Here is a 72089-nt window from a genome sequence, read left to right on the forward strand (position 1 = left end):
GCCTCTTGTTCAGTTCCCGAGCGGAAATTTGTTTCGCTCGATCTCCTCGTTCAACTCATTCCGCTATTGAGGCTCAGTAGCAACTCATTCCGCTACTGAGGCTACAGGCTCCTGTGTTTACCGATCGTCTAGCGTCTGTTGCTGTCTTTGCTCCAATATCTTCGTAACTTGAGCTTGTATTAGTGCATTGAGATTCTCTTGCGTCAGTGTCACAGTTGTGAGTCTTCCGTCGTCTTCCATCTTCTTATTCGGATGCAGGCTATTTTCCTACAAATGAAATCAAAATGTTCCTGTCCGAATATGAGAAGTTGGAAAACCGAGGAGGTAGCAGTTCCGTTGATGGGATGAAGACCTCGCTCTCTACAAAACAAAACCAAAACTAGGAAAGGGGTTCCTGGTGTTGGCCATCCGACACTCAAGTCGGAAACATGAGAGGAAAAAAGTGTACTAAGGATAAAGGGTTTTTTTCTCCCCTCCTTCATACCTAGTGTGCCCTTTTTATACTTTTGCTGATGACCCTCCATATTCCTCTGTTTAATGAAATTGATTACCGTCAGAGGATGTCTTCGTCTTGACTTCGTCTCCTTTAATGATAAATGGAGTGTTTTATTTGGTTTTCTCTTTCCTTTATTAATTATTCATCTTTTCCTCTTTTATCATTTTATTGCTTCATTAAGTGTATAATGCTAACATCGTTCTTTGAGCCAGACGCGTGACTCGCTCAGCTCGGGCTCCCGGCTCTTATAGCTTGTTCTCCTGCCGATCGGATTAACTATGTTTGTTTACTCAGATGGCCGATCGGACAAAGGTATCTTTAATCAACCAATGATCCACTTCCTTGGTATTGACCGGCATGATTTTGACCTACATCGTGATAATTAACTCGTGCCAGATAGATTCTTCCTTACCGCCACATCAAGGAAGATGTCAAGTTTGTTGAAGCACTTTTAGATATGGTAAATCTGGTAGCATATAAAGCGGAAAATGGGCTCAAACCTAGGTATCTGAATTATTTTGAGGAGAAGATGTAAGTTTCTCTACCAAACTCAGGTTTGAAGGCCAAACCATATATTGAATCAAGAATTAAAATCTTCAAAATAGATTTTCATATCGTGTATGACATGTTGAATGACCCCAATACAAATATCTTTGGTTTTGATCCAATAAAAAAATGTATTACGGTAGAAAAAATCATGTGGAATTCATATATTCAGGTTTGCATATTTAAATGATTATAGTTTCTAATATTGAATGTTGTTGATTATTTTGTAATAATAATATAATTTATTTATTTATTTTTGTAGAGTCATCCTTCTCATTTAATTTGGCAAAATAAGCTATTTCTTTCTTTCTTTTTTTTTTTACGATCTAATTATTATTTTTGGAAAAGATAGAGTAACAAAAATAAGTGTCGAAGGTCCCACCGATATGATGGAAGACATGCAGAGAGAAGAAATCAATAATTATACTAACAATGACATTGAAACAACTGTGGAAGATGGCCTTAAAGATTTGGATCCTTTGCAATCTCCAAGAAGTGAAGCAGTCCGCACCAGAAGAAGAGAAAAAGAAACAAAAGCAATGATAATATGATTATCGTTGGTAAAGCAAGTCAAGTTTTTACAAAAGCAATTGGAGTGCAGAAATTTTAGAAAAGTCACAAAAAGTTAATTCTGAGATAATAAACATTTTCAATCTTACTCTAAGAGAAGTCATGGAAGTAGTGTGTCAAATAGCCAAATCGCATGAGTTAATTGAAGTGTTTTTTTTAGCATGCCTGGAGAAGAAAAAGAACTTTGGATTAAATGGAGATACGTTATATTGACAGTTTTTTAATGTCGATTTCACGGATATAAAAAAAGGTATATATAGATACATAAGTATTAAACACATGATAGGATAAATCTTAGATCGTCAGTTCCTGAGAATCGATCCCTGACTATTATGTCAGAGATATCATGGGGCAACTGTCTATTCTACGCCCTGGGGGCAAAGAACTTTGGGTTAAATGCAGATCTGTTATATTAACGGCCCCTAGTACCAACCCCATAAATATAGAGGGAGATACATGCAGTTACACAGGCGTCAGACGTATGATGAGATAAATCTAAGTAGTTAGTTTATGAGAATCTTTTGAGCTAGCGAGCGACCATCCGGATGGCTTCCACAGAAGTCTTGGTGTACTTCTTGCAGGATGTACTCTATATCCTCTGGTCCAACACACTTGATCAAGGGCCTAGAGAAGGCTCTTTTGTATAGCTAGTCCCCAACCAAGGTGATCCATCTAGCTCTCTTCTTTAATAGACGCGTTGTCTCCTGGTCGACCGACGTACTACTCGATCGGAGAAATTCAATTAACGGCATTCTCCAGTCGTTCGAGAAGACGACTCCCTCCATTCAATCAGTATGAGCCACCAAGGAAATCTATTCGATCGAATGGATGATCATAACTGGTGATAATGAACCAGCTAACCTAGCCAGTTCATTTGCTGATTGATTGTCCAATCGGTAAATCTTCTGTACAGTGACTTCCTGAAAATTTATCTTTAGTTTCTCGAAGGCTTCTACATATAACTTGAGTCGGGGGCTGCTAATCTCGAACATCCCCGTCAGCTGCTGGGCGGCCAACTGGGAGTCTGAGTGAATGAGGACCTTTGTGGCTTCAACATGTCGCACTGCCTGCAAGCCGGCTATCAAAGCTTCATATTCAGTTTTATTATTGGTGGAATGATAATCCAGCTGAACGGAAAGTTGCATCCGGTCTTCACGTAGTGAAATGAGTAGGATGTCGATCCTACTGCCCTACCAGGTAGACGAGCCATCTACATATATCTTCCAAGTCGCTTCTAGTTCGTCACTCTGGACTTTTGTGATGAAGCCAAGGATTAAGCTTTTATCACCGTTCAAGGTTGGTATTGGATGTCGAACTCACTTAGTTCAGTTGCCCACTTGATTAGCCGACCGGATGTCTCTAGGTTGAGGAGGACTCTTCCCAAGGTACTGTTGGTCTTCATGATAATTGGATAAGAGAGGAAATACGGATGGAGTCTTCGAGCGGCAAATACCAAAGTGTAAGCTAACTTTTCAAGATCAGTGTAGCTGGATTCGGCATCTTTCAATATATATAACTTAAAAAATACACAGGTTGTTGCTCTTGCCTATTATGTTTAACTAATGCTGAGCCGACCACATATTCGATGGAAGACAGATAGATCCAAACCAGCTCCCCAGCTCTTAGCTTAGCTAAGATGGGCAAGGAATTTAGATAATCCTTGAGGTCTTCGAACGCCTGGTCACACTCCATATCCCAATGGAATTTTGTTGCTCGACGTAGCATCTTGAAGAACTGTAGGCTCTTATCGGATGATTTGGAAATGAACCAAGACAAGGTAGTAATACGCCCGGTCAGCCGTTGGGCCTCCTTCAAGTTGCGTGGTGGTGACATATCTTGCAGGGCCTTGACCTTGCTCGAATTCGCCTCGATCCCCCATTCGGTGATGATGTATCCCAGGAATCAGCCGCTCTTGGTGCCGAAAAGCACTTGTTCAAGTTCAGCTTGATTCCATAAGCTCTCAAAGTTTAGCAGGTATCCTTGATGTTTGCGCAAAGATCAATAGCTCTGGGGGATATTATTAGTATGTTATTGACATATACCTCTATATTACGGTCAACTGTCGCTAGAACACTTTGTTCATGAGCCTCTGGTAGGTGGCATCGACGTTCTTTAGTCTGAATGACATAATGTTGTAGCAAAATGTTCCATCAGCCGTGATAAAGCTGATCTTTTCTTGATCTTCTCGGGCGAGCGGCACTTGGTGATAACCCGATAGGCGTCGAGCATGCAAATCAGCTCATAACCTGTCGTAAAGTCCATCATCTGGTCTATCCGGAATAGTGGATAAAAATCTTTCGGACACACCCTATTCAAGTCACGGAAGTCTATGCAGACCCTCCATTTGTTACCTGGCTTGGGGACCAGTACGATGTTGGCGAGCCAGCTCGGAAATTATACCTCCTGTATGTGTCTAACCTCCAGCAATTTGTCTATCTCCACTCAGATGATCATGTTTTGTTCCGCACTGAAATTCCTTTTCTTTTGTTTCACCGGCCTAGTGTCTGGTCGAACGTGTAGCTTGTGCTGAGCCACACTTGGCAAAATGCCAGAAAGCTCATGTGTCCACCAAGCGAACACATCATAATTTTACCTCAAGCAGGCTACCAGCTCTGTCTTTTTCTCGTCCTCTAGATCGGCGGCGATGAAGGTGGTCGCTTCCAACCGGCTAGGGTGGATATAGACCTCTTCTTTTTCTTTATAAACCAGCGTAGGGGGTTTCTCCGTGATAGTGTTTACCTCTAAGCATGGGTTTTTCTGAGCAGCTCTGGCTTCAGACTTGACCATCTCGATGTAGCATCGTCGAGTGACTAACTGGTCTCCTTTAACTTCTCCTACCTTATCGTCCACCGAGAATTTGATCTTCTGATAGTAGGTGGACACCACCGCTCTGAACTCATTGAGTGTCGATTGGTCTAAGATGACATTGTAGGCCGAGGGCGTGTCTACCACAATGAAACTTGTGGTCATTGTCTGCTTTAGGGGCTCCTCTCTGAGTGAGATGACCAATTTGATTTGGGCGATCAGCAACACTTCGTTGCCCGTGAAGACATAAAGTGGAGTCACCGTTAGCAGCAGCTCACTTCGGTCAATTTACAGTTGGTCAAATGTCTTCTTGTATATGATATTGACCGAGCTTCCTGTGTCAATAAAAGTTCGGTGGACTGTATAATTGGAAATTACCACTCAAATAATTAAGGCATCGTCGTGGGGGACCTCCACTCCTTCTAAATCCTTAGGATCGAAGTAGATCTCGGGTCCTCAAGCTTTCTCCTTGTTGCAGCCAACAAAGTGGATCTTGAGTCGTCGAGCATACAACTTCCTGGCTCGATTGGAATCTTCGTCGGTCGACCCACAGACGATTATCCCTATCTCCCCCCGAGCGACGTTACTCCGATTTTCTTCCTCCCTTGCTGATAGTCTGGAAGGGACTCGAGCAGGGCTTCGGTCATTTCTTGGTTGATGACGGTGTGGCTCAGCTATCCTCTCCTCCCTCCTTCGTCCTGTTGACCGACTTCGTTGGTGCCGGTCTGGAATTGGTGATCGACGGCAGTATCCATGTGGAGTCAACCGATTAGTTGTCAGGTCGTAGCAGTCCCGGGTATTGTGCGTTGTCGACTGAAGGAATGTGCAAAACATTGGTACCCACCTCTTGCCCTCGGACGAGCAGACGCCACTTACTGTATGGCCTGTGTCCTAGTCTCATGGTGTGGAGGGGCTCCTGACCATGACCCCTTAGGTGGCTGATGATTACTGAATTGACGTCGTTGGAATACTCTTGCAGGTTCGATAGTCGTCTCCTTCTTCTTTACTATCTGAGCTTCTTCTACATTAATATATTCATTGGCCTTTTTTTGGAGATGACCAAAGTCTTTCGGTGGTCGCCGAATGAGTGATCAGAAGAACTCTCCTTCGGTGAGCTGAAGACGTTCACCAACACATATGAGGATACCAATAAAATGTCCATCGTCACCTGATTAAAGCGTTGGATATAGGCCCTCAAGGCCTCTCGGGGTCCTTGCTTCAGCGAGAATAGATTCACGCTCGTTTTCTAGTGACGATGACTACTAGCAAAGTGATGTAGGAATGTTGCTCGGAAGTCTTTGAAGTTATAGATTGAGCTATTCATTAATCGTTTGAACCACCGTTGTATTGATCCAGATAGAGTGGTAAGGAAGACTCGACATTTCACTCCGTCAGTGTACTGGTGAAGAGTGGTCGCGCTGTCAAACTTGGTTAAGTCGCCGTCGGGGTCAGTCATTCCATTGTTCTCCCCGATCGTCAATGGCGTGTAATGCTTTGGCAGAGGGTCATTTAGAATCCCCTCCGAGAATTGTTGATTAACTCGCTTAGGCAAGTCATCTCCCCTTGGGGCTTTTCCCTTTTGTGTGTCCCGTGCGGGCGCCTCATCCGAAGAAGATCCCCGATCTATAGCTGTTCGACCCTTCTCTTCTGAGGGAGCCCATAATGACGCTCGATTGAATGGACCCGGTGCCTTAGGGGCTTCTTCATAGGTGCCAATCAGCCTCTTGTTCAGTTCCCTAGCGGAAATTTGTTTCGCTCGGTCTCCTCGCTCAACTCATTCAACTCATTCCGCTACTGAGGCTCAGTAGCAACTCATTCCGTTACTGAGGCTACAGGCTCCTGTGTTTGCCGATCGTCTAGCGCCTGTTGCTGTCTTTGCTCCAATATCTTTGTAACTTGAGCTTGTATCCTCTTGCGTCAGCGTCACAATTGTGAGTCTTCCGGCGTCTTCCATCTTCTTATTCGGATGCAAACTATTTTCCTACAAATGACGCCAAAATGTTTCTGTCTGAATATGAGAAGTTGGAAAACCGAGGAGGTAGCAGTTCCGTTGATGGGATGAAGACCTCGCTCTCTGCAAAACAAAACCAAAACGAGGAAAGGGGTCCCTGGCGTTGGTCATCCGACACTCAAATCAGAAACATGAGAGGAAAAAAGTGTACTAAGGATAATGGTTTTTTTTTCTCCCCTCCTTCATACCAGTGTGTCCTTTTTATACTTTTTCTGATGACCCTCCATATTCCTCTGTTTAATGAAATTGATTATCGTCAGAGGATGTCTTCGTCTTGACTTCTTCTCCTTTAATGATAGATGGAGTGTTTTATTTGGCTTTCTCTTTCCTTTATTAATTATCCATCTTTTCTTCTTTTATCATTTTATTGCTTCATTATGTGTATAATGCTAACATCGTTCTTCGAGCCAGACGCGTGACTCGCTCGGCTCGGGCTCCCGATTCTCATAGCTTGTTCTCCTGCCGATCGGATTAACTATGTTTGTTTACTCAGATGGTCGATCGGACAAAGGTCTCTCTAATCGGCCAATGATCTGCTTCCTTGGTGTTGACCGCCATGATTTTGACCTACACTATGATAATTAGCTCGTGCCAAGTAGATTCTTCCTTACCGCCACATCAAGGAAGATGTCAAGTTTGTTGAAGCACTTTTAGATATGGTAAATCTGGTAGCATATAAAGCGGAAAATGGGCTCAAACCTAGGTATATGAATTATGTTGAGGAGAAGATGTAAGTTTCTCTACCAAACTCAGGTTTGAAGGCCAAACCATATATTGAATCAAGAATTAAAATCTTCAAAATAGATTTTCATATCGTGTATGACATGTTGAATGACCCCAATACAAGTATCTTTGGTTTTGATCCAATAAAAAAATGTATTACGGTAGAAAAAATCATGTGGAATTCATATATTCAGGTTTGCATATTTAAATGATTATAGTTTCTCATATTGAATGTTGTTGATTATTTTGTAACAATAATATAATTTATTTATTTATTTTTGCAGAGTCGTCCTTCTCATTTAATTTGGCAAAATAAGCTATTTCTTTCTTCTTCTTTTTTTACGATCTAGATATTATTTTTGGAAAAGATAGAGTAACAAAAATAAGTGTTGAAGGTCCCACCGATATGATGGAAGACATGCAGAGAGAAGAAATCAATAATTATACTAACAATGACATTGAAATAACTGTGGAAGATGGCCTTAAAGATTTGGATCCTTTGCAATCTCCAAGAAGTGAAGCAGTCCACACTAAAAGAAGAGAAAAAGAAACAAAAGCAATGATAATATGATTATCGTTGGTAAAGCAAGTCAAGTTTTTACAAAAGCAATTGGAGTGCAGAAATTTTAGAAAAGACACAAAAAGTTAATTCTGAGATAATAAACATTCTCAATCTTACTCTAAGAGAAGTCATGAAAGTAGTGTGTCAAATAGCCAAATCGCATGAGTTAATTGAAGTGTCTTTTTAGCATGTCTGGAGAAGAAAAAGAATTTTGGATTAAATGGAGATCTGATATATTAACAGTCTTTTAGTGTCGATTTCATGGATATAAAAAAAGGTATATATAGATACACAGATATTAGACACATGATAGGATAAATCTTAAATCGTCAGTTCCTGAGAATCGATCCCTGACCATTATACCAGAAATGTCATAGGGCAACCGTCTATTCTACGCCTTGGGGACAAAGAACTTTGGGTTAAATGCAGATTCGTTATATTAACAGCTCCCTAGTACTAGCCCCATGGATATAGAGGGAGATACATGTAATTACACAGGCGTTAGACGTATGATGAGATAAATCTAAGTCGTCAGTTCCTGAAAATCGATCCCTGATTATTACATTAGAAATATCATATATTCATCATCTGTGCTACATCATAAAGAACATTGGGTTAAAGCTATTATTAATGGTGATGTCTGAAGTTTTTGAATAAGTAAAAATAATAGTTGGTCAACTTTGTTTGCCATATTTACAATTAATATTTAGTTTGAATTGTTTTGATTATTATCGAGTTGAATATTTGTTTAAACACGTATTAGGAATATATTTTGTCATTTGTTATTAAAAATAATAATAAAATTAGAATAAAGTAATACATTTGTGATGTAATTGCTATTTTTATTTGTTTTTATTTAAAGGGTAATTTTGTCAATACAAATAATATCATTTCATTCCTATTTTTTATTTGGGAGTTACCAATCATAAAATTAGAATCAAATAACCATTACATTTTCAACCCGATTCCAAGCATTGGAATGGAATATCTATTTCATTCTCATATTTATTCCATTCCGCAAATGATTCTATTCCCATCATATTTCATTCATGTCTACCAAGCGTGCCCTAAAGATAAAATCAGAAGTTAAAAAAATAAATAATAATATAAATTTGAGTTATGTTGGATGCACATGGCACGACTCCTATTCTAAAATTCACGATCTCGGAAACTTTAACAATAGAAAATCAACTAATAATTTTTTTTGGAACCGCAAGAAGAGAGGATTAAGTACAAATAATAATCAGGACAAATGTAACACGCTACACTTTCCTTTTCTACAAAAATTAAGTGCAAGATTAAATTTTCATTATCCAACATTTTTCGAAGATGATCAACTTAGGCTAGGTATTGGACGACTCTTTAATAGTAGTCAGATGCAGCAATGTCGTAGCGAAGTAATAGCAGGAAGCCGGAGCAGTCGGAATGTCAAATAGAGGCGTAGAAGCTTGTAGAAGAGTTGTGTTTTGAATGCTCCTCGAGACACTCTTATAAAGAGTGTGGAAGACACTTTTCATAGCCTTGAAGACGCCTCCAACGTGTCAAATCTGATTTCAAACTCATTGCTCCTTATATATGACGAAGTATGAATTTTATCCTTTCGAAGACGTGTCTTCCAAGAGATAAAATTCAGACTTCGTCGCAGATAAGGAGTGACGAGTAACCATAGGAGCCAGATTAAAAAAGTGCCAAAAAATAACATTCCGAGAAAATTTTTAATAAATCCTGTAAGGAGAAATTTATTTTGGATTTTTAAATAATATTTAGCTTGTTAACATTAATATCACATGCTCAGATTTATTTTTCTTGAATTATTAACATGGTGCTTGAATTATTAACATGTTGGGTAAAATTAATTATTTCGTATGTCTTTTATTCATTTTTTTTTTTTCAAATTTTTTTATATGAAAAATGAATTTATTATCTACTAATAAATTTTTTTTCAAATTGTTGTTGACCTTTATATTAATTTTATGAATTTCCTAACAAAAATCAGATTTTTAAGATTATAAATAATTTGAAAATTGATTTTTTTAAAAAAAATATATTTTCTGTAATAATGAGTTAGGTTTTTTATTAGAATAAAAAATTTTAAGATTTTTTTAGTAATTATTTGATTTTTTATGAATTTTTGATCAAAAATATAATTTTAAATTTTTTAGATAAATTTTGAAAATCTGTTTTTTTTTTTTTGCAAAAAACATTATATTTTGACAATATTTTTTTAATGAAAATTCTATTTTTATTTATTTAAATTTAAAAATAATTATTTCTACTCAAAAAATATTATTTCGGGTCAAATTAAAAATTCGTTTGTTGTGAAAAGTTTTCTCCTTATTTAATTATTTTGTTTGACCATGATATATATTTTAGCATTTTTTGAAATTTAAAAATTAGTTTTATGAGACAGAGAATTAATTGATAAAAATCACTGTCTTTGAAAAATAATTTTGATAAAAAGATAAATTTTTGTATACTTTGTTTGACACCTCTAGAAAAATTTCCTAATAACTTTTTTCTATTTTTTTTTATATTTTCCTTGGTATTTTTTTATATGATCAAAGAAGGAGAAATTAATAATTAAGTTAAGAGGAGCAAATAATTACAAAATATTGATATATTTTGCTTATTGTAAAATTATTTATTGTACTTATTAATATATTTAAAACATAAATTGTTTTATTATTTGTTTAGCTTAACTTAACTTAACTTGGGTTGATGCACATTAAAAATAGAGAGTTTGTAAGTACCTCAGTTTAGTTTTGATGTAGTCAACCGAGTTAAGTTAAGTCTTACGATTTTGATCTCTTGTGTCTGAGTGTGCAAGAACTTAGTGACACAAGAAGTTAAGTGGAAAATACAACTATCAAGAGGGATAATACGGGAAGTGAGTCGATGGACTCGATGCATTTGAGGGAAGAGGTGCTGTGGAGTACACCGGTGGACGAGAAGAACATGCGCGATGTTCGAAGGACGAGAAGCTGGGAGGAAGCGTGCTCAAGGAGAAGATCAGAGTTGGATTTGGGTGATCTCAACTCCGAACGACCGGAGCATCACTCAAGTTCGCGGGATCGAAGAAGATTAACTGAAGGTTGATCTTGAAGACCCGAGGGCGTAGTGCAGACGGTAAGCGCATGCCATTTATAACGTAATGACTAGGGGTCAATTCTCAAGAACTGTTGACTTGAGGTTTATCCTACCATGCACCTAACACATGTGTACCTACATTTATCTCTCTCTATATCAGTGGGGCCAATAATAGGAGGTCATTAAGGTAATAGATTTACCTTTTTGGAAGACTCGAGGCACCTCACTTGTGATTGAGGGCGCCTCAGGTGCCAGAATTGCATCTGTCGAATTTCAAAACTGAGGCGCCTCAAGTCATCACTAGGGCACCACGAATGAATAGTACCCGAGGTGCCCTGGTCTGAACTGAGGCTCCTCGAATAGAAATTTATTGTTAAAGCGACATTGACTACACGAATAAACTTCTATCCTCTTAGAGACATCTCCAAGCAACGGTAACTTTTTCTAGGAGACTACAAAAAACCTCTTAAAGCTAGGAATTATTCAATAATCGTTTTATCTATCTTTTTAATAATTCCTGAGTTTTAAAGTGTATAAGAGATTTCTCTGCCTTCAACGAATGAGATTTTTACTGAACTTTCAACCACCTTAGATTAGTAATTTCCTTAGTTGCAAACCAAGTAAAATTCATGTGTCTCTTTATTTTATGTTGTTTAATTGATTTGATTATCTTTGCTAAGCAAAAATAAGAGATTTGGTTAACTTTCTTTTTAAGCTATTCACCCCCCTTTAGCGAGCCCAACGCAGACCTATAGTATGTTATAATTAGCTATAACAACTTTAATGATTAGAGTGTCATAATGGGGTACTTCCACCCTCTCTAAGTCCTTGAGCCCAAAGCTGATTTTGGGCCTCACACTTGTTCTTGGCTGCATCTGATCGGGTGGATTTCCAACCCGTGGACGTGTGACTTCCTTGCCCAGTTGGAGTCACCGTCGGTCAGGCCACATGCGATCATACCAATGTCTCCCCGAGCTGCGTTGTTGTAGTTTTCTTGTTGTCACGTTAGGGGATGCTCCTATTCAACTCGGGTAGGGACCTAGGCCCTGTTCTCTCGCTGGCGTAGCTTGACGTCTCTGTAGTCTTTTCTAGGCAGTCCATTTGGACGTTGGTAACGCCGATTGTTGGGAGATGATGAGCATTGGCGAGACCCTTGGTTGGTCATCCGACACACCTCCTGCTTATATTGATAATAGTCTTCAGTATTGTGTGTTCTTAAATGATGGTAGGTACAGAACATCAAGGTCTATTTGGGGGGGGGGGGGCTCGGGGAATCATGTTCGTTCGACTTCCACGTACTGTACAGTGTTAGGCCTTTGCTTGTGATAATGTGATTGAGTTCCGATTGGGGTCCCTTGTGCAGAAGAGGCGAGGGAGGGGCTTGACGTTTGGGGGCAGGGATAGGAGCGAACACTACTACCTCCCTTTTCCAAGCGGACTGGACCTCCTCCACATTGATATACTTGGTCATTCTTTCAAGTAGGTGGTCGAAGTCCCCAAGTACCTTGGGAGAAGACACTCACTAGGATTTCTGGGGTGACCGAAGGAATGTACATGGTCACTTGATTAAATTATTTAATGTAAGCCCTTAACGCCTCCCTAGGCTTTTGTTTAAGAGAAAATATACTCAGCGTGATTTTGTGATAACGATGACTACTTGTGAAGTGGTGGAGGAATGCTTTATGAAAATCCTTGAAGCAATAAATGGACTTGGCAGGAAGCCGGTTGAAACATCTTTGTACGGAGCCGGAGAGAGTAATAAGGACCACTCGGCACTTTACGCCATTTGTGTACTAGTAAAGATTGTTGCATTTTTGAACTTGTGTAAATGGTCCTCTGGGTGGGTCGCTTCTCAGTATTCTCTGATCGCTAAGAGTTGGCAGTGGCTCAATAGCTTGTCCTCCAAAAGTTCTTGGGAGAACGACATACTTATCTACTTGGGGGAGCAGCTAGCCATTGGGACTTTTCCCTTTCTAAGATCCCGAACAGGCACGTCTCCAGAGGATGACCCTTGAGGCCTCTCCGCTGGACCCATATCCTCGAATGGGAGGATGACAGGTTGATCGGCTATGCAAGCGCATGCACAAAGCTAGCCAAGGAGGAGGAATTGGTTGGAACACAATCGATCCTTCCGCTCAAGTCCCTAATTCAGTGTGAGGGCCCGTCATCGATACAGTTGGGGCATGCGGTAAAGGACACCTGGTTGTTGCTTGTTGTTGTTGAACTAACTTCTGTGCTTAGGTAGTTATTAACAGCTCCAAGTCTTCTTACGACAAATTAATTGTAGTGAATTGTTCAATCTCTTCCATCTTCATATTTCAGATTCAGACAAGATTTTCCACAAATAGCACCAAATTTGATCATGTCCGAAATCAGGGAAGATGACGTGCTAGGTAAGGGGCTCTGCTACTGACCGTAAGAAAAATCTGAGTTAGAAGAAGATAGCACTGAGTGATCCTCTCTGCGTACACCACAGAGAGAACAAACAGGAACATTAGAGTGAGAATTAGGAAAGGGGTCCTTAGCGCAGACACTTCGACATTCAAGTCAAAATTGTAGTAAAAAAATGGGGGAAGATATGATCAGTAAAATAATAATGCAGATGTGTGTGTGCTTGCGTAGCATAGCGTACCTAGCCAGTAAAGATGACCCCCTTTTTATACTGACCCTTATAATCTTCATAATAATGAGGCATTAGAAAATGTATGGTGTTAGAATATGTTGGGTAACGGAGGGTATACAACAACCCTCCCATAGAAGATTATGTTGCCAGCATATGTTAGAATAGCAGAATATTCCCTGGTGAACAACTGTTATTCTTTAACAGGTTGTTATGATTCTCTGACAATATTGTCTCTTAGATGGAGTCCAACTAGCTTTGGAGCCGACTGATTGTATATTGGGAGCTTGCCCTTAAAGAGAGAGGGCTAAGTCTCAAAAGTCTGGTCGGCTCTTAGGCCAACTGATTGTATGCCAATGCCCTTGCTTTTGAAGAGTGGGAAGTTAAGTCCCGGAAGTCCAACGGGTTGTATGCTAGGGGCATACCCTTGAAGAATGGGGAGCTAAGTCTCGAAAGTCCAACCAGCTCTTAGGCAAACTGGCTATATGCTAGGAGACTTGCACATGAGAAGTGACAAGTTGAGCCCCGAAGGTCCGACCGACTCTTAGGTCGTTTGAATGTATGCTGGGAGCTTTGCCATTAAAGAGTGGGAAGCTGAGCCCTTGAAGTATACAACTGATTATATATACCTTGACTTTGATTGTTACATCATCTTGACTATCTATCTCACATTACTTTCGGGGCCACTCACAACACAACGTATCACAAGTATTCCCTTCAAATCTAGTTAAAGGAGGTTTATGACTGACTGACTAGACCTAAGTCCTATTATCGTCCGATAATCCGAATGGTTGTTGACTTCATTCATCGTCCCTTGATGTTACCGTTTATCTTTCTAAAAAAATGCTTGTCAAGCATGTGATATGCAAGGTAAAGCGACAGTGATGCGTGTTAGTTGTCTTATTCCTCATAAATGTTGTTTCATGGGCAAGTGCTACATGTCCCACCAACTCCTTATTCTCCAATGCGACATCTGACACACACCTTTTCGTATGGATCGAAGACCCTTTGATCTGATGGTTGCGGGTCGTTTTGATCAAATGGTCGAGCTTTAACGAGTTCTCAGGGCTTATGTTAAAAACCCTAAGCGTCTCCGGAAATACTTCATTCGTGCCTCGTCATTCTTAATTTTCTTCTCTAGCAATTTCCACTTACTACATTCCCTTTCTCGTGATCTGTTTTAGTAAGTGTTTTTTCTAACCTTCCTTCATTTCTCCTTCGTCCATTCATGGCCCAAGAAACCTTCACCCCCACCCCACCATATACGTTCGTTCATTCAGATTTTGACAACTGTGACCTTGAAATGATCTGTCTATCCCTGGAGATCTCTAAAAACTTACGTATCCTCATTCCTGGTCCACAAGATCGTCCCATTGTCCTCCCCCAGGCTACGTCACCTTCTTTAATGATCAGCTTTAGGCTGGTTTGTGCTTTCTTATCCCCTCATGTTTATCTAAAATAAGTAAATACTTCTATATTCCACTCCAACAACTTACTCCATTTACTATGATTCTAACTTAAGCGTTAGAGTGTCTGTGTCAGATATCCCTCCTTAGTTTTGCTCTAATATTCCTGTTTGCTCTCTCTATGGTGTGCATAGAGAGGATCGCTCGGTGTCATCTTCTTCCAGCTCAGAGTCTTCTCATGGTCATCAACAAAGTCACTTACTCAGGACGTCATTTTCCCCGATTTCAGATAGGATCAGTGTCCATGCCTAATTCTGACATCCCTACAATAAGTGATGTGTATATGTCAATTATCTTAAAGTCATAAATTTAAAAACTTTCTGATCATTGCATTGACTTCAAACTGATATCTCTGTGCACATATAGACTCCGAGGTGCTTCAGAAATCTGTAGCATTTAAAATGAGTCCGATTAGAACTCTTTAAGTCCATTGAAATTTATTGATGGACCTAAAATATTTATATTTTTTAAAAAAATTGACATATAATAAAAGAGAGTAGTGTGGTAAAAGTATTTATTGTGTCCATACTTGGTTTTAACATCCCTATAATAAATTATATGTATGTGATAATTGTCAAAACATTGACAAAATTGGTCGGAGCCTTCAGGCATGCTTTAAACTATATTTTTTTAGGTTCGAAACATGAGTCATTATGGGTTTAACCAAGAAAAGTAATAAATATAAATATATGAACGAGCTTAGATTTGACGTGTAAAATGTCTTATTCTAATACCCGAATCAAAAGTTATGGTCTCCAAAAGCTGACATTTGACACATACGCATAACTTATCGTATGGATATCAGAATCAGGCATAGATACATCATAAATATCTTCACTGCACTACTCTCTTCCATTATATATCAACTTTTCAGAAATCTGAATCTTCTAGGTCTATTAATGAATTGCAGTCAAAACTTAATGATGGACTTAGAGAACTTTGATCGATCTTATTCCAAGTGATATATATTTCTGAAGTGTTTCGAAGTCTATATATGCCTTGCGATATCAATTAAAGTCATTAACAGTAGTGATCAAAAAGTTTTCAAAATTTATGACTTTAAGACAATTGACACATACACATAACATATCATAGGGATATCAGAACTAGACATGAACATCATAAATACATTCATTGCATTATCCTCTTTCATTACTGATGCGACGATAGAGGGAGGCCTACCTGACATGGGGTCAATTGTCAGGGTGGAGGTCAAAATCAAGGTGGTCAACGCTCGGGTGCCAGAGGGTCGAACGGAGGTAATGGCAATGGTCGATCGAGCAATCAGGCCTCGACTGATGAGAGATAGGTCCAAGCAGACCTCCTGTCTAGCTCGGGATGATGAGCAAGACAGCTGATGCTTTATATGGAGCAGCAGGATGTCGAAGGAGACCACATAGCCTAGCCAAACGCGGGGGGGGGGGGGGGGTGTTACAAAACCATCGCATAGGAGAGCCACCAAGGTCGATAGAGCGGAGGGGTCCCAATCGAATGACTACCCTGCTCGGGCAAGCAACGGGACCTGGCCGCGAACGGAGCAGAGTTCTGGTCGAGCGGCTATCCCGCTCGGCCCAGCAACGAGACCATTGTAGTATCTCTCGACATCCTTTTGGGAGGTAGTACCGTTGACACAAGACATGGTCGACAAGCAGATCATATGATGGAAACTTCTACTGTCTTGTCAGGGATATGCATGCCCTGTTAAGGTATGGTGTCAGAGGTACTTTTTTTACAGGGCCTTTCGTGGAACACATTAGAGAGCATGCACATGTCTCGAGAAGAGTACACGTCGCCCACTAGGGATCTATATAAAGGGGGTCCATCACCGGCGGAGGTGCGCATTATTCGTGAGTTTTACTGTTACTAATATTGCTCCGTGTTTCTCCACATTCCAGTGACTGACTTGAGCGTCGGAGAGCCAACGTTGGGACCCCTTTCCTGGCTCAGAACTTACGTCATTTGTTTTGCAGAGCGAAGCAAAGTCCACGTCTGGTCAAGGGAGCCGCCACATCCCAACTTTCCACTTTCCCACTTTCGAACAAGATCAATCACCTATCAATTTTTAAAAAAATCCAAATCCCCTTGATCCATCAATAGATTTTGGTCAATAGTATCTTAAGCTATGGTGTTAGTTTTTAAAACTCATCACCACAGTGGTGTTGATATTTGCAAATCAACATCACAATGGTGTTGTTATTTAAAAACTAGGACCAAGTCTATGCTAATAATTATGTTTTAGTATTAGTTTTTAAAAACCACGGCTACCAAGCTATTATTTATTTATTTATTAATAAAATAAGTTCTCTTTATTTATTATTTTTTATTCTTTTATAATTAAATATTTAAAAATATAAAATAAAAGAATTAAATTTAGAGAATTAACTAGTTTAAATTAAAATTTAATTTAATTATAAAAAACATAAAAAATAGAGAGAAAACGATGTTACATGTTGATCCTGTCTGATATCTGCGAAGATGAGCACTGGTTTTGTTGATTGATGATGACCTCCGACGAAGACGAACTCCGAAGATCTGAAGGAACTTCTCAACACTCCTATGCATAGTGAGACGAGCCAACAAAGCATTAGTGACCTAAGATCGGGGTAGGGATCCCTGGTTAGCTCTCCGACGCTTAAGTCAGTTCTCTCACAGATGGAAGAAGAAGAAGAACAGTAACTGAAGTGAAATAGAGTTTAGATGATAGAATTTGCATACCTTGCCAATGGAGAAGATCCCCCCTTTATACCACCTCACGTGACCTCCGTAGTCATGAGGTGGTCCCTGGTTCGTTAGAGTTTGTTAGGAGATGAAGTCATCTTCTATACTTCATGTAATAATCCTTCAAGGAATCCTTTTTGTACCCTATATGTACCCATTTTATCATTTATGACTCGTATTAATAATGGAGTCACGTCATCATAATTGAAGAAGCTTCTAGAAGATATTTCCCTCCAAATATTCTGTTAAGCATGTCTCGGTCGGTCATTTGAGCCGCCAGTGTATATTGTTAGGAATGCCCATTATTGAATATGTCTCGTCCGGTCGTTCAAGTCGGTCGTATATACTGTTCAGAATGCTCCTATTAAATATGTCTTGGCTGGTCGTTCAAACCAGCCACATATACTGTTCAGAATACCTCATGTTAAATATATTTCGGTCGGTCGTTCAAACCGACCGCATATATTATTCAGAATACCTCTTGTTAAATATGTCTCAGTCAGTCGTTCAAGTCGACCGCATATACTGTTAATAATACCTCCTGAATATATCTCGGCCGGTCGTTCAAGCTGGTCGTATATACTATTAAGAATACCTCTTGTAAATATATCTTGGTCGGTCGTTTAAGCTAACCACATATATTGTTAAGAATACCTCCTGCTGAATATGTTTTGATCAGTCATTCAAGTCGACCGTATCTACTGTTAAGAATGCTTCCTGTTGAACCTGTCTTTTATGCTCGGGCGGACTTTACCCGACCAAGCACATATGAGCATGTGGGTGCTCACTCAGCCTGCGGTCGGCCAATTATATGCTGAGAGTTATATACAAGACTAAATACCTTTACGCTCAAGCGGGCTTTACCCGACCAAACAAATATGAGCACATGGGTGCTCACTCGGCCTGCGGTCGACCGGTTATATGCTGAGAGTTATATACAAGGTTAAATGCTTTTATCCTCGGGTGGGACTTCGCCCAGTCGAGCATATATGAGCACGTGGGTGCTCACTCGGCCTGCGGCCGACCGATTATATACTGAGAGTTATATACAAGGCTAAATGTCTTTACGCTCAGGCGGAATTTACCCGACCGAGTATATATGAGCACGTGAGTGCTCACTCAGCATGCGGTCGGTCGGTTATATGCTGAGAGTTATATACAAGGCTAAATGCCTTTACGCTCGGACGGATTTTGCACGACCGAGCATATATCAGTACGGAGGCGCTCGCTTGGCCTTTATTCGACTGGCGATATACCTTTCCTATCGCTTTGAACCTAAACCCCTCATTCATTGACTCGACTAATCTATTATTACCCGTATCACATGCGAAGAAGATAAAGAAGAGAAAAGATCACATACTGTTAACAGAGGAATACATTGATCGAGGTATAAAATAAGAATTATCTTTTGAGAAGAATGAAATTTTGGTGGCCTTTTGGGAATTTTGAAATCTTAGCTTCTTCTTCTGAAAATTTATCGTAAAATTTAAGATTCAGATTTATAAAAACTTAACATATTTCTTAAAAAGTTACACATATATTTATTATAAATGTATTTTTTCATCTTTTACCAAAATCATTTGTAAAAGGACTAGGTTTATTCTCTTAGGATAAGATATAGTTGAGTTGAACAGATATTGCTATAATAGGTAAGGAGTTGAATATTAATAAAGTTGAGAAAAATACTCACGGTCAACTATATCTTACCAATTTACTTATAATCGTGGAGTCGACTATATGACGACAAATTCTACCTTTTATTATAAAATCATGGATAAAGGGAGAGATAAACCAGGGGAGAAGAGATAAACCAGGGGAGAGATAGAGCTGAAAAGTAAGATCTTGACTTGATAATCTATTTCCCCGACTCCGCTTATTATATTGGTCAGGATGAGGCTGCAATGGTAAACCACACATACAAAATCATAATTAAGAATGTAATACAGTTTCTTATCATTAAAACATTCACAATTTTGTAAGGTTTTACCACTATTGTTCTAATAAACTTGCTGCGGTGTCCAAATCATACAGCTAATAAAGGCATGCTTGTTGCTTTGTCTCCATCAGTTCAAGTAAGAGGCAAGAAGCACCTCAAATTAAAACACTGTGCTTACAAATCATGGACGCACCAAACGTCAAGCAATCCAGCGGAAATATATTAATTGTGTGTGTGTGTGTTTTTTTTCAAAAATAATATCAAAAATAATATCATGCGTGATAGATGCAGATGTGGCTGCACTTAGCTTCTTGTATAGCTGCGTCTCACCTACAGGGAGACTGGAAGGTGGGAGAAAGCATCAGGCAACAAGCCATAGAGTAGTTGGGCGAGGGATGAGAAGTGTCATTAATCATTATATTATCAGCTAATTAAGAACGTAAACAACTGTTTAATCGTTCTTCTTTACTTCATCTCAATATAATATCGATTGGATTTGTTCATTTTTTTTAACTTTCATTAAATAAACCCAAATAAAACAATAATTGAGGATAATTCGTTTGGACAGGTGCTATCAACAACCAGACATGATGCGCCGGCATGATTTTTCTTGTAATTGCGTCCATCCAAATCAATCATCATGTTCCATTGCTCTATTTTTCCCCCTTTTTAAAAAATTTTCCCTTTAACTTTTACTTCTTGTGGCCCTCTTACTTGCTTCACAAATCATTGAGGATTTTTTTTAAATTATAAAAATTTAATTGAAGTAACAGAAATCAATCTTTTTTAATTAGGAAGAGATCTGAGAGCCATGGATAAATGGGAAACAAAAGGACAATTTATATGTAAGCTTTGTCCACCAATCATAGGATAAGCTTGGAAATCCAAGCTTAATTACTAAATAACCATCTTTTATGGTTACTTTTCTGTGTTACTTTTTGTTTTTGGGTTACTTTACATTAAATTAATCAGTATTTACGGACAAAATAATAAGTTTCGAAGTTTTTTTTTAAAATTAATATCTTAGTAATTAGCAATAAATAAATTAAAAGAGGACACTTTAATACGTGCTAACGTCGGTGTCGGCGGACGCCGATCCGCTACGAGCCGGAGATATGATCACTCGCTTCGCTGTTTACTAGTTGTCGGTGGAAGCTGGGAGGGAAGGAGAGTGAACGCGGCGAGAGCTTTGGAGAGCGATGCAAGCTCGCTGTAAATAATGAGCTATATATTCGATTCGGTTGGTGGAAAATAATTGGATCATCCTGATCAGGGAGCCTCTTTTACCTCCCCGCTCGATCGAAGGGGAGGAGAAAAGGCCAGACTCCGATTCCGTCTCCGGAAATCTAGCGGCATTTGGTGCCCTTTCTGTCGCCTTGTCTGTTTAAAGGTCAGTCCTTTCCTTGATATTTCCCCTCTCTTTCGCCCCTTTTCTGCGTTTTCGAAGTTGGAGTTGAAGTTGGTGGCGACAATCTGGTCTCGGTTGAGGAATCTGGCATGCTTGCGATTGTTTCTCCCTGCTGATCACTGAAAATTGCAATCTTGCAGCATTTTGTTTTGGCGGTGGACTTATTTGTTTATCGGTTATCTTGGAGGTGGTAGGAATCAATGGATGTGATTTGGGTCGGATGTGTCTAGTGATTTCTAGCTTGGATCAGGTTTGACTTCCGTCAAAATTTCTGAAACCACGAGAAATCATCAGATCTGGGAAAAATAGCCATGTGCATATCGAACTCCGATTTTTAACAAACGTATTTTCATAATTCCTTAGTTTTCGTTCGGTTAGATCAACTACTGAATGTCACAAACCGGTGTAGGTTTTCCCCTGGTTTGATCTTTAGTCACTTCTCTTTCACCAAGTGCAGATCTTGATTGTTCCTTTTTCTCCTGAATAAATCGGGACGCTGGTTGTGTAAAGCGGCAGTTGGGTCTACCCAGTGAAGCCTCTTCATCTCAGTAAAAATGACGACAACACTCACTTGGCAGTATACCAGCAGCAATGGTGGAAGCTACGGAGCTTCAGATTTGGTAGTTCTTATTTCATTGTTTCTTCCTTCTCCTGTAAATTTAGCATTAATAAAAAGGAGATATCCTCTGAATCTGTAACTTCTAAGATTAAAAATCAATCTACAAAGCTATCATACTTGTGATAAGTAATAGCAATTTAGCCATATGATCATGCTTCAATACAAAAAAATAATAAAAAAAAACTTTATACTGAATTGGAGGTTAACCTAGAAAAAATGTTTTTGATAAAAAATGACAGATTTACTAATCTAATTGGTGATAGTAAAGCCAGGTTGGTAGCTTTGAAGTACCAAATACCAAGTCAAAATGTGGCTCTTGTCAAAATCAAATTTTTAAATGGCCAACGAAAGTTGCAGTGCTAACTTTTTTTGGTTGAATTTTCTCACAAGTACTGGAGATTGGTACTTTAACTATACTGATTCGTTGTTGAACATGAAATCTATTTCTCTTATGTTTTGTATTTAGATTCAATTTGTTGCCTTAGCTCCCCTTATTTAGTAATGTCATGAATCATTCTATTTTCTCTGAACATTTTGATTTCAAAGTATTGCTAGCATCACTAAAATTTGAAATTCCTTTATAGAAAACACCTGAATATTATGAATTCTATGCAACATTAGCCATGTAGCATCAAATCCACTAAATCATCCTAGTATATTCTTGTAGATTAGGTAGAAGTACAACATATGCTTATATTAATGGAAGCAAAGGAAAAATGTAAAACTTAAAAAGGAAGACTGTTTTGTGAGGGGTCATCTCAACATTGGGGCATATGCGTGGGACACATATTCATCTCATAATTTGCCTTAAATGTTCTTAGTTTTTTACTTATTGTCAATGTTTTGTACCAAGTTTTTTTCAACATCCACTCGATCTTCTATCATCATCATTGTCAAACTGTGTGAGTTCTTACTATTTGGAACTCATCGTCGTCGTCGTCATTATCGTCATTAATTCTCACTAGTGGGGCTATGATGAGATCATTCCTCCATTGAACTCATGCAAGATTATATCACCAATAAGATTCGTTACTAAATCACCTTTACTACATTAACTAATTGTATCCCCGTATCCTTCACACCTTGAACTTAATTGGGGAGACTTGTTTGATTATAGAATCTATTAATTGTCTTTGAAGTTGCTAAGTTCCTGCAACACACAACCTTCTTTAAATTTCAAATCATCTTCTTATCATTTGTTGGAGGTCAAATCTCAACTAATTATATTCTCATTGTAGTTCATTTTGGGACAGATGTCCTAAGGTATTTGCCATCATCAATGAACAATGAAAATTACACTGGTAAAAGAAGAGATACATTATCAATATAATACTACAAATCCTTGGTATGATTATTTTTCATTATGCGCGAAACATACTGTTGTGTTCAAAAGAATTCACATATCCCCACAATAGTATGATATTGCTTACTTTGAGCCTAAGCCCTCATGTTTTATTTTTGGGCTCTACTCAAAAGGTGGAGATATCTTCATCCTTTTAAACCCATGCTCTTTTCCATGTCTTGGGGCTTTGATTGTATTCCCAACAATCCTCCCCTCAACGAAGAACCACCATTACTCTTATGGTCTGAGCCTTCCCGCAAGTATCTAGTCACTCTTGACCTGCTCCGGGCCTCCCCACAAGCATTCGGTCACTCTTGACCTGCTTTAGCCACGCCTCAACTTCGTTCAAGGCCACCCCACATGACATTCGGTTTGAACCATGACTCTGATATCAATTGTTGGGACCAAGAGGGGGCAAATACCTCTCAACCTCTAACACGGAAGAAGAGGAAGAGAGAGAAATCGCACGGAGCAACGAGACAAAGCCCCACAAGAAAGAGCAAACACGAGGAAGAAGGGGAAGAAGAGTTACTGTGATTCGGCGTCGTGCCTACTCCACAAAACGACCCAAGCTTTATCAGAATTCTCTCTATACAAAAGAATTCACATCATAATATAATAAGTTTACAATGATCCCTATAAATAATGCTCAAACCCCAGTATGCCAAAAAATATCCGAAAAATCATAACAAAATTCTATTATGAAAAATTATAACAGAACAAACAAATTTTTTTATCTGTGACGTCCCTCGCATTGGCCTTCTCTCAGATATGAGTCATCTGTCAACAACTATTTGTTGTGTCCAAAAGAATTCACATATCTCCATAATAATATGATATTGTCCACTTTGGGTCTAAACCCTCGTGGTTTTATTTTTGGGCTCTACCCGAAAGGTCTCATGTCAATGGAGATATCTTTATTCTTTTAAACTCATGATCTTTTCCATGTCTTTCCCATATGGGACTTTGATTGTATTCCCAACCCATACTAACTATAATTCACAGTGCTACTTCTAAATGTTGAATCTGAATCAAACCGGTTAATCTTATTGGTCTATAACTCTTCTAATTAACCAGTCTCAAGTCTCAACATTATGTCACACTATGCCTTCTCTAATTGTGGTGTGTAATAGCATGATCAAGCACTTTCGGACTGTCAAAATCTCTTTGATTTCACTAAGTTGTAGCAGACATTTCGGTTTTGAATTCCTTGAATGCATAAAGTAAATGCTTTTGAACTTGGAAAATATTTAGTACTTAATCAATGCAATAGGAATCTACCAATTATTACTACTTTCTCATCTTATGTGTACTATTAGTTTCTTTGTCTTGACAATTAATCATTGATGACTTAGGTGGCATAAAAGTTTCCTAATTGATTAGTTTTTCCTTTTATGCTCAATTTCTTATGTAATTATAGGAGAGGAAGCTGGATGCTAAAGTCCAAGAACTGGAACCACCAACCCCGCTATCAGTCTCAAAAATGGGCCTGAGGTGAGTCTGTATATTTTTTATTTTAAAACTATAATCTTGCTTTAGTTAGGTGAATCAAATACATGAATTTTGAATGACTTATATTTGTGACTAAGTTTATCTATTTGATAGAAACATTGACACCCTAGGCCTTTCCAAGTTTGTATGTCATGTGCAAATCAGAGACATAGCTGTTTCCTATGCTCAGTCATCAGCAGCATAGCCCATTCTCCTTATTATATCCTAATGTTTTAGTAGTACATGGAATGTAAAAGTTATAATAATGGAGACTTGTGCACGGTCAAACAACAGTTAGTTATATGTTCCAGCTGCTGGTACATAGGTCTTATTCCGCCAGTGAGTTCTATGCAAGGACATATTATCAGTCATACACGTTAATGACTAAAAAATTCACACCACAAGTCAGGTTGTTATATGTTTTAGGTGCTAGGTCATCTTGTCTAAAAACGTCCTAGAAAAAAAACAGCATTGAGTTTTCCAATATTAAGCACACAATTAACAACTAGCTTTCCAGGAGTATGCCACTTTTAGTGTCATCTAACTTCTTTCATTTCATGCGCTGCATAATATGTCAATAGGTTATCCATTTAGGTAGGCATCGGTAAAATCCAAAATTTAACTCTCCTAAATGTTAAATTATCTCTTATAATTTGATAATATGATATCCAAAATGGAATTGGTTGTCTTTTCTTGTGTAAATTTTCATATAAATCAATTTGAACCAAATTGTCTTGATGCATTATGTTTTCAAATGATATTGTGCTAATTATTGAGAGTCTGAAGTTTGAATTGTGAAGGGAAACTTTAGAAACTAAAGATTTAAAACTAAGATAATCAAAACTAGATGAACTTACTAGTGGTATTCAAAATAAATCTTAATGTATGATATTTGTGTCGATATTGTGCTAATTGATGAAACCTAATTGGAATAAATTTGAAAATTTAATTATGAAGAGAAACTGGAGATTTGAAACTAATATAACCAAAACTAATTAACAAAATGCACTTTCAAATTAAAAAATGGAAAACATAAGAGAGGGAATAATTGATGTTGGTGCAACCATCCCTAAGTGATCGAGCTCGATCATGGGTGTTGATGTTTGGAAAAAGAGTTTATCTTTGGTCCTGCATTTTTATTTCATATATGCATTAAGTTGTGTTAGAACTTGGCAAGACACAAAACTTGCAGAGTTTGTGATTCAATGGGGTGGAGGTTGGATGATGACTTGGCATGCCAAGGAGACATGCCCTTGAAGGTCCAATGAGGTAAGAGAAGGATGCATGATATATCTGAAGGACCATAGGACAAGAAGTATTGAGATGGTGTAGAAGTAATTCGTGGATCTTGACTTGGCGCAACCAAGTTGGTTGAATCGGTGGCTCGAGATCCACTGGAGATTGAAAAGGGATGGAATGAGACATCTGGGAGACTGCAAGACAAGGAGCATCAAGGAGCAACATTGATGGTAGCTAGAAGAAGGCAAATTACGTAGGTATGGAGTGAAAGATACATGTGGAGAGACTTCAAGACCTAATGGGAGACAGGAGACAACTTATACTTTGGGGTAGGGCTCATTAGTGAATTATGATAGTTGAGTGACTTATACTTTGGAGTTAGGATAGATCTTGACTTAGGCGAACACTTGATCGTTATCATAGTCAAAGTTTTAGTTGACTGGTGAGGTGAGTTGACTAGGAAGTTGATTGGTGAGCTGAGTTGACTAGATAGCCGACTCAGGCTTGTTGTTGGCTTGCTAACGTCACACATCTGTTCTGAGCCAAATGAACTGGTTTAGTTGACTAATATTGAATCTAATCGATTGATGACTCAACGTAAAAGTTGGAAGATAATTGTTGATATGATACAATGAAGTTGCAATGGTCAAATGACATAGGGAGGGAAGCAATCGACTAATGGTGGAAGCATGTTGACTGAGATAGCCATTGGCAGTTCAGACTTTAGTGATTAGAAAAATAGACTGATTGACAATAAAACAATAAAAAGTGAAGCTTCAAAATGTTTGAAAGCTATAAAAGTAATACCAAAAGGAGCATTCAAAGGTTAGCAAAAATATATATAGCCTAATCTCTTGAGCTTTCCCTCTTGTACTTATAACCAAAATCTTATGAACTTTTCCTTTGTAATAATTGTAAGAAGATTGTTGTAAGATGTTTTTTTCCACCTATGGAAGGCATCCATGAAGGAGAAAGCTAATGGGCTATTGGGAATAACTCATTGAAAAGTCATAGGTTGTAGAGTAAGAATGAGGGTTCCAAACCACATTATATGGTTTGTTAATATTGACTTGTTTATTCTTTAATTTTTGCTTCATATAATCTTATGGGTTTGACCTTGTTAATGCATTAACAAAAGTATTGATTGCTATTTGAAAGTTTAAGTTCTATTCACTCTCCTCTAGCCATTTGTTCATTTTATATCACGGTCTTAATTGATATATGCTATTTGTATTAGTATTGTGCTAGTTTTTGAGAGTCTAATGACAATAAATTTGAAACTTGAATTATGAAGAGAAACTCTATGCGCTAGAGATTTGAAACTAAATTAATCAAAACTAATTTACAATATGCAATTTCAAATCAGCAGTGAAAAACACAAAATGAGTAATTGGGTGGATAAGAAGTGTTAGAATCCATTTAGATGAGAACTAACCTATTAAGTTGTTAGACTCCTGCTAGGGGTGGAGCTAGGGTCTTGGTTTAGTGTAGACAACAATATAATATAATTAATAAAACATAAAATATAAAATTTTATAATCATTAAGCACCATAAAATAATTAGCTTACAATTGTTCTTTTTGAGTTTTCTTTTAAACCTTTGTACTATAGCTTCATTATCAATTGTTAGATATCCATTCATCACCCATTCGATTGTGCAATCTGTCTTTCACAATTCTCATGACAGAAACACTCTCTACCATCGCAGTCGCAATCAAAAGAAATTAGAAATTGAAAGATCCAACAATATTTACCACAACATTCAGAACGTTTGCAGGATGATCCAATAACATTTACCATATCACCAATAACATGAAAGAAATTAGAAATCAAAAGATTTTTCTTTGTCGTAGCCATAAGAGCTAGTTGAAGCTGATTGAGAAAATAATGTATGTAAAATGCACAGGGGTTCTTTAAAATGGGTGCTTTTAGACCATTAAATTTACTCGCCATATTACTTGCTCCATTAAAACCCTATCATCTCAATTTAGACATGCTCAAATTATATTTAGAGAACATCTTATCAAGGACAACTTAAGTGAAAGTGTTGTAATACTAGTAACATGTTCAATTTTGATAAAGCGTTCTTGTACATGCCCACTACTATCCACATAATGCAAAACAACTGACATTTACTTCTTTCTAGACACAATATGAGATTCATCAACAAAAATAGAAACGTTATTTGATACTCCTTGGAAAGATAAGTCCTTTATTAGCATGACCATGGTGATTACATAGTGCATTTACAACATTTTTTGGCGTATTTGGTTGCCCAAATGGGTTCTATATCATATATTCATATAATACGTCCTCAAGTTAACTCCTCCTTGGGATAGTTAATACTGCTCGTGAATTGATTTTTTTCCAGAATGGACAGTTAATAATCCTCCTTGGAACTAATAATTTTTTTAAACAAATTTCTTGAACCCAGTGGGGGCAGTTGCCCACATTGGGCCTACATTAGCTCCGCCCATGACTGCTACCATCATGCAGACAACCCTCTCAACGCCCCACCATGCCTTGGATTAGGATTGTTTCGATACCAATTGTCATAGTTCACTTAGATGAGAGAACTGATCTATTAAGTTGTCAGGTCCAAGCACCCATATTTAAGCCCAAGTTAATGGTAGCCAACTCATCTAAGCTTATATACATCTTCTCTATTAGACGAAATTGGGGTGGTACAATAACTTCTTGCAAAATTTTATGTATAATTTGATAAGGAGATAGAAATCCTTAAAATAATAAAGAACAAGTTCTTAAAATTGTGAGGAACTTTTCAAACCTAGTATGATGGTTGTGTCTTACAACATAGATTTACATAAAGGTCATTGGTAGGACAAGATTCATGTATGGTGTAGCTGACTTTAGATGGCTGGGACTTATGGTTTGTTTCTTTTATTGCTGCTGCTGTGGCTGTTTCCAGGGATCGTGGTAGCATGGATGACACTGATGGAACTATTTCAAGTGTTGCCCAATGCATAGAGAAATTGCGTCAGATTTACTCTACTGATCAAGAGAAAGAGAACTCTTTGAAAGAGCTACTAGATCTGATCATAACTCGTGAAAGTGCTTTTGGGGCTGTTGGTTCTCATTCCCAGGCAGTTCCTGTTCTTGTTGCTCTTCTCAGATCAGGGTCATCAGGAGTGAAGATTCTGGCTGCAACTGTTTTAGGATCACTTTGCAAGGAGGAAGAATTAAGAGTGAAAGTACTACTTGGTGGCTGCATTCCTCCTTTACTTGCCTTGCTTAAATCCAGCTCAGCTGAGGGCCAAACAGCTGCTGCAAAATCTGTTTATGCTGTTTCACAAGGTGGAGTGAAGGATCATGTAGGCTCCAAGATTTTTTCAACTGAAGGCGTTGTGCCTGTCCTGTGGGACCAACTGAGAAATTATCCCAAAACTGGAAGCACAGTTGGTAGTTTGCTTATTGCTGCTTTAAAAAACTTATCCAAAAACACTGAGGGATTCTGGTCAGCAACTATAGAATTTGGTGGAATTGATATACTAATAAATCTTATTGCTTGTGGCCAAACAAGTACCTTGGCAAATGTTTGCTATCTTCTTGGATGTGTAATGATGGAAGATGCATCAGTTTGTTCTCGAGTAACAGCTGCAGAAACCACCAAGCAACTCTTGAAGTTGATCGGACCTGGTAATGAAGCCTCTGTTAGAGCTGAGGCTGCAGGCACTCTTAAAGCACTTTCTGCACAGTGTAAGGAAGCAAGACGAGAGATTGTCAATTTAAGTGGAATTCCTTCTTTGATAAATGCAACTATAGCCCCATCAAAAGAATTCATGCAAGGGGAATCTGCTCAAGCATTACAGGAAAATGCAATGTGTGCATTGGCTAATATATCTGGTGGGTTGTCATATGTGATTTCCAGCCTTGGTGAGAGCCTTGAATCATGCAGTTCACCTTCACAGATAGCTGACACATTGGGCGCTTTAGCTTCAGCCTTAATGATATATGATTTGAAGGCTGATTCTATCAGGGCTTCAGACCCTTCAGTTATTGAGAAAATATTGGTCAAGCAGTTTAAACCAAACTTATCATTTCTTGTACAGGAGCGTACTATTGAAGCCTTAGCTAGCTTGTATGGGAACACCATTCTCTCAAGAGCACTTAAGAATCCTGATGCAAAGCGCCTGCTTGCTTGTTTGATAACCATGACGACAAATGAGGCACAAGGGGAACTTGTTAAGTCTCTTGTGGTATTATGCAACAAAGATTGCAGTCTATGGCATGCACTGCGTGGTCGTGATGGTGTTCAGTTGTTAATCTCTCTTCTCGGCCTCTCTTCAGAGCAACAGCAGGAATGTGCAGTTGCTTTGCTTTGCCTTCTGTCCAATGAGAATGATGAAAGCAAATGGGCTGTAACTGCTGCTGGAGGGATACCACCTCTTGTTCAAATCTTAGAAACAGGATCTTCAAAAGCAAAGGAAGATTCTGCAACAATCCTTGGCAACCTTTGTAATCACAGTGAAGATATAAGAGCGTGTGTGGAAAGTGCTGATGCTGTTCCTGCTTTACTTTGGCTGCTAAAGAATGGAAGTGATAATGGGAAGGAAATTGCATCAAGAACGATAAATTATCTAATACAAAAGTCTGATACTGGAACTATCAGTCAGCTATCAGCTTTACTAATCAGTGATCAGCCTGAGTCTAAAGTTCATGTATTGAATGCGCTTAGAAGTCTGCTCTCAGTGGCTCCGCTCCCTGACATTCTACGTGAAGGAAGTGCTGCAAATGATGCCATTGAGACAATGATAAAAATCTTGATCTCATCAAGGGAAGAAACTCAAGCAAGCTCAGCATTAGCTCTTGCAGAACTCTTTGACAGCCGCAAAGACTTACGGGAAACCCCTGTTGCTACGAAGACTCTTTTGACTATAATAAAGCTCCTTAATGTGGACTCAGAAAAACTTTTAGCTGAGTTTTCACGCTGCCTTGCTGCTATTTTTCTTTCCATTTTACAGAACAAGGAGGTTGCTGAAGTTGCTAGAGATGTACTCGCCCAGCTAATTCTGTTTGCCAATTCCCCAGCTCTTACAGTGGCTGAGCAGGCGATTCATGCTTTGGCTAATCTTTTTCTTGATCATGAAATTGCTGCACAAGCATTTCCAGAGGATATTATTTTCCCTGCTACACGCGTCATGGAAGATGGCACTATAGATGGCAAAACTTATGCTGCAGCAATAATTGCACGGTTTCTTCGTCATCGCACCATGGATCAAACGTTAGCTGACATTGTGAACCGTGCTGGGACGATTCTCAAACTCACTGCAATTCTTGAGTTTGCTAGTGTTGAAGATTCAGCTACCTATGAAGTTCTTGATGCCCTAGTGATGTTGTCAAGGTCAAAAGGTTCAGTAGAACTCACAAAGCCACCATGGTTAATTCTTGCTGAAAATCCCTCTAAGATAGTCCCTCTGGTATCTTGTATAGCTGGAGGAACACCCTTATTGCAAGATAAAGCTATAGAAGTGGTGTCGAAACTGTGTTATGATCAGCAAACTGTATTTGGTGTTCTACTCTCTGAAGCTTCTGGATGTGTGTCATCAATTGCAAAAAGGGTCATTGAGTCAAATAATTTCAAGGTCAAAGTTGGGGCAAGTGCTCTTCTAATATGCACTGCAAAAGAGCAAAGCCAGAGGCTGATTGAAGATTTGCATGAATCAAGCTTATGCAACCGACTTATTCACTCTCTTGTTGGGATGCTGCAGTATAAAGGTTCTTCAGCTGACAAAATAGATGATGAATGGGCAACAGGTATAAGAATTAGTAGGAATGCTACAGGGAAACCTATATCTGGAGAAATTGAATGCAACACAGCCTTGATCGCTAGTAATATGATGGCTCCATGGCTGCTTGCTAAACTTGCTGTCCACACTAAAAGTTCCAAAACAACCCTAATGGAGGCCGGGGCAGTTGAAATTCTCACAGATAAGATCTCTCAGCACGGGTACCTGCCTATACAGGTAAATGGAAATTCCGTACCTTCAATTTATTCCTATTTTATGAGTATTTTTTGTGTGTGTGTGTGGATATTTTAACACAAACATTGAAAGGCAATATGACATTTAGCATGGAGCAATGGATACTATTAAGACACTAAAGAAGGTTGTGAAGGAAATTTTGATATTCTATATTCTATTAGAGCATTTCAAATATCTACATTTTATTCTCTCAAATATTTTAAGTATTTATGATAAGATGGTTGGTATATCTTTCATTTTTTTTTTTCCTTTTCTAAGTTGTATTATCTTTTTAGTATCGTTAATATATTTACTTGAGTATTATTTTTCTATTTTTTTTATATATAATTGTATAATTCTGTTATTATACATTTTTGTCTGAAGTATTTTTTACTTTTAGTGAATTAAGTCAAAAGTCAAAACCAAAAAAAAAGTGGGTTTATTGCATCATGTTGCAATTGTCTGTATTTTTTTACTAGGGACTTCTGCTCCTCCACTACCTCTACTCTACTTTCCTATTCTTCAATCTTTATCTGTATTATTGGGGCACCCAATTTTCAATGAACCACTTCCAATTGCTTCTTTCCATTCAATTATGTTGTCCCCAGGGGCAGGGTGTCATGGCTAGGCCCTTGATAGATCATGGATCTAGAGTTTGAGACTCAGCTACATATTGAAAATTTTCTCCTTAATGGATAGCAGCCCTGAGAATGTTGGTTGTCCATGTGCACTTCCTCGATTAACCCTGGTGGCTGGTGAGAAACTTCCGTGAGGCCGGGCCCCAAGTTCGACATTACCTGACCTGCTTAATCTTTTTTTCCCATCCAATTATGTTGATTTTCAATTTTCTCATGCAAATTAAAGTTAAACATTCTCATGAGCGAATGTCCTTTGCCTCCCAAATTTCTAGCCCAACATAATCTATCCTGAAGCACATGAGCAATTCTAAATATACGACATCTGAACTTGGAAATTGCAAGTTTAAACATTAACCTATTCCTGCTAGCTATAAACTTTTCTGCTGAATATAAAATTTACATATACCTTATATCTTTGACACTATGGTAGCTTAGAACTTTCATCTCTTTGAACATGAAACTTGCAGAGTGATTCCAGAGAAGATAACAGTATATGGGTTTCTGCTTTGCTCTTATCGTTGCTATTTCAAGACAGGGACATTGTTCGATCAAACGCAATAGCACGCTCTATTCCAGTGCTTTCAAGTTTATTGAGATCTGAGCAGTCTGCAAACAGATATTTTGCTGCACAATCTTTGGCAAGTCTTGTCTGTAGTGGCAACAGAGGAACTTTGCTTTCTGTTGCTAATTCTGGAGCAGCTAGTGGTCTTATATCTTTGCTTGGTTTTTCAGACACAGATGTCTCTGATCTTATAGAATTGGCAGAAGAGTTCTCATTGGTTCCAAATCCACAACAAGTTGCATTGGAGAGGTTATTCAGAGTTGATGACATAAAGATCAGCTCAACTTCACGGAAAGCCATACCTCTTCTTGTTGATCTACTCAAGCCAATTCCAGATCGACCAGGTGCACCATTTCTGGCTTTGAGCCTTCTAACACAGTTGGCAATAGATTGCCCATCTAACAAAGCGATAATGGTGGAATCTGGGGCTTTAGAAGCACTAAATAAGTACCTCTCGCTTGGTGTGCAAGATACTACAGAAGAAGCTGCCACAGATTTATTGGGCATTCTGTTTAGTACTGCTGAAATAAGGCAACATGAATCAGCACATAGCGCTGTTAATCAACTTATTGCAGTTCTACGTCTAGGAAGAAGAAATTCCAGGTACAGTGCTGCTAAAGCACTTGAGAGTTTGTTTTCATCAGACCACATTAGGCATGGAGAATCAGCTAGGCAAGCTATTCAACCCCTGGTGGAGATTCTAAGTGCAGGTACTACAAAGGAACAACATGCAGCTATTGCTGCACTTGTTAGATTGCTCAATGATAACCCATCAAGAGTTTCTACTGCTGTGGATGTTGAGCTTAATGCAGTGGATGTTCTCTTCCGCATTCTTTCATCGAAAAATTCTCTAGAACTGAAGGGGGATGCTGCAGAATTATGTGCTGTCCTCTTTAGAAATTCAAGAATTCGGTCTACTGCAACTGCAGCACGCTGTGTGGAGCCTTTGATGACTCTATTGGTTGGCGAGGTCAGTCCTTCCCAGCACTCTGCAGTTCGGGCATTGGATAAGCTTTTGGATGATGAGCAGCTGACCGATGTAGTTGCTTCACACGGAGCTCTTGTCCTACTGGTAAAGCTTCTGTCTGGTAGAAAATATAGCCTTCATGAGGCTGTTGCTATAGCATTGACAAAATTAGGAAAAAACAGGCCAGATTATAAGTTAGAAATGGTGAAATGTGGAGTAGTAGAAAATATACTTAGCATCCTCTGTGAAGCTCCAGATTTTTTGTGTGTTGCATTTGCAGAACTTCTTCGGGTACTGACTAACAATGCTAGTGTGGCTAAGGATCCATCAGCAGCCAAACTTGTAAAGCCACTTTTTCTTTTACTTTCAAAATCCGAGCATAGTGCAGATGGACAGCATAGTACGATGAAGGTTCTTGTTAATATTTTGGAGCAAGACAGGTGTCAAACTAATAATTATAATCTGACACCAAAACAGGCTGTTGAACCAGTTATCTCTCTACTGGCTTCACCTACTCAAGCAGTACAACAATCAGCAGCCGAACTCTTGTCAATTCTACTTTTAGAGGAAGACCTGCAGAAGGATCCAGTGACCGAGCAAGCAATAATTCCTCTCATTCAAATTCTTGGATCAGGTTCATGCATTGTACTGCAGAAAGCAATAAATGCTCTTGTTATGATTGTTATGATCTGGCCAAATACAATTGCAAAAGAAGGTGGCGTCCAGGAGTTATCCAAGGTCATACTTCAATCTGAGACTCCCTTGCCTCAATCGATATGGGAATCTGCCGCTTCTATCCTATCCAGCATCTTGCAGTATAGCTCTGAATATTTTCTGGAGGTGCCTGTGGCTGTTCTAGCGCAACTGCTTCATTCTGGAATAGAAAGCACAGTCATTGGTGCTCTTAATGCCCTCCTTGTCTTGGAAAGTGATGATTCAACTAGTGCTGAAGCGATGGCTGAAAGTGGTGCCATTGAGGCTTTAGTGGAGCTTGTCGTGAGTCATCAGTGTGAGGAAGCTTCAGCAAGATTACTGGAAGCGTTATTAAACAATGTGAAGATCAGAGAGACAAAGGCAGCTAAGGCCGCAATTGCACCACTATCAATGTATCTTCTAGATCTACAAACACAGTCCCAGCAGGGGAAGATGCTTGCAGCTCTTGCTTTGGGTGACCTTTTCCAGAATGAAGGTCTTGCTCGAACTACAGATGCTGTTTTGGCATGTCGGGCTCTGATAAATCTCCTTGAAGATCATCCAACTGAAGAAATGAAAGTTGTAGCCCTTTGTGCACTGCAAAACCTGGTAAGTTATAGCCGATCAAATAAAAGAGCAGTAGCAGAAGCTGGTGGTGTCCAAGTTGTTCTAGAGCTTATCAACTCAAGCAATCCAGATACATCAGTTCAAGCAGCAATGTTTGTTAAACTTCTTTTTTCCACTCAAACTATTCAAGAATATGCTTCCAGTGATACAGTGACAGCAATTACTGGTAAAATCTTGTGGACTTAGTCTCTTAAAAAATGTCAACATGTTCAATCTCTAACTCTTTTCTGCATAATATTATGATCCCTGTTCTCCATTTAGCGGTTTAATAAATAGTCATATATCATAAATGTCTGAATTATGGGATCTGCAGATAAACTTGTTACCTCTTTTATATGATTTATAAGGGTGAATAAAAGAGTACAATTGACTGGCTTAGATTTGATATTTTCACCAACTTCCAATAGGATTGAGTTGAAACTCAAGATGCTTGTCACTTATTTCCACAATAATTATTTGCTAATTTTGTTTGACAGCATATTATCTGTGTTACATTCTATTTTTCTTCTCATTTTTTAGATCATTTTATTGTTAGTCTCTTACATACATTGGATATATGTGCAGCTATGATTGAGAAGGATTTGTTAGCCTCAGGAAATGTGAATGAGGAGTATTTAAAAGCACTAAGTGCACTGCTAAGCAACTTCCCTCGCTTGAGAGCCACTGAACCTGCTACACTGAGTATTTCACTTTTAGTAAAATCTCTCAAAACAGGATCTGAGGTATCTCAAGAGGCAGCATTGGATTCATTATTTCTTCTCAGGCAGGCATGGTCTATGTGCCCAAATGAAGTTTACAAAGCTCAGTCAGCTGCAGCTTCAGAGGCAATTCCTTTACTGCAATTCTTGATTCAGTCTGGCCCACCCCGGTTTCAGGAGAAGGCTGAGCTACTGTTACAGAGTTTGCCAGGGACATTAACTGTTATCATAAAACGTGGGAACAATTTGAAACAATCAGTGGGAAATCCAAGTGTCTACTGCAAACTTAGGCTCGGCAATGATTCACCTAGAACAACCAAGGTAAAACATTTCTTATTTTATGCTTTGTGCTTCAATAAATTAGATATTTGAGCCTAAGAATTGACATTATCTCTTGCAAAATTTTATTTTGCTTCTTTCACAATAGATATTTGAATGCCAGTTTTAACAACTTTGAAGTTTGTGGCACTGAGTCTTGGCTCCCATAATCAAGTTACATGTGTATCCCACTGAAACTTTGTTCATTGAATTATTTTGTAGGTTAAATTTTATTTCATGGTATTATGTATCTTTGTTTTTTCTTTTACTAGAAGGTGGTTCATTATTGTTAGGGACAATATGTTTTATGTTAATCCGTAAGCAGAATGGATTAATTCAATTCTTTGTTCTCTGAAGAAAGTATCCAAAAATCTTGTTAAAGCACTAGGTTAAATATGAAGTGTCTTTCATTCAAGGATATTTCCCTCATATTGACAATTAGTTAAAAATATCCTAAGACACTGAATAACAGCAACTCAAATCTTTTTTTCCTCCTTTCAAATAGGAGGTCCAGGTCAACCATCTTTTCCTGCTCTCTTGATTTGAATTTCCTGGTATTGAATTCATCTCTATGAGTTTACTAGGCACACTTCTTTTCCTTCACATTTCATCTTTAGTAAGCCCTAATAAGGTTGATAGCCATTTAGGGATACTTAGCACGCTTCAATATTCTCAAATAAGAGAACGATTAGATGGTGATTTTGCATCTAAAACTTGTGTGATTTACAAGTATTGATATTTTGGGCCCAAGCTGCCTTATCCTAATTATCCATATTCCATGTTAATAGTAGATTGGTGTGTGTTAAAAGGTTGCTTTCTCCATTTTATATTTCCATTTGTAGGCCAGGGTGATGACATCCAAAATTACATTTCCATTTTGTAACTTTACCCATTTGTATTTATTCTGCGTTCTCCAAATGCTTAATATTGAGTTTATAAAATAAACATTTTTTCTACATTAACTTTTTTTTTTCTATTACAACAACAACAATAATAATTAACAATTAAGCATTATCTCACTAGATGGAGTCGGCTAACTTATTTTCTTATTTTCAACATAAAGAAAATAAGTTATTTTCTTTCTGTTGAAAAAGAAAAAATTTCTTGTTATGTATGTGTTTCCTTATAGTTTTACATATTTGAGGTGTATCTTGAGACAAAAATAATTAGACTTTACTCATACACAGACATTCCAAATATCACAAATTTGATAATACAAAATATATGTTTCTGTCAATTTTTGCTACATCTAAGTGTCGGGTTACATCTTAGAGTTGAATGATTAGCAAACTATTTAAACATTCAGTTGGAAAATGAAGACAAAGTATATAAAACTTGGGCTGATAAAGGGTAGTTAGCAAGACTTCTTTTCTCGGTCATCCTCACTTGGTAAACCTACCTCCTTGATTTTGATAATAATCAATAGTAAGATTGATTCCTCTCATGGAGTCTGAACACTGCAGCTTTGCGCTTCTCTCTCAATACTAATTACCATTCTGCAGATTTTATCTACCGGTGCTATGCCTGAATGGGATGAAAGTTTCTCCTGGGCATTCGAGAGTCCACCCAAGGGCCAAAAGCTTCACATATCTTGCAAGAACAAGAGCAAATTTGGAAAGGTCATAAGCCAACAAAGCAAATGAATGCTACTTGACATTTCTAATAATTTTTTGGATTTGCTCATTTGAATTCCCCCCAAAATTAACATACCTCTTTAACTTGACTGCAGAAAGCATTTGGAAAGGTGACAATTCTAGTCGACCAGGTTGTTGTACTAGGATCAGCTGCCGGAGAGTACCTCCTACTTCCAGCAAGCAAAAGTGGAATAGCTCGAAACCTGGAAATAGAATTGCAGTGGTCAAACAAATAACATCTTCTTTTACCTGTGTACCATTCATATAGTTTAGTGTGACAGTTCTCCATTTGCTCCCTTTTCTCCACTTGAGCAATCCTCCTTGTGGCACCGTTTGCTAGGAAATATGTATAGGATTTTTCAGCTGGTTCTTGCTTCAATATGAAAAGAGTGTTATTCAATCCTACTGCGTGTAATGAAGCTATTTTTTTTTTCCTTTTTTGCATTCAAACATATTAAGAAAATTTGAGAATATGTATCTTTCAATTTTTGTTTTTGGGTAACTATAGTCTGTAATCTAAACGGCTTCTTTTATTATTTTTTTTCTTATATGTATGAAACACTTTTTTTATTGAATACATTAATCAGCATTGGGGGATTATTTACTTCTTTTGATTGCACATTTTTCATAAGTCTGCACATCCTATAACTTCCCTTTGCATGATTAAAACAGATCAAATGTTCCTCTTCGCATGATCAAACCAGTCATGAAAATAGCCAGTCTCCAGTAGATCCGTTCAATCTAGTTTAGATCATCCATTTTTTGCCATGACTTCTTCTGTCCTTTTACTCTTCTACATCCCAGAGAGATCCACCATAATGATTTTTGAGTTGAAATCCTTCAATATGACCGATATCACGCCAGATTCTATCTGGCTCAGTTGATTCCTCTCCATTGTATCCATAATTCAGCTACCTTAATACTGAACTATAGATCTAGTTACATCTTTCATGGTGACTCAGTACACTAACACTTCCTTTATGGTCCACCCATCTTCCGAAGTTAGAGTAGAAGCTGATGATTTAAGAGTAAGCATCCAACTATAAATGCAAGTCAGTAGATATTTATATCTGTGTTTATCCTCTTACATCTCACTGATTCAATCTTCAACTAATATCCACCAGGAAGTTAGCAGCAAAGAACAGCATGAAGTTGACCTTTGCAGTTGAACCTTCACAACATTAGCACATATATTATAGGGTCCACTGCAAGCCTTCCTTCCCTGATATTTTTCCATGCATTGCATCTATCAGCTGTCAGCTGTCAGTTGTCAGCAGTCATCTTGCCTTGAGACCTTTGTCTGCTGCTGCCAAACGAAGTAGTTTTCTGACGATTGGAACCACTGACTGCTTCATCAAATGCTTGAGTGTTCACTCATGCAGTTTGTTCAGCCGTCACTGTTGTACACCAAATGGCAGCGCATTAATTCTTATCAGCAGAAATCTAAAAAATGATAATGATAAAAGAATTGTTGACAGAGACTGCTGATAAGTGAACCAATGCCAGCCGGATCAGATTTGTCACTATCAGAACTCGATCATTTTATCTGCAAAATATTCGTCCAGGAGTTCTACTAAAACACATCATACGACTCATGATTATTGTTAGGTTGATATGATTCTGACACGTTCTGAGGTCAGAAACTTCATCCTCTTCATTTGGACTGGAGCAATTTATGATATCACAAATTTAACAGATGTGGTAGTTGTCAGTTTACACTTGGAATGGACTTCAAACCTTAAATTTGACAGGCACTAACATCTGTAATTAACAATCGTCCCTAAATAAAATTTAAAAACAATTTTCCATCACGACATTTGTTACATGAATAGGTAAATTTTCAGAGAATGAAATATATGAGAAATATAAAAGGAAACAAGAGATAGAGAATCTATGTCTCTCGGTACTCTAGATCCATCTTTGACGCCGACAAACTTTCTTATTAGTCAATAGAAGTGCTTCCTTCAGAACTACTCAAGGACATAAGACATTCTTGTGTTATGTTCTCTAATCATATCTGATCCTATCCGAGAGTCGAGGTAACGGACGCTAGAGATGTGACGTTCCTGTTGACCGTGCGTGGACCTCCGATGAGACTAGTCTGCAAGTACAAAAGTGTCAGTGCCGAACCAGGGAGTGGTTCTCCGGCGATGACCCTTCGACGCTCAAGTCAGATCTCCGACGAAAGCAACAAGCAAGTAAAGAAACAAAAGTGACAACGTAACTGTAACTACAGTAATATGAGCATACCTCCGTCGAAACTTGGGGTCCTTTATATAGGACTCTTAGAGGTGCGCGTGCACGCTCCTCGAGGTGTGCACACATCTCAAAGCCTTCCTTGATAGGACGTGTCAGAAAAGTGTACCTGACACCATACCTTAATAGGCCGAGCATACCCTGACAAGACAGTGGAAGCTTTTGTCGTACGATTCTTTGTCTGATCATGCCGCCGTCCATGCTGTCTGTCTACGGTACGGGTCTTGAGGAGGATATCAGTTGATCCTGCCTTTGTCTGCTAGTGGGCCGAGTGGGTGGACCGCTCGGCTACTTCCACTGTCTAGGCTTGCTGGGTTGTGTTTCCGTTTTGTTGGCTGTGATCTGATCTTTGGCCGATCGAGAGATCCGCCTGGCACATGTCCCGCCGGTCGGCGACTGCCTTGGTGATACTGGGCCTTTGAGCGTCGGAAGCTAGGTGCGAGACCGAGCTGTAGTAACGTCGGACCAACCATTCCTTAGTCCGATTGGCTGATGGGGTTGCCTGATTGGACGCTAGCCTGGGGGTGTTGACCGCCTTAATTTTGACCTTCCACATGGCATTGACCTTCCACGTGGCATTGACGCCCCGTGGCCGACCTTATCACCGGATCAATATCCTTAAGCTTCTACATGTAACTCAAGCTTCTAGAAAAGTGTCCAACTCTCCATGATTAATTCTTATCTGAATTAGAGGAACAAATGAAGTTGTAGGTTTGCAAACTTGTAGAAGTTTCAAGTATATGTAAATAGATTCCTTCTCAAGGGCCTACAGATTATAGCTTGCTTAATCATCCTCATTGATCCCAAATATTAAATCAGGAGTGTGCGTCAAGTGCCTAATTTACTACTCCAGATATGATGACAATCTATGCACAAACAAACTTGAGAACTTAAAATTCTGAATTCTATATAGCCACTTACATGGTGCTCTAGAAAGTGTGTTTGACACAATTAATTTAGGTTCATTGAAAACAAACCAACAAATAAAAAAAAGGAAAAAGAATACAATAAAAAGGGATTCCCGGTCCCCTAACCCTCAGCACAAGCAATCTCAAAGCCATGGCTGGCTAAATGCAAGAAAATAACAATTCATTAGTTTATTGAGAACAGAGGGCTAACGGCTTCCTCATCCACGGCATGTTGTGAACGTCATGAGCAAGCAGGAAAACAGCTGTGGCTGAGCTTAAAAACGTCAGTGACCAAACTCTAATGGTGCCTTTTTTTTGACCTGGCCATGGCCAACTTGATCATAGATTATCTACTATATCTTCTACCATGTTTAAAAAAATATATACTTCAATCAACCAGCATGATGTAGCGATGATTTAGATATGATCAAGGCAGTCCTTTGCAATGGGATTTGTTTGGTAGTTGCATATTTTAGGATGAGGGAAAGAAAATAATTTGAGGAGGATAAATGTGCACATAATTTGAGATCAGTCATGTTTCAAATGTTGCTGAATTCCATAACAACGAAGCTTACACCTCATTCCAAATTTAAAATGAGAGAATCGAACTTTTGTATTACAAAGGATTCAAATGCTCTGAGAAGTAATTAATGTTCAAATTATTAGACATTATACAAGCCACGCATGATGTTGAGAGAGAATCTAAAAACAGATGGGCCCCATGCCACGCCAGCTGACCATGAATATTAGATCCTCATTCTCAATAGGTCGACAATTAATCAGTCTATTAGTTGAAGCTAATTATTAGGCGTGTCGATTACTCTTTAATTTCTAGCGATCTGCATCACCAAAGTTTAATAATTCCACTATGACGATGAAAGTTCAAGGAGACATCCAAAAAGAGATTCTTTTTTCATTCCGTGATGCAAGTGCTTTATCAATTAGCTTGCAACTTCGCAGTTTTTGTTGTTGTTGTTGTTGTTATTTATCAACATCGCAATGAAGTAATCAATTCAAATATGAATAACATCTCATTTTATTCAATGCCAAACAAAGGACAAGCATTTTACAGGAAACAGAGAGATCTGAAAGAGATTGATGGAGATATATAACATTCTCATAAGCACCAAATCGAACGCTTCCTTTTCTGATTAATTCGTGGGTGCTGGAAAAATATAGAACCATATGATATCCATTCGGTTCATAGTACCGCTTGGAATATTTTCCTGAAAGCGTCTATAATTTTTATAGACAAAGATGAAAAAGATCAAGCAGTCACTGCTCCACTAGTGTCGTCATTATTGGCTGAGGATTTGGCGAGGCACTTCTCTTTCCGTTCATCTAAATTGATGTGTTGCTGACGGCACTCGAGGCTGCAAAACGCGATCTCACCCCTGCAATTTTAATATATATATATATATATAAAGATTAGTATTAAAATACTTTTTTAAACTTTTAATTTCAATCTGCAAAATACTCTCTTTCAGCTAAATGGAATTAGAACTAAAGAGATTGCCCGGCCTCATAGTAAATTAGATTATTTAGAAAGATTTAAACAGCAAAATACAAGCTTTCAAGCGATTTTAACATTAATATTAAAGGGCAATTTGTTCAAAGCTGTTAAATGGACATTTTGAAAAAAAAAAAAATTAAGGTGAACAACCTAAAAGAGAAGAAACCCACGAAAAGAAGTGCAAGGATAACTAGATCTGATGATAAACCCTAAAAAGACGATCTTTGAAACAGAAATCGCAGAGTAAACTAAAAAGATGGGATTTTTGGAAGGCGGTGTGGAGAGAGGAAGTACCTATACATGTAAGCATCCCGTCCGGGCCCGAGGCTTCGATTGCAGAGTCCGCAGGCCCTCAAGAAGGGCGCCGTCCCAGGAAGTAAAGAGAAATCCCCGGCGCCTCCTAGTCGCCGGCGGGGCGAGGGCATGGATCCCGCGTACCAGGAGGGTGGTCTCTGCGCCATCTCCGCCGCACCCCACTGCAGATCAAGGGGTTGGTCTGCGATCGGTCCGTCCTGAACCAGAGGCTGGGGGACCTCGACGTCGAAGAGGACGCGGGCGGGGAACTCAATCGAGCTGGTAGTGCGCTTCATCGGTGAACTGGACCGCTTCCCGAGCAACATCCTTGTCTGTGGAAGATGAGGCAGAGAAGCGCTTGGAAAGCGTGCGGAAGGGGAGGGGGAGGTTTTGGTAACCAATGCATTGTCTAGAGAGGAGGGAGATAAAAAGAGAGAGGCGAGTCGATCTGGACCGTTCAAAGTTCCTATGTCCTAATAAAATTACCAAACCGTTAGATGGCGTTTAGAAAATGGAGATAAACTTCAGGGGAACGTTTAAAACTTACCCTTTTTTTTTTTAAAAATTTTTTTTATCGAATTATGCAGCTAAGTTTCCTAATTGTCTTATTTCACACCGGTCAACTACTTAATTAGAGAGCACTTCACTGATGTATTTTTTTAAATAAATCTATTCATATAATAAAAAATTATGTTTCTATTAAATTAATATTTAAAAATATAGATATTAGAAGAATTAGATAAATATATATGATATAATTTTATGTAATTCTAAATTTTATATTCATTAATCGATTTTGAAAGAAAAAATTAAATTTATATTAAAAAATATTACTTTCAATATATTATGTCAATTTGATATTTGAAAATATGAATATAATCAGGAGAATTAAACGAACATATAGAATCAAAGTTGATGTAATTCTGAATTTTCTAGATTCATCAATCGATAATCGATACGAAAATCGATCAAAATCGGTTGATGGACCTAGAGAGCTCAGAATAATATTGAAACTAGATTATATATATATATTTATTTTTTTAATTATATTTATATTTTCAAATATCAATTTGACTTAATATATTTAGATAAATAATTTTTTTAATATAAATAGATTCTAAAAAAATTATTTATTTTAAAAAATTACACTCCACTGTTATACCGATATGAATGAGAGAGGTAAAATAAATAAATATAAGGTACATAATTTGGTTATTTTAAAAATTAAATACGTCATTTAGATATTTAGGAAACCAGGTCGTTCAATTATAAAAAAGTGTTTATTTTATTATTTGGACTTCTCTAATTTAAGCACCCGTTTAGCAATTGAATTATTGGAAACCAGGGTTCGTTTTATCATTTTCTTAAAAATGTTGAAACTAAAATGATTTTGTCCAATGTTTTCCCAAGTTGAATTACTTGTTTTGATATTCCTTAAAATAAGTCATTTTATTGATATCCGGACATTTAGCAAATTTTACATTTAACCATAGGCTAATTTCGAGAGAATAATTATATATATATATATATATATATATATATATATATATATATATATATATATATATACTCACGATTCGCCACTGTAAAATAATATATTTGACTCTTTTTCTCAATATATTATATAGTTTGGTATAGAGATTATAATCTTGGGATGGTTGATGAAATAGTTAAATAAAATATATTACTAAATTGATAGTGTATAATATAAATTAAATAAACTTCAATACTAACAACTTCAACTTATTACATCAATAAAAATATCAATAATTTTATAAAAAATATTTTAAATTTATCTAAATTTTGTAACAATTTTACTTTATTAAACACATTAAAAATGCAACCTTTTATAAATTTTACAATTTATTCAAATATATTAAAAAAATGTAACATCCTGTAAACATTATAATTTTAAACTATTTATAAAATGTTTTAAAAAAATAAGTTTTTATTTATTAGATTAATATTTTAATCAAGTTGAGCTTGAAAAAAAAATTAATAAATAAAATTTAAATGCAAGTCAATTGCAAATATATATCATTAAGAAGCTACAAATCTAAAGATAGGTCTCAAATAGCTAGAAGCTTACAAAGATGAATCTCAATTAGAAGCTTACAATTGTTTGGCATGTAATTTTCCTTTTTTCAAAAATATTAGAAGGTGACGTGGCCAAGATTCTCACCTATTGATTCGTGACAAGGTTGTTTAGACGTCTCCTAAGGATTTGTGACAAGTGGAGAAGGTGGTTTAGATCTCTCCGAATGATTTGTGACAAGTGGAGGTGGCACGAGTTGGAAGTTAGCAAGAAGAGGACAAGAATCCGAGAAGGATTTGAATCAGTTATGTCAACGGGACAAATTAAAAAGCATCTGGTACAATAATTCACATGTTTTTGTTCCTCCAAAACTATAAATAATGAGATTTAATTAAGAGGATCCCATAAATTTAAAATGTGATGCATTTCTCCCAAGCAGTGAGACTTCGCATTTCCTAAATTTACTTGGTGGATAAAATGCGAGGCCGGGTTCAATGATAAAAACTTAGCTAGATGGCTAGTGATAGATGCTAATGGATTGATAGGTGGCTAGGTGATACACTACCGAAACATTGTTGTTTAGTGGGTGGGGAACACAAAAGAAAGGTGCACAATGCTGAAGTGATTATGGTTAATCTTAAAGTATCTGTGACGACCGAACCTACTGAAGTAGCAGACTGTTACAATCTAAGAGATAAGACTGGTAGATCACAAGATTAATTCAAGCTGGAATTTCTGATAATTTTCTTTGCAACTTTACTGCGACTACTATTTTTGGGTCAAATAAACAACAGAAAAATATAGAAAACAACTTGTTGAAAGTTACAAATGAAGTCATCATTATTTTTGCTCCAAGGTTCGCTCTCAATTTGCAGATTGATGAAAGAAAAATACAATCATAGAGGTTTCCAGTGTGCTATTTGAGCATAAATGGCACCAAGAATTTACAAACACACATTGTCAGCAATTAGAATGGTGATTTATCTAATGATCCTACTTATCAGTCTAAGCAACTTTGTGTATGATGTAGAACATCAACTTTTTGTATGATGTAGAACATTAGCTACTTGAAAATCAGTTGGATAACTTTCAATGATGCTGAATCATTTGCAGGGTCACAAGAGTTATGTCAGACATAATGTTTTTATCTATGAAAGCTACATGTATGATTGAGTTTGTTAAGACTCCCTTGTGTTAGTTAATATTGATATCTTCAATCCTTACAAAGAATTAATATCCCTACATTCCGCATTCCACTTAGTATAACAGAAAGATTGATCTGTTTTTTTTTTCTTTTTATTTATATATGAAATGTTCTTCATGAAATTACAGGACCATTTTCTCTTCTTTAAGATTTTTTTCTTTGGACCCCTCTTCAGATCAAGGGAAAATCCGAAACAGCAAGAACTAATCCTCTGGCCATAGCTATCAATGGGAACCCCATAAATGTGTACTATGCAATCACATTTATATTTAATGACCTGATCAACTTTCATGTTGATTCTTATTCCTTCGCTGAAGCACAATAAAGTTCCCTCTAAGAAAAATCTTGAGATGAATCGGTTAGCAAACACTACTCAAATATATAGAACAATATATAAGTCCATTGATAGACTGATCGGAGTTCATGACCAGATTTGAGTCCTCTTTCCCTCAAAAAACAAACAACAGCCTATTACTTTCCACTACTTCATCACATGTTCATCATAAATGAGCTAATCAATTTTGAAGGCATCCTTTGGCTTCCTATCAGAATCATGTAGGAGAGATAAGATGAACTGAATAGCAAACACTACGACTCATATATAGAAAAAACTAGATCAATTCCATGAACAGATAACCAAATCAGTCACAAGTAAGAAACTGGTTCAATCCCCACTATCCTTTCGGTTGTTTGGTTTTCTGTTCATTAATTGCTTCCTTTCTCGGGAGTGTTCTCGATGGATCTATGACTGGCTGCTGCTGGGGTGGTTCAGTGCAATGGAAGAAACTGTGTATCACATCAATAAAGGGGCCAAACTGACGCTTTATTTATTTGAACTTTGGCTCCAATTATAGGAACTGCTGGCAGTGGACAACCCCTTTACACGCAGGAAATAGCATGGATTGAGGTAGGCATGTTACTGACCCCACCCACTCAATAGGAACTTGTGCACAAAAGCCATGAGCCCTCGAGTGGATTCCAACTCCTAACCCAACCACACATTGATTCCTTTCAACCTTAGTAAAACCTTAGTTGGTGCCTGCCTCACGGACTTTACTCCAAAGAATATCCCAACACCAAGGCTTATTAAATTGCAAAAGTCATGCATCGGTGGCGCAGAGATTCCCCTCCCCTGTTAGAGAAGGTCCTACGATCTAGGATGGCCAATGGTAATAGCAAACACATAGCTATTGTTTTTCTTTAAAGAACATAATTCAGCAATCAAATCATGTTATGGAGCTGCCAAACAACGAGCTCATGTGTTCTCTTGGTTCAAGAGAAAGGCTGCAGTCCAGCTTTTGGGTTATTAAACAATCTGTTAAAACAGCATTGCTTTTCCTAGCATTTTTTTAGCATCAAATATTCAACTTATATCAATTAATCCGATCCGATCCTACAGAAATCTTTTCACCGGTCACCAAAATAATCGGGAAGCACTCATAGCGGACAATCCATTAACCCAACGTTTTTAAATCAATCATCTATTAAAGGAAAGTCATCCGTTAATTTACCGAGGCTGAAATTCAATTCTTAGATACTTAAGACGCCCTACCACTACATCATTATCCTGGGATAGCATTAGTATTCTCCTTGCATCCTATAATGGACGCAGTCATTATTTTATTTTGCAAGGATCTTTCCTCGTGCAGTGGGTTGGAGATCTCTAGAATACAAGTTCAATAATTGAACTACTAGTTTCTTTTTATCTCTTTGTTTGGAGAAGTGAATGCAATGGAGATATTTTAGTTGCACCGCAAGAAAAATATTTGTTTACTTTGATAAATTATATTACTGTCTCTTTTTCTCATAGCTTGAAGCAGAATTCGAATAGGAAATGTCAACCCATGTGGCATGAGGTTAAAATATTAGTTCCCCTACCTGGAGCTGCCTCACTATCTCCCACCACCATGCAATCTGAAATCATAGATTGAGGGGCACCTGGAACAGCTTCCTCAAAGAAAGAGCTCAACTCTCCCAAGTAAGATTCTCCTCAGTGCCAGTGAGCTTTAATATAAAATCTTCAACTTCTTCTTCATGAAGCAAAGAGGATAAGATCAAACTTCAATTATGAGTTGAAAACACACGATTATTACAAAAACAATCAAAGAACATAAACCCTATTGGCATTCTCACAGTTATAAAGCTACCTATCTGTTACAAGCAGTTTTATTTGAGACACTGTGGTTGGTGAGTATGGATTTGGATTAGGTAAAGATGATAAGAAGGCTCCTCAATTTGAGTCATTTAGATGTCTTCTAGATTCTAGTACTTGAAGTGGCATAAAAGGTTGAAACCAATCATGTTTTCTTATTGAAACCTATTAGGTAGAGACCATGTGCAAATGTGTGGTCATTTTCTGCAGCAATGGTTAGGAAGAGCAACATATAATGCAGAGGTTTTGAATATGCAAAGGATCTTTAATTCAATTATGCATGTTGAAGTGGAAACTTGTCATTCATCCATTGTAAGACTTGTTTATGGATGGAATCAATATCCTCATAACATAAGAGCTCAGTTTCATTCTACAAGTGTCAGGTCAATATAGAAATCGGACCACTCAAAGACTCTTGGTAACACAATCATCAGTCTACCTTTTTGCCTACCAGAGATTGTTATTTGAATCTATGTTCCGCAGAAGGGGAGTTATTCAACTTCAAATATATGAAAATATTAAAATTTAATGGATACGTACAATAGAACCAGTCCTTCTGTATTTTACTGATTTCAGAAAAGAATCATGACTGTAAAACTTTTAAGAGTCAATTGAGTTAATGAAAGGAATTCAAGTTACCGTGGCTTTTATGATCAATATTCAAGCATTAATCATCAGACCAATCAGTTAAGACACAAATAATTATGTTCAAAGTAGACAAATTTTCTCATTTAACACACGAGTTAAAGAAGAAAATAACATGCCGATATTTGGGACCATCATCCATCCATGTGGCAAAAGGAGATTCGCTTGCTCCAGCATCCCCGCCAATCCGTCCCTAGGCTAACACGGAGGAGGTAAATCACGGATACCTACTAACTGTTAGCGGAGATGGCCAAGGCATGGAGGAAGGCATGCTTAGGGACCATCATCCATCCAGTACTTTAAATAAATAACTTTTGTAAGAGAAACTACATTCACATAAATGTTAAATTGTGCTAGTTGAAATGTCACGGCATGTGTGCCATTGATATATTTGAAGGCAACAGTTTCGGGTGCTCATTAATTAGTTGTAAACAGATTTACCACAATAAAAGAGACAGGTTCTGTATATTGCATGCAAAGAACTCGTTTAATCAGTATACAATTGCGAATCATATACTTTGTATTCATTTGGGACCTTTGGCATTCGTTACAATAAAAAACAAAAGAGCATCCAGCATTCACTACTAAGATATAATATCCATTTTCTGTAGTAAGAAACTAATTCTCATTTCATCCTTTTCAGTTGTACAAGATCTACTTACATGATTCAGCTGCTTGTTAAGGAAGAAAGCTTGGGTTGCAGTGCTTTCAAACCCAAGGAACAAAAAAAGACGATATAAAAAAGGATGAGCAACAAGGAAAACAGAAAAACCTCTTTATGAGGTGTTCTTATCCTAGAACAAAGGAAATAAAATAAAATTCCTATTTTCATTCAACCCTATCAAACATCTTAAAATTTCATAGGTGGTGGGGCAACTTGTATACAACCTACACTTTTGACAGAACCTTCATTGATAGACGCTTCCACTCCACTAGCTGAATCAAGAAGTCCTTAACCTGGATAAACACAACAGCAATCATGTTAGCAGTTTGGCATTCTCCAAATATAACCAGAACTTAGTGGTCCTTAAGGTGCATTGGACGCTAAAAATATTCCCAAGCAAACAAAAGAGAAGGCTCATCAGCTTTGGCACTTGCCTCAGATGGCTCCTGAAGGTAATAAGTAGCATTTGTTTCCTTTGGAAACTTTGAAACAAGGATGCCAATGCCTTGTCCCCTATCTCTAAGAACCTGAGATCAAAAAGAGAGAGAGAGAGAGTGTTTCCGTTGTTAGTAAGAGTTGAGACACTTCCTTGATCAACATATGCCCATGGAATACCATATTTGTATATGGCTTCCAGTTAGAATAAGAGCTATACCTTGAATGCATCTTCATCAGTGCGATCATCTCCGATATAGATCGGCATTACATCCTTGCAGTTGGCAAATCCTGTAAAGGCAAGAGATTATTTGGCTGAGCATCTCGAATCAGAAGGAATGACGGGTTAAAGGTTGATGATTTTGCATAAATATTCCGTCAGCCAACCAAACTGCTGGAAATGATGTCATGTAACACGTTGGACTGTTGCTCAGCTTACCAAGTGACTCCAATAGGAACTCCAATGCCTTCCCCTTATCCCATTTGATAGTTGGGCGAATCTCCAACACCTAAATATCCAGCCAACAGGTAGAGCAAATCACAATTAAGCTCTAATCAAACACCAAGATGCTGTAAGCCAAAGGAATCAAAACAATGTTTCACCTTTCTTCCTTGGGTAAGCCGCAATCTGGGATACTCTTTCAACACATATCTCACCTGCTCGATCAATGCGCCCCAATTCTGCATGAATTGACATGGAATAAGTTGAACTTCATTAACTTTGCAAAATTGCTTTTCGTTACTGCCATAAACAAGGAAATTGGTGGCCAATGTGAAGTGATAACTAGCCTTTTCATCCACACTTCTGAAGTGCACAGATACACAAAATTTGTTGTTCTCCACTCTGGCACCAGGAGTGGACTTGGTTCTGTCCAACAATGCTTTATAGACCTGAAGAAAATAAGAGGAATAAAAAGGAGAGAATTAGGAACAAAAGAAACTTTAGGATCGAGAGAGAAAGGGAGGAGATGAACTAAGAAGAGGAACCGACCGTATCTATCATGGGAAGAAATTCAGTCGCTGGTTGTAAAAGAACTCCTTTGGCAACCTGAACCACACAAAATGAGAAATCAAGATGAGCATCTCAGAGAAGGAAACTAAATTAGAAAAGGATGAAGAAGTTTTAATCTGGTCGAGATTGGGGAAGAGAGCATACTCTGGCCTTGGCATGCTGGGACGTCTCTGGGCCTTTGATGTCCATGCCGTGGCTACCAGCGTAGTATAACTCGGCCAATTTCACGAAGTTAACAACCTGTTCTCCAAGAGAACCACTGAGGTAGGGAAGAAACAGGAGTCTTAAGTCGTACCGTCTACCTGAAATCGAAATCTACCTTGTCGAGACATCGCCCGCTCACGATCGCCGTGGGGAAGTCCCTTGCCACTTCCTTCACTGCTTTCCTCATCTAGCGTCCGAAGCGACAAAGAACCGATCAAAATCTCATTTTGAAGCAGGGAGCACAAAGCAAGCAAGTGGGAGGGGAAAAGGCAAGGCGGAGCGAAACGACTCACCGCATTACTCATGAAGGCCGAGTCGGGATCGTCGACGATGGGGGAAAGGGTACCGTCGTAGTCCATAAACATCACGATCTGTTTTCCCTTGGAGGCTCTCACGATGCGATCGAACTGGTTCAAAGCCGACGGATGCCGCATCTGCCGGGGAAGAAAATGGGGGAAGGGGCTAAAGCCCAAAAGACACGTACTTCAGAAGAGAGGAAAGCGAGAATTTTTCAGGTCGTCGTTCACCTTTACTTCGAGGACAGAGTCGACGATGGGGCAGGGAGCGGCCATGGGGTGGGTGGGCGAGGAGGCCTTCATGGATTCCAGCCAACAGCTAGTCCCGACGCCGACAACATCGATCTGTGAAAGGTACTTTTTCCGGAGCGCGATCGGTGGAGGATAGGGGAAGAGGGGGGAGGAACCCGCCGCCGCCACCGTGAAAGCTGCGACGTCCTCCGCCGGCACAACATTCTGCTGCGTCATAGTGGGATTTACGCCTGTCGGAGAAAGGAACATAAATAATAGGAGATGAGGGTGGGTGGCGGAATCGCAAGAGGCGATTTTGAGTGCCGCTGGCGCCGGAGAAAGTCGGCGGTGTAGCCGGTGAGGAGAGGTGGCGAGGGAGGAGGGCATTTTATAGGTTGGATCAGACGTAGCTGCGGACTAATCGTCGATTCCCACGTGAGGTCCCATGGGACCCAACGACACGTGTAGACAGCTCGTTATACTAAAAAGGCTCAGCGGTTCATTAAGCTTTTGATAACTAAAAAATAAAATAAACTGTTATCGTATCACCTCTAATGAACCTCTAAAAAAGTATTAGACGGGTCGGAGAATTATGACAACTAGATTTCAATCTTAATAAATATTTATATGATTTATCCACTGATTTAAAATTGTCCCCTCATATAGAATTAGTAGTTTAACATATGAGATGTTACCATAATAAGAACTGAGGTTCAAATCTCGATAAAGTTGAGATAAATATTTTCCTTATGTGTTAGTCATTATTCCAAAGGTTAGTAGTCACTCGTGATTTACCTCCTCCGTGCTAGCCTTGCACTATTCCAAAGGCTTGTAATCGCCCGTGATTTACCTCCTCCGTGTTAGCCTTGCACTATTTCAAAGGCTAGTAGCCTTTATCTCCTCCGTGTTAGCCTTGCATTATTCCAAAGGCTAGTAACCGCACGTGATTTACCTCCTCCGTGTTAGCCTTGCATTATTCCAAAGGCTAGTAGCCGTCCATGATTTATATCCTCCGTGTTAATCTTGTGATGGATTGACGGAGATGTTGAAGATAAATATATTCATCTTTTACCATAATGAAATGATGAATACTTAATCCTTACTAATTGATTAGAGTGTTAACTTTATTATAATAATAGGACAATAAATTAATTTTCATCCACGGACTCTATTAATTTTTAATAGATAAAAAAAATATTTCGTTGAATATTTTATCTTTCTTCGTTAAGCTGTTATTTATCCTCTTCTAGAATACGTGAAGTTAAAAGGAGCCGTTAAAATGATGGTTTCAGTTTTTTTTCATTTTTATTTATTAAATAGATGTGAAAACATTCATACTGAGAGAAATTCCACTAGAATTAAGCTCACTGAGAGTAACAAATCTCATTGATTAATCAAATAATTAAATGTTAGGGCGAACCTTTAACTAGAAAGCGCCACGAGCACTTGGAGAAGTTGATCACGTAAAAGTGAAATGATTTAATTTTCACGACAAACAAGTCGTAGTTAAGTTAATTGGCTGATAAATGTCGACGTTAGGATGCGCAATTAATTACGAACATACATAAAAAAAAAAAAATGTGGAACCGCTACATCAGCGACCCCCCTAGAGCCGGTCCCACGGATATGGAGGGAGGTAAATACAGGTATACATGTGGAAAGTGCACAGCGGAGACGTTAACCCCAGACAATGACACCCCGGGGATCGACCCCTGGACCTTTCAGCCACAGAACCATGTTTATGCAAAATGTGCTTCGTAGTTTGCTTGCCTGTGTAAAATATGCGCCCTTTAATTCATTCGGAAAATTCTCCTCAGCCTAATTAATGATGAATGCTATATCGCAATATCCGCATAATAAATCCAACAGCACCCACGGCCATATGTGAAATAATTAAGTGAACCATGGGGTTGTGTTTATCATGTGCATGAAATGGAATACAATAGCCTATGCATCCATTAGGTAAATGAGACTCAAATAAATTAATTAAAGGGAAACATACCTTTAACCCCTTATTTTCTATCAAGTAGTATTTTATCCTCCTTATTTAAAAAATAATACTTAATTCCCTTTTGACCAAAATTAAATTTAATGTGAAAAAATTTATAAAAAATGATTATGTCCTTATCTTTTTAATATATTTTTTTTTATAATATTAAGAGGAAAAAAAGTATATTGAATTGATATGGAAAATAATTACATATATCTTTTGAGTTGACTCTTTAATTATTAATTATTAATTAGTTAGATAAATAGTATTCAGGGAGAAAAATACACATAAAAGAATAAACAAATATATAGAAGTATCTAGTGACAGTGCTCTTCGTCACTTACTTGGATCTGTGGTTGATGTCAGTTTATCGGTGTGTCTGCTCTCGGTATCTTACAAAGCAAAACTTGTCAGCCGAGGGTTGACATTATCAGTGTTACCCTCTTTAACTGTCAAGTCAATGATGAATTGAAATGTGATGCTCGCGTGCATGCATAAGCAAGCAAAAGAGTTTGAAGAAGACGAAGAAAATTTACTTTTCCGTAAGAAAAGAAAATTATACCTTTAACTATTTTCGCAGAACCTTATATAATCATTCGTAGGGGCGGATCTAAAATTTTAAATTTAGGAAAAGTGAAGAAAATAATTATTATATATTGTATTAAAAGACTGCATAGCTGGGTGACGAAAATATATATTTTAAACTAATTAATTTTATTTTATTCATATAATTAATTATATAATAATCTTTATATATTATTGGAGGTAACATACAATTGATTTTAATTAGTAAATCAGTAGCTAATTATGTTAAAAATATGGCCTTGAATTATCTAAATTTTCTTCATATATCTATAAAAGAATGGATATAAATTATCAACAAATTTAATATATTTTTTTCTCTTAAGATTATAAAAAATTATCAAAAATACAAGGGCATAATTTTCTTTTAAATTTTGTTTACATTTGACTTTAGTAAAAAGATGATTAAATGCTATTTTTTAAATATAAGGGGCCACAATGTGACTTGATAGAAAATATAGAGGTTAAAGGTATTTAAAAGATTAGTTATGGAGTTTATTGTTATGATTAAATAAAGATGAAATAGCTTTTATTTTAGTTCTTTTTTATATTTTATTGAGATTCCATTTGATTATATTACGTGTCTACATCATGCACTCTTCTTTTCTTTCTATTGTAAAAATAAAATTTTAAATTTAAATACTAAACCATTTGTCATACTTCAAATTAAACCTTTACGCCATAGAAATTAAGATTCAGATGCTATTTTAAATTTTTACCAACTGATTCATCCTTCATTCCATAAAAATATTTAAAACATAATATACTCTCCCAAGTATTGCATTATTATAATCCCTAGAATTCAAAATAAAACTTCTTAAATATATATTAAATGATCACGAGATGAATTTAGACTAGAGTTATCAAATGGATCAATTCATGATGAAACGGATTGACCCTTAGTAGAATGGTCATTTAGCAGGATAGATTCATTATCTTGGAGGATTGAAAAATTTCTAATTTAACCCAAGTAAGATTGATTACGGATTAGACGGGTCTAACTTATGAGTCTAATATATATATATATATATATATATATATATATATATATATATATATATATATATATATATATATATATAAATTTAAATTTAAATTTAGGTTATGAATTTATAATTCAGACAGGTCCAACTCACCGTCCGTTGAATTTCCCACTCTAATTGTAAGTTTTAAAAATACCTATCCAGCTTGAATTCTTTTACATCCTGAAAATATGTATTATATAATATACACCATTAATAGAGCAATATGATTGACAGAATCTAATTGTCATGACTCATGCTTCACTGAAAAACATCTCATGCATTCATTAAAAAAAAAATTACAAAATCATTTTGGTTTCAATTAATTAGAATTGAAACTACACAATATGACACATCCTATCAATTGCATTCCTGGTTAATAGCAAGACAACAATGATGCTAAGAGGAGTTTGACAATTTTGTCATGATAAGATGCTTATCTAGTGGTTTGGAATTTTTTTTTTCAATCCGCCGGTCAACCCGCACAAGTCACAAGCGATCTATTTTTAAATGGGTTGATTTTTTTTTTTTAACATAATCTACTTAAATTATTAAACACAATAGATCAATCCGACAGATTCAATCCAAATCGATGATTCTAATTTGGACCGATATATCATACATTTGTCCATTAAATTAATAAAATATCATTTTATTTCAGAAATTTTATTTTTATATCTCTATTTCTTTGGGATAGTATAAAGTAGCTAGCTAGTGTTGCTAATTAATAATTATCGATGTTCACAAATGTCAACCAAATTATTTTTTAAATATTAATCAACATTAAATTATAGATAACATAATTGATTGATCCAGAGACTTACAGACTTTTTGGCATTAATATAATTAAAATATTATATTACATGAAGTAGTATGAAAAAAAAAATCTAATATAAAGATTTTCTTAATTTTTAAAATTTAACATAATATTCCTATTAAATTTAAATATTAACTCTATATTTAACAGTTAAATCTCAGTTTCATGGCATTTAACCAAACTTGAGAAAGCATTAATGTGAATTTATTTTTCGAGACTAAGAGGATGGCGGTGTCTCTTTCGCCTCCACCGTGTCTCTCATTTTCATTCGATCTTTTCTTCTTTCATACTTTCTACATCCAAATTTGTTTTTAATCAAATGATTTTCTAATGCAAAATTAAAGACATTAGGCCAACTTAATTCCTCCGCACGTTGAAAGTTTGTGGTTTCTTTTTTGACAGTGAGTGATTTGATTGATTGAGGGTAGCCAACGAGATATGAGAATGGTCCCATGTCTTCATTAACACTTGTCGACGTCTCATTAACCCGTCATTTTTTTTAATTTACTTTTAAACATATGACAAAAGGTGATTCACTCGTCCTCAGCGTTCCCGTCAATTCGTCCCTAGGCCAACACGGAGGAGGTAAATCACGGGTGGCTACTAGCCATTAGTGCAAATGGTCAAGACATGGGGGAGGTTATGCTCGGTTACGCCGAGTTTCGACCCCAAGATCTCATGTGACAACACCCCATGCCTTAACCATCGCACTGCCCCGAGAGGACAATTTACTTTTAAACATGGTCGTATGTTGGGATGAACATTCGATTAATTCGATTAATTTAATATTAATTTTATATAAATTCTTTTTATTATTATTTTAAATAAATTTAGTTAATTCGGTGTTAATTGAAATAATTAATTCGGTTAATTCAGTTTTAGTAAAACTTTGATTTAATTCGATTAACCAACACTAAATCAGTTTTCGATTAATTGGATTAATTTATGAATCAAATTAACCGAATGCTCACCCCTAGTCGTCTGTCCATATTTCTTTTGGTCATGTAGATTTTCTTCCTTATATTATCTTACAATGACAATTATCCTGTCCGAAAATAAAAGAAATGGAAAGTCGAGGATGTGACACTCCTATTGATCATCTATAGACTCAGTTCTGACTTGCAATATAAATTATATCAATACCGAGCCAAGGAAAGGGTCCCTGATATTGGTCCTTCGACACTCAAGTTAGTCACTGGCGATGAAGTATGAGGCGGAGCAAAAAAGAAGACTGTAGCGTAAACAGCGAATATCGCATACCTCCGCCGATACTTGGACCCCCCTTTATATAGAGCTCATATAGTACGCGTGCACACTTCCCAAAGTGTGCACGCTTCCCAAAATGGGCATGCTTCTCAAAGTTTCCTTGAAAAGACTTGTTAATAAAATGCCTTTGACACAGTACCTGAACGGGCTGAGTATATGTTTGAAGTAACAGTGGAAGCTTTCGCCGTACGATCTTCTGGCTGTCCATGCCCCGTGTCGGCGGCACCAACTCCCAAAAGGATGTCGCTGGATATCAGAGGGAGTGTACTGCTAGGTCGAGCGGGTTGGCCACTCGGCCGGTATCTCGCCGCTCTAGTGCCACGTCTGGTCGGCCAGAACCTCTCTATTCTTGTGTGTGTCTACTTGACTGAAGTTCCACTCCACTACTGCCAAGACATATTGCCGGGCCGAGCGAGGAAGCCACTCAGCCAAAGTTGAACTATGCCAATGTCGAGCTCTACTATCTGGCTGAGCGAGGTAGCCCCTTGGCTCGGCTTCTGCACCTCGTCTCCTCCTCCATTCGGCGTCCAATAACCCCTTGAGCGTCGGTCGTTTGACTTCTCCCCGTGTCGGAGTCGGCGGCGGATCGGGGCCTTCTCCACCCGGTCGGGGCATGCTTCACCCGACCGACCGATGTTGTCTGCATGTTGACCGCCTTGACTTTGATCTCCACCGTAGCCGCGGGGTGAGGCCCCTCATCATCACCGCATCATATGCCTCCCCCTCAAGTTTAGTCGAAGGAGGCTGCAAGTCCGATTGACTGGACAATTATCTGAGCAACTTTCCTCTCGATCGGCTTTCGGCACTACTTGGCTTCTGATCGGGATGCTAACGCTCCCTGTCGGTCGGTGTGTTAAAGCTTGTCATTCGGCTGTAGGTCGGCTTCCCCAATCCGATCGGCACAATGAAGGTTTATACTTGTGAAATCTTTTCTTGGGCTCTCTTGGGCGAGCACGAGCTAGGCTTACGTCAACCAAATTTTTAGGAAATCGTACAAATCTCTTCGCATTAAGGCTAAGCGTGCCCCATGCCATCATTAAATATCGACCCGTGGCGATGCACCACATGTCTTGCCCACTACTGCCGCACGCCTAAAGTGACAGATGGATATCCGCTGTGATGTGACGTTTAATAGTTCAAATTCAACAGTCAAATCTAGGCCTGAGTTTTTGCGACTTAGATCGGATGACTCCAGTCGATCGGCCCCTAGGCTTATAAGTCCGTGCGCGTCACCTCCTTTGCACACTTCTTCGAGTTCTTCGGCGACGCTCCTGTGCTCCGGCAACGTTCCTCTTTCCCTGCTCCTCCAGCGACCCTTTCCAGTAAGCTTTCTTCCCATTGCCCTTTGCTTTCTTGTCTTCCGGCATCTGTACTTCCCCGTCTTCCGAGTTTTTCGGCATCTGGGTGTTCCGACGATAATTACGCTAGTAGGTTTCCTTTCTTTCACGTCTCTTCACCTTCCCTTGTTTTGCGATGGTGAGTTCCTCACAACCTCCTGCTGGCATCCCTGGGCTCTAATACACCTCTACCGAGTCTCGATTTGACGCCGGCGACGCTGAGAGTTTGATAGCCGCATTCGAGTTTCCTCCGGATTATCAAGTCTTTCTTCCATCTCCTTCCGATCGACCAAATTCTCCGCCGCCCAGTTGCATCACTTTCTTTTGAGATCAATTTACCGTCGATCTGCAGTTTCCTATTCATCCTTTCTTCCCCACTGTTTGTAAATACTTCTGCATCTCCTTCACCAACTAGTGCTGAACTTCTTTCGGCTGCTGTGCGGAGTCGTCGTTCTTTTCTGCCCGTACGACATTTCTCTCACCCCGGATCTTCCACTATTTTACTATCCAAAATTGTTCGAGCCGGGGACTTTCCTTTTCCAAGCCTGAGTGGACTTGATTTTCTTCGACAAAATGTTGACCTCCAACAAGCATTGGAGGGAATATGTTTTTTTTGTACGCCTTCCCGAGCGGCCGGACTTCTCGACCCACTAGCAGCTCGAAGTGGCAGCCCAACCTCCCATGAAACAGTACAAGATCCGGTCGGACTATCTCAACGCCACTTCCATGCTGGCCGATCAGAAGTATGACATCCATAAGTTGTTGTTGGAGGGTGTCCTCTACATCTTCGGCCTGAGTCCGATCTACACCCGGCTTCTGTCCAACTTAGGTATACAACAACTTCTTCAATCTTTTTTTTGATTCTAACTGATTTTTCTTCCTCTTTTGCAGTCGAAGTCATCCTGCGTGCATATCTGGCCGACAAGGCGAAGCTTGCGGATGCCGCGATCAACGCGGCTGCTGTGGAAGAATTGGAGAGCCGCAGCCTGTAGCCAGTTGGCTCACAAGAAGAGCCGCAGGATGAGAGCGAAGCGGCTCCCGTCTTGGTGAGTGGTGGAGCGACTGGTGGCTCACCACTTCCTTCCGAATGACTTCCAGTCGTTCAGGTTGAGGGGGCTTGGGGCTCAACCTCCTCAGCCGAGCCATTGATCAGGCGTAAGAGGCGCTGGGTGGAGCCTTCATCACGCTTCACCACTTTGGGGGTGCGGTCCACTGAATGGGTCGAGACGTCGACCCCCGCTCCCATCCAAGAGTCCATAGCTCCTGAGTCATCAAATCAGACTCCTTCCCTCTGCGATTTGCCACAAGGGACCGTTTGCGTGCCGCCGGTGGCCTCCCTACCACCAAAATCTAAGGCCAAGAAGTCTGGCATCCATCCGGCGTCTTCATCCCGGCCGCCCGGACGAGCTACTTCTGCACAATCAGCCCCGAGCAACCAACGCCATATTACGATGATTCTTCACCTGCCGACCAAAGAGTGGCGTGAGTCGATAGGCACTTCCTCCCAAGCCCCCGAGCATCAAATCATCATCCAAGGGCCACTCGCCCAAATATGGGTGGATGCCCGAGCCCACGCGGCGATGATACCTCCTAGGGCATATGCAGACAGTCACACCCAGATGTCTACTGGGGTAAGTCTTGCCTTTCCATAGTTTATTTCCGATCGACGCTTATATTCACTTTGTTGTTTGCAGTTCTGGGTGGAGAGTCTGACCATGTGCCAAAGGCTCACATTTTTGGAGGAGGAAGTGAAGAAGATGAATACGTCGAGCGACCAATCCTCCTTCGCTCAAGAACAGACGAACGTCAAGGTGGCTAAACTACGGGCCGATCTGGAGAAGAGCACCAAACTGCTCGAGGCCGAACGGGACAAGAGTTCAGGGCATGCCACTTTACTGGCTCGGCTTAACAAGCAGGTCAGCACCTTCGATAATAAGATCGAGTTGGCCAATGCAAGGAAGAATCGGGTCGTCGAAGATCTCGAACTGAAGAATAAGGAGGTCCGGGCTCTCGCCAAAAAACTCAAGGAAGCTGAGGATTTCCTAGTCACAGAGCGGAACAACCGGCCAGTCGAAGAAGCTTCCCTTCGCGGCCAACTCGCCGCTAAAGATACTGCGTTGACCACCGCGAAGGATGAGCTGGAGGCCTCCCGAGCGGCTTTGAAGACTTACCAAGATGTCGAGCCCAACCGCTTTGAGGTTATGAAGAAGAATTACATTCGCTCGGACATTTTTAACGAGAAGGTCGCAGATCAAGCTCTCCGCCTTTTTGATTTGGCCATTGACAGAACGATCGATCAACTCAGGGAGGGAGATTACCTGTCGACAGATCTGACTAGTAACATCATAAGCCGGGACAAGCTTACCACGTTATTGCTTGATGACGTCCTGGATTACCTTGAGTGAGGTCGAAAGTTCTTGTAAAATTTTTGAAGTTTTAATGAATACTTCTCCGTTCGGACAAGCTTTATCTCCTTGTATGTTTTTTCAACTCATCTTTTGAGCATTGCAAGAACTCGTGGCCTCGTCACTCCGATCGTCTGATTAGTTCATACAACCGACCGATCCCTTTTGTATTTAGAGTTCCATTACGATGTTGCTGTTGGTGCGAAAAACATCCGACGATCGAACCCATGTTTTGATAATGGCAAAGGGTTCAAAGTTAAGTTGTTTTGTGATTTAACAGTTTGAATGAGCTTGCAGGAAAGTCCTAAGTGTACTTAGGCAAAAGTCCTAGCTGCGGTTAGGCAGGTGGAAAATCCTAGGGGGTGGTTGTTGGTTGCTACTCGGAAAACCTATAGGTTCCACTGTACAAAAATTTTGTACAAAGGTCTGAACCTTTTCCTAGCTACCATGTGTTCTTTTAAATTAAATTTTGGATCGCCTGCGGAACTTAACACGTTTGATCCAAAACTTAATCTATTTGTTCTTTTAGGTTTTGACTTGGATCTCCTGCGGAACTTTACACGTTCGACCCAAGTCTCCTTAAGTTATTAATTTCATTAAATATTAATTTCCATAATTGGTTCCCAGTACTGACGTGGCGAGGCACATGACCTTCTTGGATATGGGAGCAACCACCACCGACTAGACAAAACCTTTTATAGAAAGATAATATTTAATTTCCTAAAATAACTTTAGGTTAACCAAAGAGAATAATCAAATCACAAGGAAAAGAAAAAACAAAAGAACACAGCATCGAAAAAACATATTCGAAATTCTAGAACGTAAGCCTCTTGTATTTGGTATTATTTCCATAAATAACTAGCATGATGCGGAAATAAAAATTACTAGTTATACCTTGTAGAAAAACCTCTTGATCTTCTACCGTATTCCTCTTCTAACCTCGGACGTTGTGTGGACAACGATCTACCGAGATGAGAAACCACTAACCACCTTCTTCTCCTCCAAGCAAGGTTCGGCCACAAAGGAAAACTTCACCAAGGAGAAAAACCAAAATACTAACCAAGCTCCAAGAGATGCTAGCTTTCTCTCCTTCTTCTTCTTCTTCTTCTTCTCCAAGTAGTATCCGGCCACCACAAGAGCTCCAAGGGGAAGAGAGAGGTTCGGCCACCACAAGAGGAAGAGAGGGAGAGGATGGCCGGCCACACCAAGGAACAAAAGAGGGAGAGAAATAATAGATGTTGTATCTCATGAAGGCACCCTCACCCCTTCTTTTATATTCCTTGGCCTAGGCAAATTAGGAAATTTAATTGCAATAAAATTTTCTCAATTTCCTTGACATGATTTAATTGAGAAAAATAAAATAAAATTTTCAAATTAAATCTACATTGGCCGACCACAACATTGGAGAACAAATTGGACAAGTTTCAATCAACAATTAAAACTTCCTAATTTGTTTCCGGAAATTTTAAAATTAAAATTTCTCTTTAAAAATCTCTACATGGTTAATAAAAGAAATTTCTATAATTTTAATTTTACAACATGTGAATAATTTTTAAAGAGAAAATAAAATATCTCACCAATCTACAAATAAGGAAAGAGATCTAATCTCTTTCTTTAATCTTTTGTAAATTTTACAAGAGAGATAATTTAATTTAAATTCTCTTTAATAAATTATTTCTTCCACATAATAAAAATTAAAATTAAAATTAAAATTCTTTTTAATTTATTTTGGTCGGCCCTACTAGCTTGGGTTCAAGCTAGGGTCGGCCACCCAATCTTATACCTAGGCCGGCCCTAGCTTGTTCCCAAGCTAGCTTGGCCGGCCCCTATTGGGTCGGTATAGAAGGTGGGTATAGAACTCTATAAATAAGAGGCTACGATAGGGACCGAGAGGAGGAATTGGTTTTGTTCTCCCGATAAAATTAAGCATCCCGTGTTCGCCCCGAACACACAACTTATTTTTATCAATGATAATTCATTCCACTAGAGAACTATCATTGAACTACTGCACCAATACCAAATTACATTTTTGGGCTCCTTCTTATTATAAGTGTGTTAGTCTCCCTGTGTTTAAGATATCGAATGTCCACTAATTAAGTGAGTTACTGACAACTCATTTAATTAATATCTTAGTCCAAGAGTAGTACCACTCAACCTTATCGTCATGTCGGACTAAGTCCACCTGCAGGGTTTAACATGACAATCCTTATGAGCTCCTCTTGGGGACATTATCAACCTAGTATCTCTAGGACACAGTTTCCTTCTATAATCAACAACACACACTATAAGTGATACCATTTCCCAACTTATCGGGCTTATTGATTCATCGAACTAAATCTCACCCATTGATAAATTAAAGAAATAAATATCAAATATATGTGCTTGTTATTATATTAGGATTAAGAGCACACACTTCCATAATAACCGAGGTCTTTATTTCTTTATAAAATCAGTATAAAAGAAACGACCTCAAATGGTCCTACTCAATACACTCTAAGTGTACTAGTGTAATTATACAGTCAAGATAAACTGATACCTAATTACACTACAACCTTCTAATGGTTTGTTCCTTTCCATTTTAGTTGTGAGCTACTGTTTATAATTTATAAGGTACTGATAACATTATCTTCTGCATATGACACCACATGCTATGTTATCTACAATATAAATTAATTGAACAACTACAAACAAATGTAGATAATTTGACCAAATGTGATTCTTTATTCAAGACAAATGTTTACAAAAGTTTAGGCTTTCAGTATACACTCCAACAATCTCCCACTTATACTAATGACTAAGCTGCCATATCTTCTACCATACATCTGATTCCCATTCCCTCCACATGCCGATCAAAAGCTTTCGCCGGAAGGGCCTTAGTGAAAGGATCTGCCAGGTTATCCGCTGATGCAATCTTGGCGATGACAACTTCTCCTCGCTTCACGATATCTCGTATCAGGTGGTACTTGCGCTCTATATGTTTACTTGCCTTATGAGCTCATGGTTCCTTCGAGTTTAATCATCGCTATTATCACAATAAATTGTGATAATTTTGGGCAAACCAGAATCACATCTAAGTCTATTAGAAAGTTCACGAGCCATACCGCTTCTTTAGCGCCTCAGAGGTGCGACATACTCGGCTTCCATGGTTGAGTCCGAAACCTGTTTAACACTCCTCCATGAAATGGCTCCACCTCCTAAAGTAAACACATAGCCTGATGTAGACTTACTATTGTCCCTATCGATTGGAAATCGAATCCGTGTAACCCATAGAGATCAAATCGTCGCTTGGTAAATTAGCATATAATCTCTAGTCCTTCTCGGTACTTTAATATATGTTTTACTGTAGTCCAATGTCCTTGTCGAGGTTACTCGATATCTGCTGACCATGCCGACAAAACAAATATCGGTCTCGTATATAGCATTGTATACATAAGGCTTCCTACACCGAAGCATAAGGAACCGCTTTCATGTCTTCTATCTCCTTTGATGTCTTGGAGACATCTCTTTAGATAGAGCTATTCCATGCCTAAAAGGTAAGAAACCTTTCTTGGAATCCTGCATACTAAAGCGAGCAAGGATTGTATCTATATATGAAGCTTGGGACAGACACAACATTCTTTTCTTGCGATCCCTTATCACTTTGATCCCAAGAATGTGTGCACACTCTCCTAAGTCCTTCATATCAAATTGTTTGGACAACCATACCCTTACGTCTGATAATACCTTGACATTGTTGCCAATTAACAAAATATCATCTACGTATAGTACAAGAAATACCACCACGTTTCCGTTACACTTCTTGTATACACAAGACTCATCCGGACACTGAATAAATCCATACGACTGGATTACTTCATTAAACCGGATGTTCCAAGACCTTGAAGCTTGCTTCAGTCCATAAATGGACCGATTGAGCTTGCACACTAGATGCTCTTTGCCTTTTTCAATGAACCCTTCTGGTTGCTTCATATGAATGTTCTCTTCAAGACTTCCATTAAGGAAAGCTGTCTTGACATCCATTTGCCAAATCTCATAATCCATATGAGCAGTAATGGATAAGAGTATCCGGATAGACTTAAGCATGACTACCGGTGAAAAGGTCTCCTCATAATCGATTCTCTCTTTCTGAGTGTACCCTTTCGCAACAAGCCTAGCTTTGAAGGTCTCTACTTTCCCGTCTGTCCCTCTTTTCCTTTTGTAGATCCACTTGCATCCAACGGCTTTTACACCATCAGGTGGTTCTACAAGCTCCCAGACTTTATTAGAGTACATAGACTCTATTTCAGAATTCATTGCCTTTTGCCAAGATGCTGCATCTATATCTTGGAGTGCTTCGTTGTATGTTCATGGATCAGGTTCATGTTTATCCGGGATCAAGTCCGAAGACTCTCCCAAAAACATGAATCTTTCAGGCTGCCTTACAACCCTCCCACTACGACGAGGCACTGTCTGTGGTTGTGTATCATGTGTGACACGTGTTGCAGTCTCTTGTGGTACTTCATCTTGTACTGTTGGTACTGAAGTAGACATGTCCTCTCTAAGTTCTTCTAAAACAACTTTGCTACTGGGCTTGTGATCCATTATATAGTCTTCTTCTAAAAACTGGGCATTGGTGCTAACAATGACCTTCTGGTCTTTAGGACTATAAAATAAACCACCTTTCGTTCCTTTGGGATATCCTACAAACACGCGAACTTCTGTACGGGATTCTAACTTATCAGCATCTGGTTTCAGCACATGTGCTGGACTACCCCAAATCCGAATATGTTTTAGACTGGGCCGCCCATTCCATAATTCTATGGGAGTAGAAGAAACTGATTTAGAAGGTACTAAGTTCGGAACATATCGTTTCCCGAGCATATCCCCAAAACGAATTTGGTAATTCAATAACTCATCATTGATCTAACCATCTCCATAAGAGTCCTATTCCTTCGCTCGCTACCCCATTCTGTTGGGGTGTTCCAGTGCAGACAATTGGAATCCGACCTTCGATAAGTAATTCCTAAACTCTCCTAAGAGGTATTCGCCACCACGATCGGTGTAGTGTCTTGATACTTTTACCTAGTCGTTTCTCCACATCAGCCTTGTATTCTTTGAACTTATCAAAGCACTCAGACTTGCGGCGCATTAGGTAAATGTATCCATATCTTGAATAATCGTCTATGAAAGAGACAAAATATTCAAAACCTCCTCTTGCCTGGACAGACATAGGACCACACAAATCAGAGTGAACCAATTCTAACACTTCTTTGGCTCTATACCCCTTGGCCTTGAACGACCTCTTGGTCATTTTACCTTCCAAGCAAGATTCACAAGTTGGAAAATTTTTCAACTCAAATGAACTAAAAAGTCCATCGGCTATAAGCCTCTGAATCTTACTTAAGTTAATATGACCAAGCCTTAGATGCCAAAGATTTGCTTGGTTCATCTCCGAAGGTTCTTTTCTCTTATTAGAGTTAGAAGATGAGTTATAAATTTCCATGTTTTTCTTTGTGGAAGAAATTGGATTTAAAGTATACAAATTGCCAACTAATGCACCAGAACAGATAATCACTTTATTTCTTTTAATAACTACATCATTACTGAAAGAAACTGAATATCCATTTAAAAATAATTTAGAAACTGAAATTAAATTCTTTCTAAAACTGGGTACATAAAGACAATTTCTTAAAATCAAATTTCTATTTCTACTAAAAGATAAGTAGACGTCTCCCACTGCAACAGCTGCCACCTCAGTAGCATTGCCCATGTAGATGGTAATTTCTCCTTCAGATAGTCGTCGGGTTTCCTGGAACCCCTACAAGGAATTGCAGACATGATCAGTGGCTCCCGTATCTACACACCAGGTGCTGGTAGATAACACCGCTAAACATGTTTCAACAACTAGAGTATGAGATATACCTTTGTTTTGGTTCCTACGAGGACAGTCCACCTTCCAATGTCCTGCCTGCTTACAGATGAAGCACTTGCCCTTCGGCTTCTTCATTCCAGCTTTAAATCCCGTACTCTGAGATTTATTCACTTTCTTTGCTGAACCAGCTTGTTTCTTCTTCTTCTTTCCTTTCGGTTTAGAAGTAGAACCATTTTCAGCATAGTGAATTTGAGCATTGTGACGAAATAATCCTTCTGCTGCTTGAAGTTCTGTCAGTAGTTCCGCTAATGAATAAACCCTCTTATTCATATTATAGTTCAGGCGAAACTGCTCAAAACTTCTAGGTAGTGTTTGGAGGATCATATCGATCTGGATTTCCCCATCAATTTCTCCTCCAAGGATCTGTATCTCGTTCAGATAAGCCATCATCTTTAGGATATGATCCCTTACAGGAGTACCCTCTTGCATGGTGGCTGTCATTATCTTTCTCATGGCTTCTTGCCTAGAAGCCCTATCCTGATGACCAAAGAGTTCCTTGAGATTGTTCATAATATCATATGCTGTTGGTAAATCTTGATGTTGATGTTGCAATACATTTGACATTGAAGCCAAAATGTAACACCGCGCCATCTCATCTGCTTTTACCCATTTCCTATGATATTCAATCTCCTCTTGGGTAGATTCACCAGTAGGTGCATCAGGGCATTGCTCAGTCAGTACAAATTTATAGCTTTCAGCAGTAAGAACAATGTCCAGGTTTCTTTTCCAATCTATGTAGTTTGGTCTAGTAAGTCTATTCTGTTGAAGTATGATGGACAGTGGGTTGAAAGACATCCTAAGAATCACAAATAACTTTTGGTCAGAACTCTAAATTTAGAATAATATTGATTCCTCAAACAATACTATTTTAAATTAACCAACACCTCAAAACACCGTGAATTTTGTATGCCACGTTAGTGTGGACGTATGCAAATTCAACATTTGTAAAAGGAGGGTTTTATCCCATTAATTTTATTATCTTGTCAACCTAACTTTTTGACAAATAAAATTAATAGTTGATGTCTTTTGGTCACACAAATAATAGCAATGACTCCGATGGGGAGGATACTATTAGATGTGTCTAAGTGTATACCATTACTTGACACTAAGTTCATTAATAAGATTATGCCCCTTCCGTTGGGGAAGATCACACGCTCTTAATTAACTTCCTATAGTCATCCAAAGATGGAAGTCTGTTCTAGTGATCCACAAACAAGCTCATCCGTTATGGAGGAAGGCACTCAGAGCCAACGCGCAAGCTTGTTTGCATCACTTACAAACCAGTAATGGAGACCATGGGATTTATTTAAAAATCCCTCTCCCACTTAGTTATTTATAAATGAGGAATTTTAACTATGCTAGCCTACTAAAACTTGTAAACTAATATGCACACACAACATAATATAAAAGCAATAAATAGAAATTTTAATTTTCAACTATTATGGCTTTTATCACTAATTGTCCTCCGTGTGTTGTCATCCCTAGCTGCTGCCATATTTGGCCACCGCCACCGGATCTAGCTGTCGCATCCATCTTGCTCCTAGTTCCGCTGCGCCTCTGGTCCTTAGAAGGTTCCACGCTTTGCAAGATTCGATCCGCGACATAAATAGAATTTTACATTTTGATTCTATATTCCATAAAAGGAATGTACATGTATCTAGATCAAAAATAAAATCCTAATAAAACTAAATACAGCTCCTGTATTTTATAATACAATCATGCACACACAGATAAATGCCCTTGACATGTCCAAGGGTCCAATCACACACATAATAACTAAAAGCCATAATAGTTGGATCCTGCATCCACAAAGTTAGCACATCCTACTATTAACCTGCCTAAATTATGTATGACATGTGCATAATTAAACTAAATACCAAATACACAGAGGCAAAACCCTAGGTCTGATACCAATTGTTGGTTGCTACTCGGAAAACCTATAGGTTCCACTGTACAAAAATTTTGTACAAAGGTCTGAACCTTTTCCTAGCTACCATGTGTTCTTTTAAATTAAATTTTGGATCGCCTGCGGAACTTAACACGTTTGATCCAAAACTTAATCTATTTGTTCTTTTAGGTTTTGACTTGGATCTCCTGCGGAACTTTACACGTTCGACCCAAGTCTCCTTAAGTTATTAATTCCATTAAATATTAATTTCCATAATTGGTTCCCAGTACTGACGTGGCGAGGCACATGACCTTCTTGGATATGGGAGCAACCACCACCGACTAGACAAAACCTTTTATAGAAAGATAATATTTAATTTCCTAAAATAACTTTAGGTTAACCAAAGAGAACAATCAAATCACAAGGAAAAGAAAAAACAAAAGAACACAGCATCGAAAAAACATATTTGAAATTCTAGAACGTAAGCCTCTTGTATTTGGTATTATTTCCATAAATAACTAGCATGATGCGGAAATAAAAATTACTAGTTATACCTTGTAGAAAAACCTCTTGATCTTCTACCGTATTCCTCTTCTAACCTCGGACGTTGTGTGGGCAACGATCTACCGAGATGAGAAACCACCAACCACCTTCTTCTCCTCCAAGCAAGGTTTGGCCACAAAGGAAAACTTCACCAAGGAGAAAAACCAAAATACTAACCAAGCTCCAAGAGATGCTAGCTTTCTCTCCTTCTTCTTCTTCTTCTTCTCCAAGTAGTATCCGGCCACCACAAGAGCTCCAAGGGGAAGAGAGAGGTTCGGCCACCACAAGAGGAAGAGAGGGAGAGGATGGCCGGCCACACCAAGGAACAAAAGAGGGAGAGAAATAATAGATATTGTATCTCATGAAGACACCCTCACCCCTTCTTTAATATTCCTTGGCCTAGGCAAATTAGGAAATTTAATTGCAATAAAATTTCCTCAATTTCCTTGACATGATTTAATTGAGAAAAATAAAATAAAATTTCCAAATTAAATCTACATTGGCCGGCCACATCATTGGAGAACAAATTGGACAAGTTTCAATCAACAATTAAAACTTCCTAATTTGTTTCCGGAAATTTTAAAATTAAAATTTCTCTTTAAAAATCTCTACATGGTTAATAAAAGAAATTTCTATAATTTTAATTTTACAACATGTGAATAATTTTTAAAGAGAAAATAAAATATCTCACCAATCTACAAATAAGGAAAGAGATCTAATCTCTTTCTTTAATCTTTTGTAAATTTTACAAGAGAGATAATTTAATTTAAATTCTCTTTAATAAATTATTTCTTCCACATAATAAAAATAAAAATAAAAATTCTTTTTAATTTATTTTGGCCGACCCTACTAGCTTGGGTTCAAGCTAGGGCCGGCCACCCAATCTTATACCTAGGCCGACCCTAGCTTGTTCCCAAGCTAGCTTGGCCGGCCCCTATTGGGTGGGTATAGAAGGTGGGTATAGGTGGGTATAGAACTCTATAAATAAGAGGCTACAATAGGGACCGAGAGGAGGAATTGATTTTGGTCTCCCGATAAAATTAAGCATCCCGTGTTCGCCCCGAACACACAACTTATTTTTATCAATGATAATTCATTCCACTAGAGAACTATCATTGAACTACTGCACCAATACCAAATTACATTTTTGGGCTCCTTCTTATTATAAGTGTGTTAGTCTCCCTGTGTTTAAGATATCGAATGTCCACTAATTAAGTGAGTTACTGACAACTCATTTAATTAATATCTTAGTCCAAGAGTAGTACCACTCAACCTTATCGTCATGTCGGACTAAGTCCACTGCAAGGTTTAACATGACAATCCTTATGAGCTCCTCTTGGGGACATTATCAACCTAGTATCTCTAGGACACAGTTTCCTTCTATAATCAACAACACACACTATAAGTGATACCATTTCCCAACTTATCGGGCTTATTGATTCATCGAACTAAATCTCACCCATTGATAAATTAAAGAAATAAATATCAAATATATGTGCTTGTTATTATATTAGGATTAAGAGCATACACTTCCATAATAACCGAGGTCTTTGTTTCTTTATAAAATCAGTATAAAAGAAACGACCTCAAATGGTCCTACTCAATACACTCTAAGTGTACTAGTGTAATTATACAGTCAAGATAAACTGATACCTAATTACACTACGACCTTCTAATGGTTTGTTCCTTTCCATTTTTGTCGTGAGCTACTGTTTATAATTTATAAGGTACTGATAACATTATCTTCTGCATATGACACCACATGCTATGTTATCTACAATATAAATTAATTGAACAACTACAAACAAATGTAGATAATTTGACCAAATGTGATTCTTTATTCAAGACAAATGTTTACAAAAGCTTAGGTTTTCAGTATACACTCCAACAGTGGTAACCCTATGTGAAAAGTCTTGGCGGGTCGAGTGCTTCAGGAAAAAGTCCTAGGGGGTGGTAACCCTAGGTGGAAAGTCCTGGTGTGGTGAACCAGGTAGAAGACTGGACGGGTCGGGGAGCGAGCATCTAGCAGAAAGTCCGGAAGCATCGAGCGCCAAGTAAAAGTCCAGTCGATCTGGAGGATCATGCTGGCATCAGGTAAATCTCCTGAGTGGAGTAGGTGAAGACTCGTTTCCCGCAGAGGGAACAGTAGGCGTCGGGTAGACCTAGGGTTTCCGGTAGGAATCCGAAATCAGACCCGAACAGTCTAGAGACTGTCAATATCTTATTTATAACTATTATGTGCTAACTTTATTTTGCAGGGTATGTGTTTGGGACTAACACATTTTGTAGGAACAAAGAAGCAACCTTAAGCCTCGGATGAACAGTGCCCGAGGCGCCTCCATGGAGCTTAGAGGCGCCTCAAGTGCAATGCTAAAGGTAGCTACACAGCAGGCTTGGAGGCGCCTCAGACGGAGCTTGAGGCGCCTTGGACCAGGGCCTGGAGGCACCTTGGAGTGGCCATGGAGGCGCCTCAAGCAGGATAAGAGAAGAAGCTTTCAGCGCTGATCCACGTGGCTGATTCGGCTTGTTGGAGGCGCCTTGGATGGTGTTGGAGGTGCCTCCAGCATTGTATACAAGAAGCTCTCAAGCAACAAGTTAATCATTCGATTCCAAAGCAACCTTTCTACATCCTACTGCTCAAGAGATGCCCAGAAGTGCTGTAGCAACACCCCGACGACCCAGAGCGTTAATTTTGCTAATCTTGTTGTCGGTATAATTTATT

At 38.4% G+C, this 72089-nt stretch overlaps 3 protein-coding genes across 3 annotated transcripts; 1 reads left to right on the forward strand and 2 right to left on the reverse strand.

The window, feature by feature from the left end:
* Window positions 1-20621: 20621 nt before the first annotated feature.
* LOC122000838 (protein CELLULOSE SYNTHASE INTERACTIVE 1-like) lies at window positions 20622-38157 on the forward strand. Its single transcript, XM_042555311.1, has 8 exons — window positions 20622-20930; window positions 21406-21568; window positions 24330-24403; window positions 28569-31623; window positions 32726-35273; window positions 35672-36126; window positions 37626-37742; window positions 37853-38157. The coding sequence occupies exons 2-8, from the start codon at window positions 21503-21505 to the stop codon at window positions 37991-37993; spliced, it is 6456 nt and encodes a 2151-aa protein (XP_042411245.1). The 5' UTR covers window positions 20622-20930; window positions 21406-21502; the 3' UTR covers window positions 37994-38157.
* A 3784-nt stretch (window positions 38158-41941) lies between these two features.
* LOC121999886 (FCS-Like Zinc finger 6-like) lies at window positions 41942-43138 on the reverse strand. The gene is made up of 2 exons (XM_042554517.1): window positions 42729-43138; window positions 41942-42315 (listed from the first exon to the last, which is right to left on the reverse strand). Exons 1-2 carry the CDS (start codon window positions 43052-43054, stop codon window positions 42189-42191), a joined length of 453 nt encoding a protein of 150 aa, XP_042410451.1. The 5' UTR covers window positions 43055-43138; the 3' UTR covers window positions 41942-42188.
* A 6255-nt stretch (window positions 43139-49393) lies between these two features.
* On the reverse strand, window positions 49394-51948 carry LOC121999887 (probable trehalose-phosphate phosphatase 6). The gene is made up of 11 exons (XM_042554518.1): window positions 51607-51948; window positions 51373-51513; window positions 51195-51266; window positions 51020-51115; window positions 50855-50911; window positions 50653-50754; window positions 50467-50544; window positions 50303-50372; window positions 50084-50154; window positions 49863-49955; window positions 49394-49721 (listed from the first exon to the last, which is right to left on the reverse strand). Exons 1-11 carry the CDS (start codon window positions 51874-51876, stop codon window positions 49653-49655), a joined length of 1119 nt encoding a protein of 372 aa, XP_042410452.1. The 5' UTR covers window positions 51877-51948; the 3' UTR covers window positions 49394-49652.
* Between the last annotated feature and the right edge of the window lie 20141 nt (window positions 51949-72089).

The sequence above is a fragment of the Zingiber officinale genome, chromosome 7A (assembly GCF_018446385.1).
Source record: "Zingiber officinale cultivar Zhangliang chromosome 7A, Zo_v1.1, whole genome shotgun sequence".
Taxonomy (NCBI): Eukaryota; Viridiplantae; Streptophyta; class Magnoliopsida; order Zingiberales; family Zingiberaceae; genus Zingiber; species Zingiber officinale.

Bases quoted from the DNA above. Each gene is read 5' to 3' on its own strand.
- LOC122000838 (XM_042555311.1), top strand. From the start codon at position 21,503: ATGACGACAACACTCACTTGGCAGTATACCAGCAGCAATGGTGGAAGC. The intron at 31,624-32,725 runs GTAAATGGAAAT...TGAAACTTGCAG, and splicing joins ACGGGTACCTGCCTATACAG to AGTGATTCCAGAGAAGATAA. The intron at 36,127-37,625 runs GTAAAACATTTC...ACCATTCTGCAG, and splicing joins ATTCACCTAGAACAACCAAG to ATTTTATCTACCGGTGCTAT.
- LOC121999886 (XM_042554517.1), bottom strand. From the start codon at position 43,054: ATGTTGCTCGGGAAGCGGTCCAGTTCACCGATGAAGCGCACTACCAGC. The intron at 42,316-42,728 runs GTACTTCCTCTC...TTAAAATTGCAG, and splicing joins CGGGATGCTTACATGTATAG to GGGTGAGATCGCGTTTTGCA.
- LOC121999887 (XM_042554518.1), bottom strand. From the start codon at position 51,876: ATGTTCCTTTCTCCGACAGGCGTAAATCCCACTATGACGCAGCAGAAT. The intron at 50,545-50,652 runs GCTAGTTATCAC...CAATTCATGCAG, and splicing joins TCAGAAGTGTGGATGAAAAG to AATTGGGGCGCATTGATCGA. The intron at 50,155-50,302 runs GTAAGCTGAGCA...TTGCCTTTACAG, and splicing joins GTTCCTATTGGAGTCACTTG to GATTTGCCAACTGCAAGGAT.